General features: G+C 38.0%; 4 protein-coding genes and 1 non-coding gene across 9 annotated transcripts in view; 2 read left to right on the top strand and 3 right to left on the bottom strand.

The window, feature by feature from the left end:
* Positions 1 to 15,571: 15,571 nt before the first annotated feature.
* LOC112753171 (small nucleolar RNA R71) lies at positions 15,572 to 15,679 on the bottom strand. Its single transcript, XR_003177567.1, has one exon. It is a non-coding gene; the product is annotated as a small nucleolar RNA R71 (small nucleolar RNA).
* A 22,056-nt stretch (positions 15,680 to 37,735) lies between these two features.
* Positions 37,736 to 38,602, bottom strand: LOC140179343 (uncharacterized). The gene has a single exon (XM_072218111.1). The coding sequence runs from the start codon at positions 38,600 to 38,602 to the stop codon at positions 37,736 to 37,738; it is 867 nt and encodes a 288-aa protein (XP_072074212.1).
* A 2,305-nt stretch (positions 38,603 to 40,907) lies between these two features.
* Positions 40,908 to 41,345, bottom strand: LOC112748983 (uncharacterized). Its single transcript, XM_025797244.1, has one exon. It carries the CDS (start codon positions 41,343 to 41,345, stop codon positions 40,908 to 40,910), a length of 438 nt encoding a protein of 145 aa, XP_025653029.1.
* A 20,323-nt stretch (positions 41,346 to 61,668) lies between these two features.
* Positions 61,669 to 63,172, top strand: LOC112750816 (uncharacterized). The gene has a single exon (XM_025799677.3). It carries the CDS (start codon positions 62,050 to 62,052, stop codon positions 63,040 to 63,042), a length of 993 nt encoding a protein of 330 aa, XP_025655462.1. The 5' UTR covers positions 61,669 to 62,049; the 3' UTR covers positions 63,043 to 63,172.
* Positions 63,173 to 68,545: 5,373 nt separating this feature from the next.
* Positions 68,546 to 72,089, top strand: part of LOC112750815 (carbonic anhydrase, chloroplastic) — a 7,530-nt gene continuing 3,986 nt past the window's right edge. For 2 of the 5 annotated variants that reach the window (XM_025799674.2, XM_025799676.2), the window contains exon 1: positions 68,546 to 71,441. In XM_025799674.2, the coding sequence (XP_025655459.1) occupies positions 71,238 to 71,441 (204 nt within the window). In that variant the 5' untranslated portion in view covers positions 68,546 to 71,237. Of the gene's footprint in view, positions 71,442 to 72,016 lie in introns of those variants that run through there. The other 3 variants (XM_072217651.1, XM_072217652.1, XM_072217650.1) reach the window with 2 other exon arrangements.

Raw genomic sequence — 72,089 nt, 5'->3', positions numbered from 1 at the left:
GTTTTAACAGCCGCACGTTGTGGCGTTTGTCGCTTTTGGTTTCCCCGGGGTGATCAGCCCCGAGACTGTTTATTCGTTATGGTGCCTTACTCAATAACAAGCAGTGTGAAAAGCAAATAATAATAAAGGGGTGGCGAGTAGCAACGGTAACTGATTTGAATGTAACATGATAGCAAATATGACAAGTAAAAACTGACAAGTAATTCGTCATAAAGCATTCTTACTAAATTGGCGAGTCTATTCTATGAGTAGAATCTTCTCAAGTTACTCGCATTTCACGTTCTCGGGATTTCCATGCCGTCTAACCATTTTAACTTATAGGCGCCCTTACCAATCACCTTTTTCACCCTGTAAGGGCCTTCCCAGTTGGCCGTCAGCTTTCCTTCCCCGGGTGTCGGGACCCCAACATCATTGCGCCTTAGGACCAGGTCGTCCCGCTTGAATTCTCTTTTGAGCACCTTGGCATTGAAGCGCAGGGCCATTCTTTGCTTTAGTTCCATTTTTGATAGATGGGCCATCTCCCTTGCTTCGTCCACCAAGTCCTTTTCCATGGCCTCTTCGACTCCCCCTAAGAGTAGTCGTGGGCTCAGCTCCCCGACTTCCACTGGTATTATTGCCTTTACCCTATACGTGAACCGGAAAGGCATTTTCCCGGTGGCCAATTGTTGGGTTGTGCGGTAAGACCAGAGGAACGAGGCCAGTTCATCCGCCCACGCTCCCTTCTTCTGGTCGAGTCGCCTTTTGAGGCCCTGCAGGATGATCTTGTTTGCAGCCTCCACTTGTCCATTGGTCTGGGGGTGCTCTACTGACGAAAACTTTTGCTTTATCTCCAAACCAGCAAGGAACTCTCCAAATTTTTTATCGGCGAACTGCGTCCCGTTGTCCGAGATGACAGCTTCTGGGAAGCCGAATCTTGCTATTATCTGTCTCCATACGAACTTTCGACAATTCGCTGAGGATATGCTGGCCAATGGCTCTGCCTCTATCCACTTTGTATAGTAGTCAATCGCCACTATCAGGTACTTGACTTGTCCTGGCTCGATAGGAAGGGTCCTAATAGGTCAATTTCCCATTGTGAGAAAGGTCGGGAAGTCGTGAGAAAGCTAAGTTCAGTTGTTGGTGGTTTGTGGAAGCTGGACTTTTCCTGGCATCTCTTGCACCTTCTCACGAACTCCTTAGAGTCCGCCATCAGGGAGGTCCAGTAGTATCCGGCACTGATGAGCTTCCTAGCTAGAGCCTGATGAGCGGATAATTTATACCATTTTGGTATTATTTTTACATAGTTTTTAGTATGTTTTAATTACTTTTTATTATATTTTTATTAGTTTTTATTCAAAAATCACATTTCTGGAATTTACTATGAGTTTGTGTATTTTTCTGTAATTTCAGATATTTTCTGGCTGAAATTGAGGGACCTGAGCAAAAATCTGATTCAGAGGTTGAAAAAGGACTGCAGATGCTGTTAGATTCTGACCCTTCTGCACTCGAAGTGGATTTTCTAGATCTACAGAAGCCCAATTGGCACTCTCTCAATTGTGTTGGAAAGTAGACATGCTGGGATTTCCAGCAATATATAATAGTCCATGCTTTGCCCGAGATTTGATGGTCCAAATTGGCATCCAAAGCCAGCCTAAAACTTCCTGGCGTAAAAAACGCCCAAACTGGCACTAGAATTGGAGTTAAACGCCCAAATTGGCACCAAAGCTGGCGTTTAACTCCAGGAACAGCCTATACACGAAAAATCTTCAATGCTCAGCCCAAGCACACACCAAGTGGGCCCCGAAAGTGGATTTCTGCACTATCTGCACTTAGTTACTCATTTTCTGTAACCCTAGGTTACTAGTTTAGTGTAAAAACTACTTTTAGAGATTTATTTTATATCTTTGGAATCATATGTAACTTTTTTCATCTTTTCACATTTGGAGGCTGGCCTCACGGCCATGCCTAGACCTCTCTTCTCTTATGTATTTTCAACGGTGGAGTTTCTACACCCAATAGATTAAAGTGTGGAGCTCTGCTGTTCTTCATGAATTAATGCAATTACTACTATTTTCTATTCAATTCACGCCTACTTCTTCTCCAAGATATACTCTCGTACTTAATTCAGTTAAGTCAGAATGAAGGGGTGACCCGTGACAATCACCCAATCTTCATTACTCGCTTAGCCAATATCCGCGTGCCTGACAACCACAAAGCGGTCTACATGATGTTCAACGTAGTCATTGGACGACAGCTGGAGTATATTCTCTTGGATATCTAATACACGGACCGAGTCCGTGAGATTAGTATCTTCGTGGTATAGGCTAGGATAATTGGCAGCATTCCTGGGATCCGAAAAGTCTAAACCTTGTCTATGGTATTCCGAGTAGGATCTGGGAAGGGATGACTGTGACGAGCTTCAAACCTGAGAATGTTGGGCGTAGTGACAGTGTGCAAAAGGATCAATGGATCCTATTCTGACGCTAGCGGGAACTGACAGATGATTAGCCATGCGGTAGCTGTACCTGGTATTTTTCATTCGAGACAAAAAATTCGACAGTTGATTAGCCGTGCAGAAATCGTAGAGGACCATTTTCACTGAGAGGATCCTACAGCTTGCCATGGAAGGAAGTAACGCATGATTGGAAGAAGGCAATAGGAAAGCAGAGGTTCAGAAGCAACAAAGCATCTCCAGATGCTTATCTAAAATTCCCACCAATGAATTACATAAGTAACTTTATTTTATTTTATGTTTTATTTATCTTTTAATTATCAAAACTTCATAACCATTTGAATTCGCCTGACTGAGATTTACAAGGATGACCATAGCTTGCTTCAAGCCGACAATCTCCGTGGGATCGACCCTTACTCACGTAAGGTATTACTTGGACGACCCAGTGCACTTGCTAGTTAGTTGTGCAGAGGTGTGAAAAGTGTGAATCACGATTTCCCACTACCAAGTTTTTGGCGCCGTTGTCGGGAAATTATTCGAGTTTGGACAACTGACGGTTCATCTTGTTGCTTAGATTAGGTAATTTTATTTTATGTTTAAGCTTTTTAATTTTAGTTTTCGAAAAAAATAAAATAAAATAAAATACAAAAAAATGTGTTCTTCAGAATTTTTAAGAACGAATTCTAGAGTTTCATAAGATATGTTGAAGCCTGGCTGGCTGTTTAGCCATGTCTAATCTTTTAGACCGAGGCTTCCACTTCTCATTGACATGCTTGTATGTTTTATGCTAAAGCTTAGCTGGCTATTTGGCCATGTCTAATCTTTTGGACCGAAGCTTTCACTTAAAGCTTGGCTGGCCATCTGGCCATGTCTAATTCTTTTGGACCGAAACTTTAGACTAACATTGCATGATTCCTGAAATTCTTATTAAAAATTTTGTATCCCTTTATTTTCTTTTTCCAAAATAATTTTCGAAAAATACAAAAAAGAAAAATTTAATAAAATCATAAAATCAAAAATTTTGTGTTTCATGTTTGAGTCTTATGTCAAATATTAAGTTTGGTGTCAATTGCATGTTTTAATTATCTTAAATTTTTGAAAAATATATGCATTATGTTCTTCATGATCTTCAAGTTGTTCTTGATGATTTTCTTTGTTTGATCTTTACATTTTCTTGTTCTGTGTCTTTTCTTGTTTTTCATATGCATTTTCAAATTATTAGTGTCTAAACATTAAAAATTTCTAAGTTTGGTGTCTTGCATGTGTTTCTTTTCTTAAAAATTTTCAAAAATATTTTCTTGATGTTCATCATGATCTTCAAAGTATTCTTGGTGTTCATCTTGACATTCAAAGTGTTCTTGCATGCATTACTTGTTTTGATCTTAATTTCTTATGTTTTTTGTCTTTTTGTTATTTTTTCTTTTCTCATTAATTCAAAAAAAAACCAAAAATAATATCTTTCCCTTATTTTACTCATAAATTTCAAAATTTTGGGTTGATTTAGTCAAAAGTTTTAAATTTTAGTTATTTCTTGTTAGTCAAGTCAAAATTTCAAATTAAAAATTCTATCTTTTCAAATCTTTTTCAAAATTCAAATCTTTTTCATCTTTCTTTCATGTTTTTGAAAATCCCAAAATTAATTTTCAAAATCTTTTTCTTATTTTTATTTCATGATTTTTGAATTAATTGCTAACATTTAATGTTTTGAGTAAAAAAATTTTCAAGTTGTTACTTGCCTATTAAGAAAGGATCAATCTTCAGATTCTAGAATCATATCTTTTAATTTCTTGTTAGTCAAGTAATCAACTTTAATGTCAAAAATCAAATCTTTTTAATTTTCTTTTCTAATCTTTTTTAAAATGAATTTCAATCATCTCTTTTTCAAAACTTAATTTTAAAATCTTTTTCTAACTTCTTATCTTTTTAAAAATTGATTTTCAAATCTTTTTCAAGTAACTACTTGACTTTTTGTTTGATTTTAAAAGTTTACTATTTCTTATCTTTTTCAAAACCACCTAACTACTTTTCTCTCTCTAATTTTCAAAACGAAGTTGCTAAACAAGCAACTGAAAAAGTGTCAACAGTCAACAACATCACTTACAAAATAAAAAAGTTCTAAAAAGCCCACAAGTCGGGAAAACTACACAAACAGTTAGAAAATTCAGTTAACATCAGAAGGCTTCTCGGCAGCATCAACACGAGGTGAAGGCGGGCGAGTCTGAATGGGCACAGCATCCACGGTTCCATCATCCCGATTCAAGATTTGACAGTCAGGATCCGACACGGGGTGACCGACCTCAGCTGAAGGAACTACAGAAGTCGACACCACAGAGGCTTTGGGAGGAGGCACAGAGGGAGAGGTTCAACATCATCGTCATCAGGGTCGTCAGGGACAATCTTGCCATCCTTCACAACATTGTCCAAACTGAAGGAAGCAAGGTCAACCTTGGGTGCAAGAACTCGAACCTGCTCCTTCAAGTTCTCATAAGCAGCATTAACGCTGCCTACAAGGTGACCCTGGAGCTCGGCATAATCAGCCCGGGCCAATTCCAGTTCCTCCCTAAGATGCATTACCTCACGATAGAATGTGACATAGCTCTCCTTGTGCCTCAACGCTGTATCTTCAGCCAACCTCACTGAAGCTGCCAAGGCAATAGAACTAGCCTTTTTCGCCCTCCAGCTCCTTTTCTAGCTTGGTCACCTTCACTTGAAGCTCCTCCTTCAAACCCTTCATCCTATCAAACTCCTGCTAAGCCTCCTCCATAAAAGCTTTGGTAGCATGAAGAGGGAGGTCTTGGGCCGTGCGGTACAGGGCAGCTCCTATATGTGCCATCCTAATGCTACTCCGAGTAATAAAATCCAGATGGCGAAGGAGAGAGATGTCGTCAGTAGGGATGGTTCCATAAGGACCAATCTACTGATCTACAAACTCAATCGCGTCAAAGTTAGGGGCATCAAGGTTGAAAGGCTCAATTGTTTTTTGTTTTTTGTTTGGAGGAGCACCAGAAGTAGCAACAGAAGCTTGAGGAAAATCAACCAAACGAGCCCGGGGAGTAGGGACTACCTTCCTCGTCCCCGGTGAGCTCGGTACGGCCGGCTTCGACTGAACCTGGGACGATCCCTCCTCGGCCGCCTTGGCCGAGACGTTTTGGGCTGCAGTAGCTTTCCTCGCCCTTTTGAAAGCCTTCATAGATTCATTATTTTTAATCATCTCTGCCAAACAAAACATCACAGCAGGAAACCAAGTTACAAATAAAAAAAAGAGCTCGTAAAGACATAAACTCGACAAAAAGAGGAAAGACAAAATTGAACACTACCCAGCTCATCTTGGAGGAGTGAGGGGTCCCCTAAGAATTTATTGGTATCAAGATAGGGAGGCTTCCCCCAATTCTCCTCCAACACAGTCACAAAGGCCTGCTCGACCTCGTCCAACATCTCCCAGGAATACCTCAACATAACAACGTTTTTTTGCCACTCTAAAGGAGAAGTGGGCTCGTCATTCTCATCCAGAAAAAAGGGACGAGCTCCTTCAACAGCTCGGACCTTGAAGAAATAGTTCTTAAAATCACGAAACGACTCGTCATACATAGAAAAAACTTTCTTCCCTTGCGAAGCCCAGAAAAAAACCCAGGCAGCCTTTTTCTTCACTACCCCAGGTTTTGTCAAGACAAACAAATAAAAGAAAAGGGATTGCGAGGCAGGGACATCAAATTCACGACACAGCAATTGAAAGATCTTTATAAAATCCTAAGAGTTGGGGTGAAGTTGGGATGGAGCTACATTGCAAGACCACAACAGGTTGGTCTCAAAAGGAGTAAAAGGAATGGTGATGTTCATCTGGCCAAAAAAAAATCATATGCATAGAAAAAAGGACGGTCTCCAGTAACTCGAGTAGAGAAACAAACTCTCTCTTCAGGAGTGGGAGGTACAAGCTCATAATTCTTTTCCTCACTACCACTACTACAAACCCTATGAAATTGTCTAAGCTGCTGACAAAATTCAGAATCAACCAAAGAAACACTCAAAAGAACCATCGAATCCACCCAATCAGCCATGCCCTCAGGGACTTGGGAAGATGTCTCAACAATGTTCTTGCGAGAAGACATGAAGTCAACTAGTCCTACAGCAAGAAAAGAAGAAAATAGATTACTAACCCAAACATCTCGAATAAAGTAAAAAACAAACCATATCAGAATAGCTCGGACAAGCATGACACAGAACAATACAAGTAACAAAAGGAAACCCCGGGACCCACACTAAAGATCCAGGGGAACCTTTTGGAGGCAAGTTATGGAACAAGGACTCAGGGAAACCTACAAGTCTACGTCTCTACACGTCTTAACAGGAAGATAACACTTTGAGAAGAAAGCCACGAGCTACAAAGCCGTCAAAATAACTACCTCCTAAAATTCACAATCGCAGACGGGACTACCAAGCAACGAAAGTATCAAGAAGAAGTCATCAAAGACGCCACCTTTTTCAGAAAATAAACACCCCAAACAAACAAAGTTCACGAAGAAAATCAAAACGAGCCACTAGAAAAAATCGTCACTTTCTACAAAGGTTCATCAGTAAATTCATCAACATAGCAAAAACCATCAAAAGGAGCAACCTTTTGGGTAAAGTAAACAGGTTCATAAAAACCAGAAAAACATGCAGCACAGCGACAAGCGAGCACGACGGCGCAAAAAGATTCAAGCTTTCCAAAACATGCATTCAAGCAAAACCAAAACTTTACCAAAAACCGAAGGCAAACCAAAAGAAGTAAAAAAGCAGAAAGAAGAACCAACCTGAAAAAAGGAGAAAGCTTCGAAGGAAATCGAGGACGGAAAGATAAAATCCGGAATCGCCTTTCAGAACAAAGAAAGCATCAACAATCACCAAGCAACGTCACAAGGAGAAATGCGAAAAGGCAAATTTCAGACGAAAACAGAAAGAGAGAAAGAAAAGGGGGAAGTTACAGCAAAAAAACAGAGAAGAAAAACCATTTTTGCGAAAAAATCAAAATGAACGAAGAAACATAGCATTAAAAGAATTAATGAGGTTATTAAACCCTCGCGCATTCCCAAAGCAAGGAGACGCGCATTTTCAAAAGAATAAAATTCAAAAGAAAACGTTCTGCATTCAAAGGAGAACTCTACAGAGAAGGAGTCGACAAAATGCTCGAGTTCGGCTTCACTAGAAAAGGATCGAAGTCCTAAAACTAAGAATCGACCTCAAAAGAAAGACCGAGCTCGAGCAGGGGCACTGTTCATACCCTGGGTCAAGCTGTCCGACCCGGGATGTGTAGCGACAAGGCAACCGACCTCTTCAGGTCAGACTACCCGACCTCTCCTTAAAGAGCTCGGCCAAACTACCAGGAAAGCCCAGTAAAGGGCCCAAATAGAGGAACACGACCCAAATCCTAAGGCAGCCCAAGCCTACAGAGAGAAGGGCGGTTCCCTTGAGGATAAGCTGACCTCACCCAAAGATAAGATAAGATAAGATAACTAACTTATCTTATCTAAAAAGGTCACTCCACACTACTGTAAATATACTGGAGCACCCAAGTATAACTCATACTCTGATTCTACTAAAAACCTGTTTAATACCCATGCTAACTTAAGCATCGGAGTCTCTTGCAGGTACCCCCACCCTCCGGTGACGAAGGATCAGCAGTGCAGCCAGTCCAACAAGTCAGACACGACAGCTCCGGCCGCCATCCACCAGCCGGACACGTCATCTCCGACCAGGACAGAAGATCTCGTCCGAGATCGACCTACAGTTTCAGGTAACCCCCGGAACAGTGATCATGGAGAGGAAGTATGAAAAGCTTCTCTCAATACAGAGTCAAACAGAGCCCCCACACTCAACTTCTAAGTTTGGTGTTGGGAGGCCACCATTAAACTCTGAGTCTATGTGAAGCTCTCTAAAGAGCTCACTGTCAAGCTATTGACATTAAAGAAGTGCTTATTGGGAGGCAACCCAATGTTATTCTGCAGATGCTGTTTAACTATATTTATTTATTTTCTATTGTTATTTTATGTTTTCTTTAGGTTGATGATCATGTGAAGTCATAAAAATAGCTACAGAATTAAAGCAAAATGAAAAACAGCATCAAAAATAGCACACCCTGGAGGACAGGCTTACTGGCGTTTAAATGCCAGTAAGGATAGCAGAATGGGCGTTTAACGCCCAGCCTGGCAGCATTCTGAGTGTTAAATGCCAGAATGAGCAGCATTCTGGGCGTTTAACGCCAGAAAAGGGTGTTTGGCTGGCGTTAAACGCCAGAAAAGGGCAGCAGACTGGCGTTTAACACCAGAAAAGGTAGCAGAGCTGGCGTTTGATGCCAGAATTGGCACACAGAGGGTGTTTGAATGCCAGAATGGTGTAGGGAGCAGAATTCCTTGACACCTCAGGATCTGTAGACCCCACAGGATCCCACCTACCTTACCTCTTCTTTTCTCCTCTTCACACCTTTCCATAACACTCTTCCCCAAATACCCTTGACCAATCACATCAATACCTCTTCCCCAAACACCATTCACCTATCAAATCCTACCCTCTTCCCCATATCCTCTTCACCACTCACATCCATCCGTCATAAACCCCACCTACCTCACCATTCAAATTCAAACCATTTCCCTCCCAAACCCACCCCTTCATGACCGAATCCCCTCTCTCTCTTATCCTATAAATACCCCTCCTCACTACCTTCATTTTCACACATCATACACACCACTACCCCCTTGGCCGAAACCACTATTACACCCCATCTCCTCTATTTCTTCTTCTTCTACTCCTTTCTTTCTTCTTTTTTTCGAGGACGAGCAAACCTTTTAAGTTTGGTGTGAAAAAAGCTCTGCTTTTCTATTTTTCCATACCCATCAGTGGCACCTAAGGCCGGAGAAACCTCTAGAAAGAGAAAAGGAAAGGCAATTGCTTCCACCTCCGAGTCATGGGAGATGGAGAGATTCATCTCAAAGGTCCATCAAGACCACTTCTATGAAGTTGTGGCAAAAAAAGTGATTCCCGAAGTCCCCTTCATGCTCAAAAAGAGTGAATATCTGGAGATCCGACGTGAGATTCAAAGAAGAGGTTAGAAAGCTCTCACCAACCCAATCCCACAAGTCAGAATCTTAATGGTTCAAGAGTTCTATGCCAATGCATGGATCACTAAGAACCATGATGAAAGTATGAACCCGAACCCAAAGAATTGGCTCACAATGGTTCGAAGGAATTACTTGGATTTCAGTCTGGAAAATGTGAGGTTAGCATTTAACTTGCCAATGATGAGAGGAGATCCTCATCCATTCACTAGAAGGGTCAACTTTGATCAAAGGTTGGACCAAGTCCTTAGGGACATTTGTGTGGAAGGAGCTCAATGGAAGAGAGACTCAAGAGGCAAGCCAGTTCAACTAAGAAGGCTTGACCTAAAACCTGTGGCTAGGGGATGGTTGGAGTTCATCCAACGCTCTATCATTCCTGCTAGAAACCGGTCTGAAGTTATAATAGACCGGGCTATCATGATCCATAATATCATGATTGGAGAGGAAGTAGAAGTTCATGAGATCATACCTCTAGAACTCTACAAGGTGGCGGACAAGCCCTCTACTTTGGCAAGGTTAGCCTTCCCTCTTCTCATTTGTAACCTATGCAATTCAGCTGGAATTGTCATAGAGGAAGACATCCTCATTGAAGGAGACAAGCCCATCACTAATAAGAGGATGGAGCAAACAAGAGAGCCCACTCATGGACCTCAACAAGAGTATGAGAAAATTCCTCATCAAGAAATCCCTGAGATGCCTCAAGGGATGCACTTTCCTCCAGACAATTATTGGGAGCAAATCAACACCTCTTTAGGAGAATTAAGTTCCAACATGGGGCAACTAAGGATGGAGTACCAAGAGTACTCCATTATCCTCAATGAAATCAGAGAGGACCAAATAGCCATGAGGGAGGAGCAACAAAAGCAAGGAAGAGACATAGAGGAGCTCAAGCACTCCATAAGATCTTCAAGAGGAAGAACTAGCCGCCATCACTAAGGTGGACCCGTTCTTTAATTTCCTTGTTCTTATTTTCCTGTTTTTCGAATTATATGCTTTATGTTTTGTCTATGTTTGTGTCTTTATTACATGATCATTAGTGTCTAGTGTCTATGTCTTAAAGCTATGAATGTCCTATGAATCCTTCACCTTTCTTAAATGAAAAATGTTTTTATTTGCATAAGAACAAGAAGTACATGAATTTCGAAATCTATCTTGAAATTAGCTTAATTATTTTGATGTTGTGGCAATACTTTTTGTTTTCTGAATGAATGCTTGAACAGTGCATATTTTTTATATTGTTGTTTATGAATGTTAAAATTGTTGGCTCTTGAAAGAATAATGAAAAAGGAAAAATGTTATTGATAATATGAAAAATCATAAAATTGATTCTTAAAGCAAGAAAAAGCAGTGAAAAGCAAAAGCTTGCGAAAAAAAAAGAAAGAAAAAGAAAAAGCAAGCAGAAAAAGCCAATAGCCCTTTAAACCAAAAGGCAAGGGTAAAAAGGATCCAAGGCTTTGAGCATTAATGGATAGGAGGGCCCAAAGGAATAAAATCCTGGCCTAAGCGGCTAAATCAAGCTGTCCCTAACCATGTGCTTGTGGCGTGAAGGTGTCAAGTGAAAAGCTTGAGACTGAGCGGTTAAAGTCGTGGTCCAAAGCAAAAAAAGTGTGCTTAAGAGCTCTGGGCACCTCTAACTGGGGACTCTAGCAAAGATGAGTCACAATCTGAAAATTTTCATCCAGTTATGTGTCTGTGGCATTTATGTATCCGGTGGTAATACTGGAAAACAAAATGCTTAGGGTCACGGCCAAGACTCATAAAGTAGTTGTGTTCAAGAATCAACATACTGAACTAGGAGAATCAATAACACTATATGAATTCTGAGTTCCTATAGATGCCAATCATTCTGAACTTCAAAGGATAAAGTGAGATGCCAAAACTGTTCAGAAGCAAAAAGCTACTAGCCCCGCTCATCTAATTAAGACTAATTGATGAGCGGATAATTTATACGCTTTTTGGCATTATTTTTACATAGTTTTTAGTATGATTTAGTTATTTTTTAGTATATTTTCATTAGTTTTTGAATAAAAATTACATTTCTGGACTTTACTATGAGTTTGTGTATTTTTCTGTGATTTCAGGTAATTTCTGGCTGAAATTGAGGGACTTGAGCAAAAATCTGATTCAGAGGCTGAAGAAGGACTGCAGATGCTGTTGGATTCTGACCTCCCTACACTCGAAGTGGATTTTCTGGAGTTACAGAAACCCAATTGGCGCGCTCTCAATTGCTTTGGAAAGTAGACATCTAGGGCTTTCTAGCAATATATAATAGTCCATACTTTGCACGAGTGTTAATGATGCAAACTGGCGTTCAAACGCCAACTCCCTGCCCTATTCTGGAGTTAAACGCCAGAAATAGGCTACAACCTGGCGTTTAACTCCAAAAAAAGTCTCTACACATGAAAGCTCAATGCTCAGTCCAAGCACACACCAAGTGGGCCCGGAAGTGGATTTCTACATCATTTACTTATCTTATGTAACCCTAGCTACTAGTTTAGTATAAAAACTACTTTTAGTGATTTATTTCACATCTCTGGTTAGTCTTTGACTAATTTTATGTTCTGAGATCACGTTTAGGGGACTGGCCATTTGGCCATGCCTAAACCTTCATCACTTATGTATTTTCAACGGTAGAGTTTCTACACACCATAGATTAAGGTGTGGAGCTCTGCTGTTCCTCATGAATTAATGCAAAGTACTATTGTTTTCTTATTCAATTCAAGCTTATTCCTATTCTAAGATATTCGCTTGCACTTCAACATGATGAATGTGATGATTCATGACACTCATCACCATCCTCAACCTATGAACACGTGCCTGATACTCACTTCCGTTCTACCTTGGATTGAGCGTTTATCTCTTAGCCTCCATTCCGAAAGATCGGAGTCTTCGTGGTATAAGCTAGAATTATTGGCGGCTATTCTTGAGATCCAGAAACTCTAAACCTTGTCTGTGGTATTTCGAGTAGGATTTGGGATGGGATGACTGTCACGAGCTTCAAACTCGTGAGTGTTGGGCGTGTGACAGACGCAAAAGGATCAATGGATCCTATTCCAACATGATCGAGAACCGACAGATGATTAGCCGTGCGGTGACAGCACATTTGGACTATTTTCACTAATAGGATGGGAAGTAGCCATTGACAACGGTGATGCCCAACATACAGCTTGCCATGGAAAGGAGTATGAATGATCGGATGAAAGCAGTAGGAAAGCAGAGGTTCAGAAGGAACAAAAGCATCTCCATACGCTTATCTGAAATTCTCACCAATGAATTGCATAAGTATCTCTATCCTATTTTATATTTTATATCATAATTATCAAAATCCCATAACCATTTGAATCTGCCTGACTAAGATTTACAAGGTAACCATAGCTTGCTTCAAGCCGACAATCTCCGTGGGATCGACCCTTACTCACGTAAGATTTATTACTTGGATGACCCAGTGCACTTGCTGGTTAGTTGTATCGGAGTTGTGAAAAAGAATTTGAGATTATAAACGTGCGTACCAAGTTTTTGGCGCCGTTGCTAGAGATCACAATTTCGTGCACCAAGTTTTTAGCGCCGTTGCCGGGAATTTTTCGAGTTTGGACAACTGACGGTTCATCTTGTTGCTCAGATTAGGTAATTTTATTTTAATTTTAAGCTTTTTATTATTTTTATTTTTGAAAAAATTTCAAAATAAATAAATTAATTAATTAATTATCCTATGGCTTCAGAATTTTTAAGAATGAATTCTAGAGTTTCATGGTGATATGCTGAATCCTGGCTGGTTGTTAAGCCTTGTCTAATCCTTTGGACTGAGGTTTCAACTATCATTAGAAGAGCTTCTTTGTCTTTCTCAGCAATTTACTTTTGTATGTAATGATTTGCTAAAGCTTCACTGGCCATTGGCTATGTCTAGTGTTTTGGACCGGAGCTTTCACTGAAAGCTTGGCTGGCTAGTAAGCCATGTCTAATTCCTGGACCGGAGTTTTAGACTAACATTGCATGATTCCTGGAATTCTCATTAGAAATTTTGAAATCCTTATTTTTCTTTTTCCAATTAATTTTCTAAAAATAAAAAAAATTAATAACATTATAAAACTAAAACTAATTTTGTGTTTATTGTTTGAGTCTAGTGTCAAATTGTAAGTTTGGTGTCAATTGCATCTTTTTTTTTTATTTCCTAAAAATTTTTGAAATTCATTAATGGTGTTCTTCATGATCTTCAAGTTGTTCTTGATGATCTTCTTTGTTTGATCTTTGCATTTTCATGTTTTGTGTCTTTTCTTGTTTTTCATATGCATTTTCAATTTGTTAGTGTCTAAACATTGAAAATTCCTAAGTTTGGTGTCTTGCATGTTTTCTTTTCTTAAAAATTTTCAAAAATAAGTCTTGATGTTCATCTTGATCTCCAAAGTGTTCTTGGTGTTCATCTTGACATTCAAAGTGTTCTTGCATGCATCATATGTTTTGATCTTAAATTTTTATGTTTTGCATCATTTTTATGTTTTTCTCTCTCCTCATTAAAAATTCAAAAAAAAATATCTTTTCCTTTTTCTTCTTATAAATTTCGAATATTTGAGTTGATTTTTTTAAAATTTTTTCAAAATTTAGTTGTTTCTTATGAGTTAATTCAAATTTTCAATTTAAAAATTTCATCTTTTTCAAATCTTTTTCATTTTTTTTCATATTTTCAAAAATTCAAATTGATTTTCAAAAATCTTTTTCTTATTTTATTCCATATTTTTCAAAATCTTTACTAACAATTAATGTGATTGATTCAAAAAATTTTTGAGTTTGTTACTTGCCTATTAAGAAAGGTTCAATCTTTAAATTTTAGAATCATATCTTTTAGTTTCTTGTTAGTCAAGTAATCAATTTCAATTTTGAAAATCAATTCTTTTTAATTTCCAATTCAAATCTTTTCCAAAATGATTTTCAATCATATCTTTTTCAATTTCAATCATATCTTTTTCAAAATCAATTTCAAAATCTTTTCTAACTTCTCACCCTTTCAAATTTGATTTTCAAATCTTTTTCAATTAACTACTTGACTTTTTGGTTTATTTTTAAAAGTTTTCTATTTCAATCATATCTTTTGTTTGTTTTACTATTTCTTATCTTTTTCAAAACCACCTAACTAATTTTCTCTCTCTAATTTTCGAAAACTCCTATCCACTTTTTCAAAATTCTTTTTAATTAACTAATTGTTTCAAATTTTAATTTTAATTTTATTTTTCTTTTTAATTTTCGAATTCTAACTAAATTTTAAAATAAAAACAAAAATATTTTTCCTTTTAGTTTAAATTAAATTCGAATTTTCTCCCCCCTCTCTCATCTCCTTCTATTTATTTATTTATCTACTAACACTTCTCTTCTACTCATAATTCGAACCTCATCTTCTTCTCTGCGTTCAAGTTTTTCTCTTCTCCTTCTTCTATTCTTCTCTTCTTATACTCACATAAGGAATCTCTATACTGTGACATAGAGGATTCCATATTTTCTTTTCAGTTCTCTTCTTTTTCATATGAGCAGGAACAAGGATAAGAACATTCTTGTTGAAGCTGATCCTGAACCTGAAAGGACTCTGAAGAGGAAGCTAAGAGAACCTAAAGCACAACTCTCTGGAGAGAACCTGACAGAAATTTTCAAAAAAGAAGAAGACATGGGCGAACCTAATAACAATGGTGGAGATGCAAGGAAGATGCTTGGTGACTTTATTGCACCCTCTTCCAACTTCTATGGAAGAAGCATCTCACTCCCTGCAATTGGAGCAAACAATTTTGAGGTTAAGCCTCAATTAGTTTCTCTAATGCAGCAGAATTGCAAGTTTCATGGACTTCCAATGGAAGATCCTCATCAGTTTTTAGCTGAATTCTCGCAAATCTGTGACACTGTCAAGACCAATGGAGTTGATCCCGAGGTCTACAGGCTTATGCTTTTCCCTTTTGCTGTAAGAGACAGAGCTAGAACATGGTTGGATTCACAACCTAAGGATAGCCTGAACTCTTGGGATAAGCTGGTCAGTGCTTTTCTTGCCAAATTCTTTCCACCTCAAAAGATGAGCAAGCTTAGAGTGGAAATCCAAACCTTCAGACAGAAGGAAGGAGAATCCCTCTATGAAGCTTGGGAAAGATACAAGCAACTGATCAAAAGGTGTCCTACTGACATGCTTCCAGAATGGAGTATCGTAAGTATATTCTATGATGGTCTGTCTGAGTTGTCAAAAATGTCATTGGACCATTCTGCAGGAGGATCTCTTCACGTGAAATCCCTTGTAGAAGCTCAGGAACTCATTGAAATGGTTACAAATAACCAGTTCATATATACCTCTGAGAGGAATCCTGTGAATAATGGGACGCCTCAGAAGAAGGGAGTTCTTGAAATTAATACTCTGAATGCCATATTGGCTCAGAACAAAATATTGACTCAGCAAGTCAATATAATTTCTCAGAGTCTGAATGGATTCCAAGTTGCATCCAACAGTACTAAAGAAGCATCTTCTGAAGAAGAAGCTTATGATCCTGAGAACCCTGCAATAGCAGAGGTGAATTACATGGGAGAACCCTATGAAAACACCTATAATCCTTCATGGAGAAATCATCCAAATTTCTCATGGAAGGACCAACAGAAGCCTCAACAAGGCTTCAATAATAATGGTGGAAGAAATAGGTTTAGCAATAGCAAGCCTTTTCCATCATCTTCTCAACAACAAACAGGGAATTCTGAACAGAGCCATTCTGGCCTGGCAACCATAGTCTCTGATCTATCCAAGACCACACTAAGTTTTATGAATGAAACAAGGTCCTCCATTAGAAATTTGGAGGCACAGGTGGGTCAGCTGAGTAAGAAGATTACTAAAACTCCTCCCAGTACTCTCCCAAGCAATACAGAAGAAAATCCCAAGAGAGAGTGCAAAGCTAAGTAAATCTGATTCAGAGGCTGAAGAAGGACTGCAGATGCTGTTGGATTCTGACCTTCCTACACTCGAAGTAGATTTTCTGGAGTTACAGAAACCCAATTGGCGCGCTCTCAATTGCTTTGGAAAGTAGACATCTAGGGCTTTCCAGCAATATATAATAGTCCATACTTTGCACGAGTTTTGACGACACAAACTGGGGTTCAAACGCCAACTTCCTGCCCTATTCTGGAGTTAAACGCCATAAATAGGCTACAACCTGGCGTTTAACTCCAAAAAGATTCTCTACACATGAAAGCTCAATGCTCAGCCCAAGCACATACCAAGTGGGTCCGGAAGTGAATTTCTACATCATTTACTTATCTTATGTAACCCTAGCTACTAGTTTAGTATAAAAACTACTTTTAGTGATTTATTTCACATCTCTAGTTAGTCTTTGACTAATTTTATGTTCTGAGATCACGTTTAGGGGGCTGGCCATTCAGCCATGCCTGAACCTTCATCACTTATGTATTTTCAACGGTAGAGTTTCTACACACCATAGATTAAGGTGTGGAGCTCTGCTGTTCCTCATGAATTAATGCAAAGTACTATTGTTTTCTTATTCAATTCAAGCTTATTCCTATTCTAAGATATTCGCTTGCACTTCAACATGATAAATGTGATGATCCGTGACACTCATCACCATTCTCAACCTATGAACGCGTGCTTGACAACCACTTCCGTTTTACCTTGGATTGAGCGTTTATCTCTTAGCCTCCATTCCGAAAGATCGGAGTCTTCGTGGTATAAGCTAGAATTATTGGCGGCCACTCTTGAGATCCAGAAAGTCTAAACCTTGTCTGTGGTATTTTGAGTAGGATCTGGGATGGGATGACTGTGACGAGCTTCAAACTCGCGAGTGTTGGGTGTGTGACAGACGCAAAAGGATCAATGGATCATATTCCAACATGATCGAGAACTGACACATGATTAACCGTGCGGTGACAGCGCATTCGGACTATTTTCACTGAGAGGACGGGAAGTAGCCATTGACAACGGTGATGCCCAACATACAGCTTGCCATGGAAAGGAGTATGAATGATTGGATGAAAGCAGTAGGAAAGCAGAGGTTCAGAAAGAACAAAAGCATCTCCATACGCTTATCTGAAATTCTCACCAATGAATTGCATAAGTATCTCTATCCTATTTTATATTTTATATCATAATTATCAAAATCCCATAACCATTTGAATATGCCTGACCGAGATTTACAAGGTGACCATAACTTGCTTCAAGCCGACAATCTCTGTGGGATCGACCTTTACTCACGTAAGGTTTATTACTTGGACGACCCAGTGCACTTGCTGGTTAGTTGTATCGGAGTTGTGAAAAAGAATTTGAGATTATAAACGTGCGTACCAAGTTTTTGGCGCCGTTGCTAGAGATCACAATTTCGTGCACCACTAATCTTCATTGATAATTTTGGAATTTATTGTATTTTCTCTTCTTTTTATCCTATTTTGTTTTTAGTTGCTTGGGGACAAGCAACAATTTAAGTTTGGTGTTGTGATGAGCGGATAATTTATACCCTTTTTGGCATTGTTTTTACATAGTTTTTAGTATGTTTTAATTACTTTTTAATATATGTTTATTATTTTTTATTCAAAAATAAAATTTCTAGACTTTACTATGAGTTTGTGTGTTTTTCTGTGATTTCAGGTATTTTCTGGCTAAAATTGAGGAACCTGAGCAAAAATCTTATTCAGAGGTTGAAAAAGGACTGCAGATGCTGTTGGATTCTGACCCTCCTGCACTCGAAGTGGATTTTCTGAATCTACAGAAACCCAATTGGCGTGATCTCAATTGCGTTGAAAAGTATACATCCTGGGCTTTCCAGCAATATATAATAGTCTATACTTTGCTCGAGATTTGATGGCCCAAATTGGCGTCCAAAGATAGCCTAAAACTTCCTGGCGTAAAACGCTCAAACTGGCACCAGAATTGGAGTTAAACGCCCAAACTGGCACCAAAGCTGGCGTTTAACTCCAGGAATAGCCTATGCATGAAAAATATTCAATGCTCAGCCCAAGCACACACCAAGTGTGCCCCGGAAGTGGATTTCTGCAATATCTGTACTTAGTTACTCATTTTCTATAACCCTAGGTTACAAGTTTAGTATAAAAACTACTTTTAGAGATTTATTTTATATCTTTGGAATCATATGTAACTTTTTTCATCATTTCACATTTGGAGGCTAGCCTCACGGCCATGCCTAGACCTCTCTTCTCTTATGTATTTTCAACAGTGGAGTTTCTACACCCCATAGATTAAGGTGTGGAGCTCTGCTGTTCTTCATGAATTAATGCAATTACTACTATTTTTTATTCAATTCACGCCTACTTCTTCTCCAAGATATAGTCTCGTACTTAATTCAGTTAAGTCAGAATGAAGGTGTGACCCGTGACAATCACCCATTCTTCGTTACTCGCTTAGCCAAGATCCGCGTGCCGGACAACCACAAAGCGGTCTACATGATGTTCAACGTAGTCATTGGATGACAACTGGAGTATATTCTCTTGGATATCTAATACACGAACCGAGTCCGTGAGATTAGTATCTTCGTGGTATATGCTAGAATAATTGGCAGCATTCTTGGGATCCGGAAAGTCTAAACTTTGTCTGTGTTATTCTGAGTAGGATCTGGGAAGGGATGACTGTGATGAGCTTCAAACCTGCGAATGTTGGGTGCAGTGACAGTGTGCAAAAGGATCAATGCATCCTATTCTGACGCTAGCGAGAACCGACAGATGATTAGCCATGCGGTAGCTGTACCTGATATTTTTCATCTGAGACGAGAAATCCGACAGTTGATTAGCCGTGCAGAAACCATAGAGGACCATTTTCACTGAGAGGATCCTACAGCTTTCCATGGAAGGAAGTAACGCATGATTGGAAGAAGGCAATAGGAAAGCAGAGGTTCAGAAGCAACAAAGCATCTCCAGACGCTTATCTGAAATTCCCACCAATAAATCACATAAGTAACTTTATTTTATTTTATGTTTTATTTATCTTTTAATTATCAAAACTTCATAACCATTTGAATTTGCCTGACTGAGATTTACAAGGATGACCATAGCTTGCTTCAAGCTGACAATCTCCGTGGGATCGACCCTTACTCACGTAAGGTATTACTTGGACGACCCAGTGCACTTGCTGGTTAGTTGTGCAGAGATGTGAAAAGTCTGAATCACGATTTCCCACTACCAGGGCCTTCCCTCCAATGTGGTGACCGCAGCATCCTTCATGGACTTCCCGTAGGACGTACTACATTTGGTCGGGGTGCAGGCATTTCAGCAGTGGTTGGCTAATTCCTTTCTAAAACAACTGGCCCTGCATGATTGTATATTTGGCCGCCTTTTGTCTTATTGTTTTGGCCACCTGCTCGTCACTGAGGAGCTTGGCCTTTTCCAGGAATTCGATGATCGGGTCCATCCAACAAGGTTCTGACTGGGTTAGCTGTAGCACCACTGCTGGTTCTTTCATCAAACCTTGAATGAGGGACCGGTTGCCAGTCTCTGGCTTTGTGCTTGCTAGCTTGGACAGGAGGTCTGCCCATGTGTTCCTTTCTCTCGGAACGTGTTGGATCGTGACCTCCTCAAACTGCTTGCTCAATTCTTTGACTTTCTCCAAGTACTTCTGTAATAGTGAGTCTCTGGCTTGGTAGGTCCCATTGATCTGAGAAGTAACGACCTGCGAGTCACTACACACTTCCAGTCTTGTGGCTCTGACTTCCCTTGCTAGAGCTAGGCCGCCCAGCAGGGCCTCATATTCCGCTTGGTTGTTTGACACCAGGAAGTCGAATTTGACTGAATGCTTGTATATAACTCCAACTAGGTTCTCCAGGATAATTCATGCTCCTCCGAATGTTTGGTTAGATGCTCTGTCAACATGGAGCTTCCACCGTGTGCTCGGCGCCCCGTCTGGGTCCCCTATTACTTCTACCAGAAAATCAGCCATGGCTTGAGCCTTGATCGCGTGCCTGGGTTCATACTGTAAGTCATACTGGGAGAGTTGATAGCCCAAGTCATCATTCTACCTGCCAAGTCGGGTTTCTGGAGTACTTGTCGGATTGTCTAATCCGTCCTGACGATTACTTGGTGTTCTGAGGGTTACCTGAAACTGGAGGTCGATCTCGAACGAAATCTTCTGTACTGGTTGGTGGTGACGTGTCCGGCTGGTGAATGGCGGCCGGAGCTGTCGTGTCCGACTTGTTGATTTAGCTGCACATCTGATCCTTTGTTTGGGCCTACTTGGGCCTCTGTGGCGTTTTGTCCGAGCTCTTTGTGAAGAGGTCGGTCATTGGCCGAGCTCTTTGAAAAGAGGTCGGATAGTCTGACCTGAAGAGGTCGGTCGGCTTGTCGCTAAACATCCCGGGTCGGACAGCTTGACCCAGGGTATGAACAGTGCCCCTGCTTGAGTTCGATCTTTCTGTGAGATTGTGCTTTTCAGAGCTTCGATCTCTTTGGAAGTCATGCTCAAGCATCTGTCTAGCTTGTTTCTTCATTGCTTTGCAATCTTTTGCAGATTTTCTAGAGGTTTGGTACTTCACAGTCCGTCCTCTTTTGAGTGGTAGTGTGGGTTTTCTACCCTTGCCTTCTGGATCACGCCTTGCTTTTGTGTTGACAACCCTCTGCCTTGGCGAAGTTATCCTTGCGGCTTGATATTCGGGCTTTTAGTGACTTGTCCGATGACTTTTTAGTGTTCTTTATATAGAACCTTTTTTAGTCTCGGATGACGTTCGTAGCCCTGTTTTGAGATTGTGCCTTCTTTGAGTGGAATTGTATCCCTTTTAGCTAAGCACATTTGCACCTTAAGTTGTTTCCCAACCTTTTGGCTTGTTCATTTTTGAGATCGTTCTTGCGCCTCTTCTTAGCTGACGTCGACCTGTACGACTTTGCCCATGCTTGAGTTTGGACCTTTCTGCGAGATCGTGCTTTCGGAGCTTCGATCTCTTTGAGGAAGTCGTGCTCAAGCATCCTGACTTTGGTTGATCTTGAGTAGTTTCTCCTTTGTGCGAGTCTGGTATTGCCTTTTTTAGTTTGTTGAGAGGTCTTTTCAGCTTTCTTCTGACTTGTTTGTCTTCACCGCTCGAGCTTTTTAGTCATAATCCAACAATTTTTTAGGTAGTGTTCCGATGGGGAACCTTTTTCTAGTTTGTTTGGATGACTTTTTAGCGCCGACTTTGAGGCCGTGCTTTTTGCTTTTTAAGTAGTCTTTTTTCAAGACATTGTACTTTTCAGCGAAGCACTTCTGGCTTTGGTCTTTTGACCTTTCCTTGGCCTTTGTGAGATGTTTATAGAGTGTTGGCATTTTGTTGTCTGACCTCTTTTTGTTTTGTCCACTTTCTGCTTGGTCGAGGTGGTCCTTTGGGGCTAACTTTCTGACCTCTTTTTGTTTTGTTTTGTTTTGCGTTTCAGATTAATGCGTCTTGGTATAGCAGTGAATTTTGTTTTCACTTTGTCGATCTTTGTCGAAATCAAACGATGAATTCGGTTTTCATCATGGTCGGGCGGTGAAGTTGGTTTTCACCTTGCCGACTTGTCGCGATCGGGCGGTGAATTTGGTGTTTCACCTTGCCGACCTGTCGTAGTCGGGCGTCTTGGTAGGAAACTTTTTAGGGAATCTGCAATCTTTTAAACAATAAAATGAAGATAAAGAGTGTGTACATGTTAGTACTTACCTTTCTAGGTCGGGCAATCTTTTTGGATCTCGGCCTGGCGCCCTTTTTAGATTGCAGGCATGCCATGACCTTGGTAGCTCTTGCCCCTCGAGGTTGGACACTTTGTAGCAACCTTTCCCAATTCTTCTGAACAACTTGGTATGGTCCTTTCCAGTTGGCTGCTAGCTTCTCTTCTCCTGACCAACCTATTCTGATGTCATTTCGGATTAGAATGAGATCGTTGTTGCTAGATTACCTTCCGATTGTATCTTGAGGCCATTTGACGTTTTAACGCCTCTTCCTTGATCCGAGCTCTTTCACAGGTTTCTGGAAGTAGGTTGAGTTCTTCCTTTGGGAAGTTGGGAGTTGGCCTCTTCACTGTAGTAGATCACTCTGGGCGATCCTTCTTTGACCTCTACTGGGATCATTCCGTAAGCCAATCGGAAAAATGATTCCTTCGTGGTGAAGTGTGGAGTTGTCCGATATGCTCAGAGGACTTGTGGGAGCTCTTTAGCCCAAGCTCCCTTTGCGTCGTTTTAACCCAGCTAGTATGACTTTGTTGGCAGCTTCTGCTTGTCCACTGGCTTGTGGGTGTTCTACGGATGTGAATTGGTGCTTTATTTTTAACTCAGCCACCAACTTCTTGAAACATGTGTCCGTGAATTAAGTGCCATTGTTTGTGTTGATGGAGTAAGGAACCCCAAACCTTGTAACAGTGTTTCTGTAAGAATTTCTGACTTCTTTGAGCAGTGGTATTAGCTAGGGGCTCTGCCTCAATCCATTTTGTGAAGTAATCCAACTTGACTTGTCCCGATCCTTGGGAAAATAGTCCGAGGAGGTCGAGTTCCCACTTTGTGAACGGTCAAGGTGATGTTACACTGATGAGCTCCTCTGGTGGGGTGATGTGGAAGTTGGCATGCTTTTGATGTAAAGCTTTGACTTTGTATTTGGGTTTTTAAAAAGTTTGCATCTTTAATCGTTTGTTGTGACTTTTCTTTTGTCGTTTGCCTTTGAGAAGAATGTGTGCTTTGCTTAGGGTTTGGTTGCTGTTCCTATTTCTTTTCATTGTTGCCTGACTCCTTTTGTACAAAAGTTCTAGCTTTTGTTTTGACCTTTTGTTTGAGAGGTGTTCGGACTGTTTGGGTATAGATTTTCGACTTCTTTTCTCTGTGTTCTTTCCCTGTTGTTGCCTCCAAAGGGTGCCCCTGGACTTTCGTATGAGTCCTGGGGTTTCCCTTTTACTGCCACGTCTATCACTTGATGTTTTGCTATTATTATCCGAGTTGGTCTTTATCGTGATCGTGCAGTGAATTTGTTTTCTACTTTCTTAGCAAGCCTTAAACCAGCCAGTAGTGCCTCGTATTCAGCTTGGTTATTTAGCTTGATTTGGCTTCCTTGATCGCTTTCTATAATTATACCTGCACCACTCCTGGTTTTGTTTGAAGAGTCATCCACGTAGAGATTCCATTTTGTAGGGGTTTCCGGGGTGTCAGTGTACTCTGTAATGAAGTCGGCCAGATACTGTGATTTGATGGCTTTCCGAGCTTTCATATCGAAGATCAAATTTAGATAACTTGACTGCCCACTGTAGGATTCTTCCAGCTAGGTCAGTTTTCTGTAGGATGCCTTTTATGGGCTGGTTGGTCCGAACTCTGATAGTGTAAGCTTGAAAGTTTGGGTGGAGTTGTCGAGAGGTGAGTATGTAGGCTTAGGCGAACTTTTTCTATCTTTTGATAGTTTAGTTCGGCCCCTTGTAAAGCTCTGCTGATGAAGTAGACGGGTTGTTGCCCACTTTCGTCTTCTCTGACTAGTGCTGGGGCAATTGCTCGACTTCCCACTGCGAGGTATAATATGTGTTCTTCACTTTCCAGTGGTCTGGTAAGAATGGGTGGTTGCCCCAAGAATTTTGAAATCTCCAAAGGCTTGTTCGCACTCCGTTGTCCTTTTCAACTCGTCCGACCTCTTTAGTGTGAGGTGGACCTTCAACTTGTCCGACCTCTTTTGTTTTTGATTAGGCGAGGTGGTGGGATCTTCTCAGTGTTGCATATTTCTTGGTAAACATCCACAAGAGACACCTAAAGAGGGGGTGTAATTGTGGTATTTTCTAGGCTTCTCACCGGGTTGATCTTCTTTTTTCTTGGACACTTTATCCTTGTCCCATGGTGGGTTAGGAGAATCCCGTTTTTGAGCTGTCTCCCAATCGGGAGTTCTCCTCCATATTGATATATTTTTGTACCCGTTCATGTACCTCGTTCAGAGATGTTGGGTGCTTCTTGGATATTGAGTGGCTAAAAGGTCCTTCTTGTAGGCCATTGATGAGACCCATGATAGCTACTTCTGTTGGCAGACTTTGTATATCCAGACATGCTTTATCGAATCTTTCCATGTAGTTGCGAAGACTTTCCCGATCTCCTTGCTTAATCCCTAGTAGGCTCGAGGCATGTTTGGCTTTGTCATTCTGGATGGAGAATAACCGATTGCATCTGAGGCCTCCGTGAGATACATCCTGCTTCTGAAATTGCTAAGATGATGGCTTGGATCTGATGTGCCGTCGTACGGGATGTCGGGAGCTTTGAAGTCCTTTGGGACTTTAGCTTTCATGATCTCTTTGGTGAATGGGTCTTGATTTTTGTGGGGGGCTGTCTTCGTGACCGGATCGAGTTGTTTTGGCCTTAAGTTCTGCTTAGAGTTTTAGGAGCTTGTCCTTTAACTCACGGCGTCGCCTTATTTCCCTTTGTAGATTTTTCTCAGCATCCCGTTGATGCTCCGCCCCTTTTTCGAGTTGTTTCAAGCGATCCTGGAGTGCCTCCATGGCTTCCATAGTTGGTGAATTGCCGTTTTTATTAGGTTGAGGAGTATCTTTTGGTGTAGTACCCGCATTCTTGTGCGGCGTTCTATCTTCTAGATCTGAATCGTGGTCGTTGTCATGGTCGTCCGCCATGATGGTGGGATGACTTCCAGGTTCCCCGGCAACGACGCCAATGTTCCGAGGGTTACCTGAAACTGGAGGTCAATCTCGGACGAGATCTCCTGTACTGGTCGGTGCTGACGTGTCCGGCTGGTGAATGGCGGCCGGAGCTGTCGTGTCCGACTTGTTGATCTAGCTGCACTGCTGATCCTTTGTCACCGGAGGGTGGGGGTACCTGTAAGAGACTCCGATACTTAAGTTCGCATGGGTATTAAACAGGTTTTTAGTAGAATCAGAGTATGAGTTATACCTGGGTGCTCCAGTGTATTTCTAATGGTGTGGAGTGGCCTTTCTGGAGATAAGATAGTTATCTTATCTTATCTTATCTTTAAGTAAGGTCATCTTATCTTCTGGGAACCACCTTTATCCTTCTAGGCTTTGGCTGTTGTTCCGAGGGTTACCTGTTGCTTGATGCTTTTAGGGCTTTTGCATGTTATCACTGTTTCTGTTTGTGCTTTTGATTTTGAGGCTTTTGGAATGATGACTTTGTTTGGCACACAAAAAGGTTGTATCTTTGACGATTTCCGCTTGGCATGTTTGATGTTGGCGACGCTCTTTTGCTGATAGATTGTAAGAAGATAGTGGCTTTTGATGACTTCGTGTTTTCCTGAAATGTTTTGTTATTTGAAAGCTCCTTTTCTTGTTTTGAGAAATGTCAGACGTGAGCTGTAGATTTTTCCTGAAATCTTGCTTTGCCACTGCCTCCAAAGGATGCCCCAGGACTTTGGTTTGAGTCTTGGGGTTTTCCTTTTCTGTCTGTATCATATTAGTCGAGTTGCTTTGCCCTTCCTCCGAGATGTTTTTTAGTGATCCAATCTTCTTTTCTTTTTGTAGGATTAGTTGGCCTCATGTCTTCTCGCAATAACGTTGTAGAGATGTCTTCCAAAGTTCCCGAAGGGATGTCCGATTGGCTGGACTCCCTTGTCTTAATGTGTGTCTCTGTCGTGGACGCTGAATTTTGTGTAGAGCTGAGGAAACGTCATAGGATTTGTGGTAACAGTGCTCGGGAGAGGGATTATGAGCTTGTAGCTCCTGACTCTGATGAGAGGGCTTGTTTTCCTACTTCGGTCGAGGGGGAGCGTCCCTTCTTCTATGCCTATGAATATTTCTTTAGCCAGTTGGATGTTATTTTTCCTTTTACTGCTTTCGAGACTGACTTGTTGTGGTCATGTATCATTGCTCCATCCCAGCTTCATCCGAATTCCTGGGGTTTTATCAAGATATTTCAACTGCTTTACCAAGAGTTAGGTATAACACCTTCTCAAAATCTTTTCCTGTATCTTTTTGTCTTGGCCAAGCCCGGAGGTTCTTCCAAAAAGAAAGCTTCCTGGGTTTCTTTCAGATCGGCCCAGGGGCATAAAGTTTTTGCCATGTATGATGAGTCTTTTAAAGATTTTAAGAATTATTTCTTCCGAGTCCGTGCTGTTGAGGGGGTCCGCCCCTTTTTTCTTGATGAGAATGACGAGCCTGCTTTTCCTCTAGAGTGGCAAAAGAATGTGAGAGTGCCTCGTTATACATGGGAGATACTTAATGAGGTTGAGCGGGCTTTTGTAGTTGTTCTTGAAGATTTGTGGGGGAAACCACCCCATCTGGATACAAAAAGATTTTTGAGTGATCCATCTTTGGCTCGAACTGCTTTGGGTACCGTCTGACTTGTTTCTTATACTTGTTTCTTAGTTTTGCTTCTCCTATGTTGTAACTCATCCTTATGGTTGATTCTATATTTTCAGAGATGTCAAAGAACAATGATTCCATGAAGGCCTACAAGAAGGCGAAGAAGGCTGCTGCTGCTCAAAACATCTCGGCCAAGGCGGCTGGAGAGGGATCTTCTTAAGTTCCAATGAAGCCGCCCGTGCCGAGTTCTCCTGGGCCGAGGAAGGTGATCCCCACTCCTCGAGTTCATCTGACTGATCCTCCACAGACTTCTGCCACTACTTCCGGTGCTCCTCCCAGCAAGAAACAAAAAACGATTGAGCCTTTCAACCTTGACGCTCCTGATTTTAATGCAATCGAGTTCTTAGATCAGCAAATCGGTCCCCACGGTGCCCTCCCCATGGATGATGTATCAATCCTTCGCCATCTGGATTTTATGACCCGAAACAGTGTTAAAATGGCATATATGGGGGCTGCCCTGTACCGAACTGCTCAGAATCTTCCTCTCCATGCCACCAGAGAATTTATGGATGAGGCTAAGCAGGAGTTCGACCGGATGAAGGGCCTAAAGGAAGAGCTTGAGGTAAAGGTAGCCAAGTTGGAGAAAGATCTGGAGAACGAAAAGGCGAGTTCCCTTGCTCTGGTGGCTTCTGTGTGGTTGGCCGAGGACACGGCATTGAGGCATAAGGAAAGTTACGTTACATCTTATCGGGAGGTGGTGCGTCTGAGGGAGGAGTTGGAGAGCGCCCGAGCTGATTATTCCGAGCTCCAAGGTCACCTCGTCGGCAGTGTGAACGCTGCCTATGATAATTTAAAAGAGCAAGTTCAAGTTCTTGCTCCTGAGGTTGACCTTACTCTCTTCAGCTTGGACAATATTGTGAGGGATGGTAAGATTGTCCCCGACGACCAAGATGATGATGATGTTGATCCTCCCCCTGTGCTTTCTGCCAAGGTGCCCGCTTCTACAGTTCCTATGGTTGAGGTTGGTCATTCTGTTTCTGATTCGGACTGTCAGATCTTGAACCGGGAGGATGGTACCGTGGATGCTGTGCTTTTTGCGTAGTTGGCCTGGCTTGTGGGCTTTAAAACTCTTTATTTTGTATAGTTGAATACTTTGCTGACTGCTGGTACTCCCTTTGGTTGCTTGTTTAGCAACTTTTGTTTTTAAAAAACAAGTAGCTTTCAAGCTTTTGGGCTTGACCCTAAAGCTTTATAATATTGTATTCTATGGCATGCTTGTTTACACTTGTCTTGGCACCTTTCTGGGTTTTTAGAATACTGGAGCCTTGCTGCTCGGCCTCTTTGAACTGCTTTGTACTTTGAGGTCGTAGATGCGTGGATCCAATTCGTATTTTGGTTTGCTTACTCTTACTTGTATTTATCCATAACTGATTTCTTTACGTCGTCCTTTTCTAAGTTATTTTTGTAGTCCTCTTTCTTGGACCTTTGTTAGGTCTCTTTCAGGGACTACTTTTATAACTTGTTGGTTGTAGGAGATCGACTTCTTTGCGTCGTCTTTTTCCAAGTTATTTTTGTAGTCCTCTTTCTTGGACCTTTGTCAAGTCTCTTTCAGGGATTACTTATATAACTTGTTTGTAGGAGGTCGACTTCTTCATGTTGTCCTCTTCCAAGTTATTTTTGTAATCCTCTTTCTTGGACCTTTGTGGGGTCTCTTTCAGGGATTACTTATATAACTTGTTTGTTGTAGGAGACCGACTTCTTTATGTCGATCTCTTCTAAGTTATTTTGTAATCCTCTTTCTTGGACCTTTGTCAGGTCTCTTTCAGGGATTACTTTTATAACTTGTCCGTTGTAAGAGACCGACTTCTTTAGGTCGATCTCTTCTAAGTTATTTTGTAATCCTCTTTCTTGGACCTTTGTCAGGTCTCTTTCAGGGATTACTTTCATAACTTGTTTTTGTAGGAGACTGACTTCGTTAGGTCGATCTCTTCTAAGTTATAGCAATTCCTCTTTTACAGAGTTGGCCAAACCTCTTTCCAGGGATTTGCTGATAACTTGGTTGACTCGGTCCGACTTCTCAATGTCGGCCAGTCTTTAAGTTATTATTTAGCAATCCATAAGACCTCGTTAGGTTCTTTTTTTGGATCACTTTCGATAACTTCTTGCATTATTCTGTGTTCATCTTTGCCGATTTGTAGAAGGTGGTTTCTGTCTTTTGGTCGACCTTTAGATGAATCGCGTTTTCATCTTTATTGGTCTTTTATCGTGATCGTGCAGTGAATCTGTTTTTCACTTTCTGCCGATCTGTTGCTTTATAATCGGACGATGAATGCTTCAGATTAATGCATCTTGAGAATTCGTAGAATATCTAAAATATTTTTTATTCAAAAGAAAATGCAAATATATACATATTGGAGTTTTTCATCCTTTTAAGTCGGATAATATCTGGATCTCAACTTGGTGCCTCATTAAAAAACCTTTTCAGGAAAAAGAGTGCATCCTATGATGAGATCTTTTACCTTTTCTAGCTATAGTACCTTCTTAGGTTGCAGGCGTGCCACGATCTGGGAAGCTCTCGTCCATCGAGTTCGGACAGTCTGTAGTAGCCCGTCCCAAGTACTTCTATGACTCGGTAGGGTCCTTTCCAGTTTGCTGCCAACTTTCCTTCTCCGGGTCGAGTTGTTCCAATATCGTTTCAGATTAGGATGAGATCATTCTCCGCGAAACCTCTTGGCACTACCTTTTGATTGTATCTTGAAGCCATTCGGCGCTTTAGCGCTTCTTCCCTGATCCGAGCTCTTTCTTGGATTTCCGGAAGTAGGTCGAGTTCTTCTCTTTGAAGTTGAGAGTTGGCTTCTTCATTGTAGTGGACTACTCTAGGCGACCCTTCCTTGACCTCTACTGGGATCATTGTCTCCACTCCGTATGCTAGTCAAAATGGTGATTCGTTTGTGGTGGAATGTGGCGTTGTTCGATACGCCCATAGGACTTGTGGAAGTTCTTCGGTCCAAGCTCCCTTTGCGGCTTGCAGTCTCCGTTTCAACCCAGCCAATATGACTTTGTTGGCAGCTTCGGCCTGTCCATTGGCTTGAGGATGTTCGACAGAGGTAAACTGGTGTTTTATGTTTAGATCGGCTACTAACTTTCTGAAGCCTGCATCTGTGAATTGGGTGCCATTGTCCGTAGTGATGAAATATGGAACCCCGAACCTTGTGACAATGTTCTTATATAGGAATTTCCGGCTTCTTTGAGCAGTGGCGTTGGCTAGAGGCTCTGCCTCGATCCACTTTGAGAAATAGTCTACCCCTACTATGAGGAATTTGACTTGTCCTGATCCCTGGGGGAAAGGTCCGAGGAGATCAAATCCCCATTTTGCAAATGGCCAAGGTGAAGTTACGCTGATGAGCTCTTCTGGTGGGGCGATGTGAAAGTTTGCATGTTTCTGGCGTGGGGGACATGTCTTTACAAATTCTGTAGCTTCTTTTTGTAGAGTTGGCCAGTAAAATCCCGCCCGGAGTACTTTTTTGGTGAGAGCTTGTGCTCCGAGATGATTACCACAAATGCCACTGTGTATTTCTTCTAAAACTTCCCTTGTGTTGGAGGTCGGCACACATTTTAGTAGTGGTATTGAAATCCCTCTTTTGTATAGGGTGTTGTTTATGATGGTGTAGTACTGAGCCTCCCGTTTTAACCTCTTTGCCTCCTTCTCATTTGTGGGGAGTGTTTCTGTTTTGAGGTAATTAATTATAGGGGTCATCCATCCTTGATCCTGACTTGTTATGGCTAGGACTTTTTCCTCTTCCGAGATTGATGGATTCTGCAGCATTTCCTGGATGAGGCTTCTATTGTTGCCCCCTGGTTTGGTGCTGGCTAGTTTTGAGTGTGCATCAGCTCGGGCATTTTGTTCGCGGGGTATGTGGCAGATCTTATATTCCCCGAGTTGTCCGAGATGTTCCTAGGTTTTATCCAAATACTTTTTCATGGTGGGATTTTTGGCTTGGTAGCTCCCTGTTATTTGTGAGGTGACTACTTGTGAATCGCTAAAGATATTGAGTTTTTGAGCTCCCACCTCCTTAGCCAGCTTCAAACCAGCTAGTAACGCTTCATATTTCGCTTGGTTGTTTGAGGACGGGAACCCAAATTTGAGGAAAAACTCTAATTGGGTTCCTTGGTTGCTTTCTATTATCACACCTACGCCGCTTCCAGTCTTATTTAAAGACCCGTTCACGTAGAGATTCCATTCTGTGGGGGTTTCCAGGGTATCTGTGAATTCTGCAATAAAGTCGGCCAAGTATTGTGATTTGATGGCTGTCCGAGCTTCATATTGGAGGTCGAACTTGGATAACTCGACTGCCCATTGTAAAATTCTGCCTGCTAGATCTGTTTTCTGCAGTATCCCTTTTATGGGCTGGTCGGTCCGGACCTTAATGGTGTGAGCCTGGAAGTACGGGCGTAGTCGTCGAGATGTCAGTATGAGAGCATAGGCAAACTTTTCTATTTTTTGGTAGTTCAGCTCGGATCCCTGCAGCGCTTTACTAATGAAGTATACAGGTTATTGCCCTTTGTCGTCCTCTCGAACTAGTGCTGAGGCTACTGCCTGACTTCCTACCGCAAGGTATAATACGAGTGGTTCTTCTTCTCTTGGTCGAGTTAAGATAGGTGGTCGTCCCAGAAAATTTTTGAAATCCTGGAAGGCTTGCTTGCATTCCATTGTCCATTCGAACTTCTTTCCTTTCCTTAAAGTGGCATAGAAGGGGAGGGATCTTATTGCTGCTCCCGCTAAGAATCTGGATAAGGCCGCTAATCTCCCGTTGAGTTGTTGTACCTCTCTGATACAAGTCGGACTCTTCATGTTGAGTATGGCCTGGCATTTGTCCGGGTTTACTTCAATTCCTCTTTGTGTGAGCATGAAACCTAAGAATTTGCCCGCTTCTACTGCGAAGGTGCATTTTGCGGGATTGAGTCGTATGTCATGCTTCCTTATAGTGTCGAACACCTGAGCCAGGTCGGTCAGTAATGTCTCTTCGCTTTGTGTCTTTATTAACATGTCGTCCACGTAGACTTTCATGATTTTTCCGATATGATCTGAAAAGACTTTATTCATTAGCCTTTGATACGTAGCTCTCGCATTCTTGAGACCAAAAGGTATCACTATGTAGCAGTAATTTGCTTTTGGTGTTAAAAAAGAGGTCTTTTCTTGATCTGGTGGATACATGGAGATTTGGTTGTATCCGGAATATGCATCCATAAATGAAAGGTATCTATATCCGGATGAAGCATCTACCAGAGCGTTGATACTTGGGAGTGGATAAGGATCTTTTGGGCAGGCTTTGTTGAGATCGGTGTAGTCGGTGCACATTCGCCATTTCCCATTTGATTTTTTCACCAAGACGACGTTAGCTAGCCATAGTGGGTACTTGACTTCTCTTATGAATCCTACCTCCAGTAGTGCTTGTACCTGTTCTTCCACAGCTTGGGATTGTTCTGGCCCAAGTTTTCTTCGTCTCTGCTGTACCGACCGAGATCCTGGATAAACCACCAACTTGTGACTCATTAGCTTGGGGTCTATGCCTGGCATGTCTGCAGCTTTCCATGCGAAGAGATCGACATTATCTCGTAAGAACTGTACTAGTAATTCTTTTGCGTTTCCTTTCAGGATCGTGCCAATATTAGTTGTTTTGTCCGAGGTGTCTCCAATCTGAACTTTCTCTACCTCTCCTTCGGGCTGTGGACAGAGTTCTTCTCGTCTCTGAACTCCACCAAGCTCAATTGTATGGAACTCTTCTCCTCTGCCTCTGAGGTTTAGACTTTCGTTATAACAGCGGTGTGCCATCTTTTGATCTGCTTTTATTGTAGCTATCCCTTCTGTAGTTGGGAATTTCATGCATAGGTGTGGAGTTGAGACAATTGCGCCGAGTTGATTTAGTATTATCCGACCTATTAGGGCATTGTAGGCTGAACTCACGTCGACCACGATGTAGTCTATCTTGAGTGTTCTGGATTGGTTCCCTTTTCCGAAGGTTGTATGTAGTGACATGTATCCCAGTGATTGTACTGGGGTATCGCCCAGTCCGAATAGGCTGTTCGGGTATGCTCTAAGCTCCTTTTCTTCTAAGCCGAGCTTGTCGAAGGCAGTTTTAAATAAGATGTCGACGGAGCTCCCTTGGTCTATTAATGTGCAGTGGAGATTGGCGTTCGCCAGTCTGATGGTGATGACCATGGGATCATCGTGTCCTGAGATGACACCTGATGCGTCTTCTTTGGTGAATGTGATTGTAGGGATGTCGGGTGCTTCCTCTTTCCCTTCGACATGATATACTTCTTTGAGATATCTTTTGCGGGATGACTTGGAGATTCCTCCTCCTGCAAATCTTCCGTGTATCGTATGGATGATGAGCGGATATTTTATACGCTTTTTGGGGATAATTTCATATAGTTTAGAGTGTGTTTTAGTTAGTTTTTAGTCTATTTCTAGTAGTTTTTAGGAAAAATTCATATTTCTGGACTTTACTATGAGTTGTGTGTTTTTCTGTAATTTCAGGTATTTTTCTGGCTGAAATTGAAGGAGCTGAGCCAAAAATCTGATTCAGGCTGAAAAAGGACTGCTGATGCTGTTGGATTCTGACCTCCCTGCACTCAAAGTGGATTTTCTGGAGCTACAGAACTTGAAATTGCGTGCTTCCAATTGCGTTGGAAAGTAGACATCCAGGGATTTCCAGCAATATATAATAGTCCATACTTTGCACAAGAATTGACGACGTAAACTGGCGTTCAACGCCAGCCTTCTGCCCAATTCTGGCGTCCAGCGCCAGAAAAGGATAAAAAACTGGAGTTGAACGCCCAAACTGGCACAAAAACTGGCGTTCAACTCCACAAATGGCCTCTGCATGAAATCTCAGCCCCAGCACACACCAAGTGGGCCCCAACACACCAAGTGGGCCCCAGAAGTGGGTCTCTGCATCATCCATCATAGTCCACTCATATTTTGTAACCCTAGGCTACTAGTTTAGTATTTAAACAACTTTTAGAGACTTATTTTGTATCTCATGACATTTCAGATCTAAACTTTGTATTCTCTGACGGCATGAGTCTCTAAACCCCATTGTTGGGGGTGAGGAGCTCTGCTGTGTCTCAATGAATTAATGCAAGTATTTCTGTTTTCCATTCAAACACGCTTGTTCCTATCTAAGATGTTCATTCGCGCTTAACTGTGATGAAGGTGATGATCTGTGACATTCATCACCTTCCTCAAACCATGAACGTGTGCCTGACAACCACCTCCATTCTATATCCGATTGAATGAGTATCTCTTAGATTCTTTAATCAGAATCTCCGTGGTATAAGCTAGAACTGATGGCAGCATTCATGAGAATCCGGAAAGTCTAAACCTTGTCTGTGGTATTCCAAGTAGGATTCAAGGATTGAATGACTGTGACGAGCTTCAAACTCCTGAAGGCTGGGCGTTAGTGACAGATGCAAAAGGATAGTAAATCCTATTCCAACCGGATCGAGAACCAACCGGTGATTAGCCGTGCTGTGACAGAGCGCGTGAGCGTAGTTTTCACTGGAAGGATGGAAGGTAGCCATTGACAACGGTGATCCACCAACACACAGCTTGCCATAGGAGGACGTGCGTGCGTGAATCAGAAGACAGAGGAAAGCAGAGATTCAGAAGACAAAGCATCTCCAAAACTCCAACATATTCTCCATTACTACACAACAAGTAACTTTTAATTTATGCTCTACTGGTTATTCATAATTCAACTGATAAACATAATTGACTTCCTGACTAAGATTTACAAGATAACCATAGATTGCTTCAAACCAACAATCTCTGTGGGATTCGACCCTTACTCACGTAAGGTATTACTTGGACGACCCAGTGCACTTGCTGGTTAGTTGTGCGAAGTTGTAAGAGAGTAATGTGAACAGTAACATTACAATTTCGTGCACCAATGGACATGTCTTTCTGGCGTACGAGGTGATCACTCAGCTCGTCCGACATCTTCATCTCTTCGTCTTTTTCTCTGTTCATCATCTCGGGTGGCTAGATACCGATTTAGTTTTCCTTCCCTTACTAACTTTTCTATGATGTTTTTTAGGTCGAAGCACTCGTTGGTGGAATGTCCTCGGACCCGATGATATTCACAATATTCGTTCCGATTTCCTCCTCCTCTTTTGCCTTTGAGTGGTCGAGCTGGGGGTATCTTTTCTGTGTTACAGACTTCTTTGTAAATATCCACAAGGGACACCCGAAGAGGGGTGTAATTATGATACTTTTTGATTTTTCGCCCGTTCGGTCTTCCTTCTTCTTGGATTCTTTATCTTTATCTCGGTAGGTGAAACCGGATTTCGAGGCTTCTCTAAGTCGGGAATTTTCTTCCATGTTGATGTACTTCTTTGCCTGCTCTTGTACTTCATCTAGAGATGTGGGGTATTTCTTTGATATAGATTGGCTGAAAGGTCCCTCTCGTAAGCCGTTGATGAGGCCCATGACGGCAGCCTCTGTTGGCAAGCTTTGTATATCCAGGCATGTTTTGTTGAATCTTTCCATGTAGTTGCGAAGACTTTCTCGATCTCCTTGCCTTATTCCTAGTAGGCTGGAGGCGTGCTTGGCCTTGTCTTTTTAGATGGAGAATCTAGCCAAGAACTTTTTGGCTAGGTCGTCAAAGCTTGAGATGGACTTAGGAGGTAAGTTGTCGAACCATCTAATTGTTGTCTTTGTGAGAGTCGTTGGAAAAGCTTTGCAGCGAATGGCGTCTGAGGCGTCGGTGAGGTACATTCTGCTTCTGAAGTTGCTGAGGTGATGGTTGGGATCTGTAGTGCCATCGTACAAAGTCATATCCGGAAGTTTGAAGTCTTTAGGGATTTTAGTCTTCATGATTTCCCTAGTGAATGGGTCTTGATCCTTGCGAGAGTTGTCCTCAGGGGTGGTTCGGGTACCCTTTGCTTTGAGATCGGCTTCAAGTTGTAGGAGTTTATCTTCTAATTCTCGACGTCGCCATAACTCTCTTTGAAGATCTTTGCTGACTTCTTGCTGGTACTGGCTTTCTTTTTCGAGTTGCTTTAGGCGATCTTGAAGTGCTTCTATTACTCCCGGATGTGATGAGTTTTTGTCTCCGTTAGATTCTGGAGTATCCTTTGGTGTGGCATCCGTGTTTTTGTGCGGCGTTCTGTCCTCTGAATCTGAGTTGTGGTCGCTATCCTGTTCGTCCGCCATGGTGATGGGATGACTTCCAGGTTTCCCGGCAACGGCGCCAATGTTCCGAGGGTTACCTGAAACTGTAGGTCGATCTCGGATGAGATCTTCTGTACTGGTCGGAGATGACGTGTCTGGCTGGCTGGTGGCGGCCGGAGCTATTGTGTCCGACTTGTTGGACTGGCTGCACTTCTGATCCTTGGTCACCGGAGGGTGGGGGTACCTGCAAGAGACTCCGATGCTTAAGTTAGCACGGGTATTAAGCAGGTTTTATTGTAGAATCAGAGTATGAGTTATACCTGGGTGCTCCAGTGTATTTATAATGGTCGTGGGCTGACCTTCTTAGGTAAGATAAGTTAGTTATCTTATCTTATCTTATCTTATCTTTGGGCGAGGTCAGCTTATCTTCAAGGGAACCGCCTTTATCTCTATAGGCTTGTACTGCCTTTGGATTTGGGTCGTGTTCCTCTATTTGGGCCCTTTACTGGGCTTTCCTGTTGATTTGGCCGATCTCTTTAAGAAGAGATCGGGTAGTCGGACCTGAAGAGGTCGGTCGCCATGTCGCTAAACATCCCGGGTCAGAGAGCTCGACCCAGGGTATGAACAGCTACCTTTAGATTGGGCTGTGTTCCTTCGTTTGGGCCTACTTGGGCCTCTGTGGCATTTTGTCCGAGCTCTTTGTGAAGAGGTCGGTCATTGGCTGAGCTCTTTGAAAAGAGGTCAGATAGTCTGACCTGAAGAGGTCAGTCGGCTTGTCGCTAAACATCCCGGGTCGGACAGCTTGACCCAGGGTATGAACACTTGGTGTCCTTGAAAGTACTGCCGCAGCCTGCGCGATGATGTCAGAAGCGTATATGCCACTTTCTACAGCTTGCTATACCTTAGCTCTGCTACTTGTAGTGCTTTACTCACAAAATATATCGGTTGTTGAGTCTTCCCCTCTTCTCGCACCAAGACCGCTGCCAAGGCCTCGTCGGTTACTGCCAAGTACAAGTATAGCGTTTCTCCCTTCTTAGGTCTTGCGAGGACGGGTGGTGCCGAGACTATTTCTTTGAATTGCTTGAAAGCTTCTTCACATGCCGGGGTCCACTCAAACGTGATCCCTTTCTTCATCAGGTTAAAGAAAGGTAGAGCTTTGGCCGTTGACGCGCCGAGGAAACGGGATAGTGCTGTGAGTCTGTCCGCCAACCTTTGGACATCTTTCACGCTTCCCGGGCTCTTCATTTGAAGGATTGCGTCGTATTTTTCTGGGTTGGCCTCCACCCCTCGTTGGGTTATCATAAACCCCAAGAACTTACCGGCTTCGACGGCGAAGGCACACTTCAGCGGATTGAGCCTTATTCCGTGTTGATGAAGAGACGCGAAGACGCTTTCCAGGTCACTTAAAAGGGCCTCGGACCTGGCGGTCTTGACCAAGATATCGTCTATGTATACCTCTACCGTCTTACCGATGAGGTCCCTGAAGACCTTGTTCATCAATCTTTGGTATGTGGCCCCTGCATTTTTCAGTTCGAACGGCATGACTTTGTAGCAATATGTCCCTCCCGGCGTTATGAATGCCATTTTTTCTTCATCTGGTGGGTGCATCGGTATCTGGTTATACCCAGAATAGGCATCCATGAAGCTCAGATATCGGTAACCTGCCGCCGCGTCGACAAGAGCATCGATATTCGGTAAGGGGAAGGAATCTTTGGGACATGCTTTGTTAAGGTCGGAGTAATCCACCCACATTCTCCATTTCCCGCTAGGCTTTTTAACCAGGACCACGTTTACAAGCCAAGTCGAGTAATCGAGTTCCCAAATAAAGCCCGCTTCCAGTAGGCTGGCCGTCTATTTGGCCACCTCTTTCGCCCTTTCTTGGGACATTTTTCTCCTCCTTTGGGCCACTGGCTTTGCCTCCGGTCTCACGGCCAGATGGTGTGACATGAATTGGGGGTCTATACCCGGCATGTCAGCCGGCGTCCAGGCAAACAAGTCGCTGTTGGCTTTGATCATCTCTATGAGGGGTTCTTTCAGGTCATGGGGCAGATTCCTATTTACAAAGGTAAACTTCTCATCTGAATCGCCGACCCTGAACTTTTCGAGGTCTCCCTCTGGTTCCGACCTGGGTTTGTCATCAACCCTGGCGTCTAGGTCGGCAAGAAAGACACCAGATGCTTCTTTAGATTTCTTTCTCAAGGAGAGGCTGGCGTTGTCGCATGCGACTGCCGTCTCTAGCTCTCCCCTGATGGTCTTAACTGATCCATCATCAGCAACAAACTTCATTAGTAATAGCTTGGTGGAGATCACCGCTCCAAATTCGTTGATGGTCTTCCTCCCCAGGATGAGGTTGTAGGCCGTCGAGTCTCTTAAGACCACGAACTCCGCCATTAGCGACCTCTTTCCCCTGCCTCCGCCTATGGAAACCGGGAGGGAAATTACGCCGTCTGGCTTGATGAAGTTATCACCTAGGCCTACCATGCCGTGCTGGTGACCTCTGAGGTCGGCGTCTCGTAGGCCCAGGGCATCAAATACATTGCGAAACATGATATTGGAATCAGCTCCTGTGTCCACCAAGATCCGCTTTACTAGGCCGGTGCTCACCCTGGCCGTGATCACCATCGGTGGGCTCTCCGCAACCTCATCGAACCATTGATCCTCGGAGCTGAAAGATATCGAGGGTAACCTCCGAGAGGTCGGCGCGGGGCCAGAGGACATAGCTAGAACCTTGGCGTCCTTCTAACTAGCCGACTTCGACCTGGGAGGGACATCCCTTCCAATCACCATATTCACCACGGTGAGGGCACGCTCTGCGTCCTCCTCAGGTTCCCGTATCTGCTTTACAGCGCGGCTTTTGTCCTCGGTTGATCGGTGATGTGCGGAAAACAATCCGACACAAAACTCACCGGCAAGTGCACCGGGTCGCATCAAGTAATTATAACTCACGGGAGTGAGGTCGATCCCACAGGGATTGAAGGATTGAGCAATTTTAGTTTAGTGGTTGATTTAGTCAAGTGAATCATGATTTGGTTGAGAGATTTATGATTTGCAGAATTTAAATTGCATGGAAAATAAAGGGAATGGGTAATTTGCATGAAATTAAAGAGAACTGAAATGTTAAAGTGCTAAATCTTAAAGAGCAAGAAATTAAATGGCAGAAACTTAGAACGCAAGAAATGTAAATTGCAGAATCTTAAAGTGCAAGAAATGTAAATGCTTGAATTGTAAAGGGAATTGGGAATTGGATTTGCAGAAATTAAACAAGGAAAAGTAAAATTCAACACACAGAAGAGTAGAAGATGCCTTGGGTTGAATCGGATCTAAAACAGAAATATAAAAGAGCTTGAAGAGCAGTAAACAGAGAAATTGAAAATGGGAATCCAGATCTCAGGACTCAAGAGACTAGATAACCAAGTATAGATCTCAATGCCTTCCTAGATCCAACAAGAGCAATTGCAAAGGAAATGTAAATTGCAGAGAAAGTAGAAGAATAAGCAATTAATAGAAACTGAAATTCAATTGTGCAGTAAGTAAACAGAGAGATCTCAGGATGAGATTGAAATAGAATTCCTTCAATTCTCCAACCTAAGATCCAAGCAAATGTAATTGAAATTGAAAGCAAGAAAACTAAGAGGAAGGGAATTCAATTCTCCTTCCCCGAGACTTAGAAACTCAAAATTACTCAACACCAAAAGCTCTCCGAAAACTCCCTACGAAAACTAAAGGAAAGCTCCCCTAAAAACTTAAATCCTAAGCTATTTATACACTTTCTTCAAATGGTCTTCAAGCTTTGAATTGGGCCTTTGCTCTTGATGGAATTGGGTTGATAGAGGACTTGGTTGATTGCTCTTGGAGTTGGAGAGAGAACCGAAGTGAACCGGGTTGGAAATTATAAAAGCTTGAGTAAAAGTTTGAGTAAAAGTTTGAGGCAAACTTTTACTCAAACTTTTTACACCAGCTGCTCCATTCTTGCTGCTACCAACGTTTGAGCTAAAGTTTGGGATCAAACTTTTGCTCAAACGTTGGCCCCCTTATGCACACTCATGGCGCCAACGTTTGCCAAAAAGTTTGAGGCAAACGTTGGCGCAAAATTTTTGTCTCCAAGGTGTGTTGCTGATGGCGCCAATGTTTGCCAAAAAGTTTGAGGCAAACGTTGGCGCAAGCTTTTGTCCTCCAGGGTATTGATTTGTGATGCCAACGTTTGCCAAAAAGTTTGAGGCAAACGTTGGCGCAAGCTTTTTTTCCAAAAGTTTGAGCTAAAGTTTGAGGCAAACTTTTGCTCAAGCTTTTTGTTCCCTGGGGTGTTTTCACTTATTCCGAAAGTTTGAGGCAAACTTTTGCTCAAACTTTTTGTTCTCTCTTGCTCCTAGCCATTCCTTCTTGCTTCAACTTTTCTCCAAGCTTTCTTCACCTATCATTAATCAACCAAACACATCAAAGCTATGCTCAAAATCATGAGATTGTCATTCTTTCATAATATGTGGCAATTATAGCATAAATCCTCATAAAATTGCATTAATTTATCTATGGTTGATTAAATCAATGGAAACATGAAAATCTACCCAATTGGCTTGCTTGTGGCTCAAGAAAGTGCATAATTCAATTGAAAACAAAAGAAAAAGGCTAGTGAAACTAGGCTAAGATGACTTGTCATCAATCGGTCCCTCCTCCTAGGTTCCCTTATTAGGTTGGCAAACTCAGCCAGCTTTCCTTCTCGGATGGCCTGCTCTAGGGCGTCTTTCAGGTCAAAGCAGTCTTGGGTCTTGTGGCCATATCCCTTGTGATAATCATAATAGAGGTTTTTGTTTCCTCCCATCCTGTCCCTGAGTTGTCGGGGCTTCGACAAGATGCCCTTGTCGGCGATTTGCTGATAAACCTCGACGATTGGAGCCGCTAGGGGGGTGTAGTTTGTGAACTTCCCAACACGGGGAAAGGGTTTGAAAGTCTTGGCTGTTTCTCCGTCTCTGGAGTGTTCCTTGGACCTCTTGCCGCCACTGGATGGGCGGACACTAGGGTATGTAAGCTATCGTTTATTAGCTGCCACGACCTGACTTACCTCTTCATCATTAATGTATTCCCTGGCTACGTTTTGGATTTCCTGCATTGTCCAGATGGGCTTGGTGGTGAGGTGTTTTTGTAAATCCCCATTTAGCAAACCGTTGGTCAAGCACAAGCTGGCCACCGAATCAGTTAAGCCATCTATCTCGAGGCACTCATCGTTGAATCTGTCCAGGTATTTTCTGGTCGGCTCGCCGTTTCGCTGCGTCACCCCTAGCAGGTTAATCGGGTGTTTTGCTTTGGCGATGCGCGTGGTGAACTGTGCCAAGAAAGAACGACTGATGTCGGCAAACGTGGTTATGAAGCCTTGGGGAAGGGCATTAAACCAGCGAATCGCCGGCCTGGCTAAGGTTACCGGGAAAGCCCGGCATCTTACTTCGTCGCCTACCCCTTCCAGGTTCATCCTGCCTCGAAGGCCGTTAGATGTTCCTGGGGATCTTTAGTACCGTCGTACCTCATATCTATCGGCTTGTCAAAGTGCTTCGGTAGTCGTACTCCGAGGATCGAGTTGTGGAAAGGGGTTCCCCCATGACCACCGGTTGCCTTTCCCTGTCGTGTTCTCTGTTAGGCCAGCCTCTCCTCGTCTTTTCTTGGCGGTGCACTTGTTGTGGTCGGCTTCTTCTTCTTCGTCCTCTGTCTCTTTTCCAATCTTCTTCTTCGGTGTCTCTCGTTGGCAATCGGTTGTAGACCAGCGGGTCTCACCTTCTCCTTGGCACCCCTCTGCTCTCCTGGCTTTCTGATTCTGTCCGCGAGCTCGCGGTTTGCGTGGAGCGACTCCTCTGGAGGCTCCTATATCCCCTTTGAGTGGATCAGGAAGGCTCCTGGCTAGGAGTGGGCTGATGACTTTCACGGTTGGCTACTTCTCGCTCCAAGTTCTGCACCCTGTGGTGCAGCTCTTGTATTATCCTAGCGCTGTCGCTGCCTGTCCCTCCAAAGGGTCGTCCCTCTGTGTGTCACGGGGGAGATCTGCTGCCTTCGCGAACGGTTGCTCTAGCGGCTACTCCATTACCTCAGGGATCTATCCCCTCCTCACGGGTCCCGGCGCCGCCGTCGGCCACTCCAGAAACCAAAGCAAAATCCATGTTGGCTAGAGGTCCCCACAGACGGCGCCAATGTTCGGTAAGTCGGGTTACCGGACGGTTTAGATATGAAGATGGGTCCTGCCTTGGTCTGAGTCCTGGAAACAGTTCACGCTATCTGCTGACTTTCCGAGCTCCTGATGGGTTGAGGGGGTGCCACCTGCAAGGATACTCCGACGCCCAAGTCAGTATAGGGTGCAGGTGGAAAAAGAGGAAAGTTATGATGACGTACCTTGTAGGAGGGGTAGGACCCTCCCCTTATATACCCTGTCAGTAGGGCGGACCCCGCAAGGTGAGGCCACCTTCCAGGAAGCTTCGCTTCCCCCAGCTGTCAGTCAGGACGCGTGTTCGGGTCCTGGGTCCGGACAGATTGTAAGCACCGACCTAGCCGTGCAGGCCGGTCAGTTGCAGGTCGGACGGTAACCCTGCTCAGCTGGGCTGGGCCGCAACAAATTATTTATTAATTATATTTATCGACAAATTTTTTCACCTTTTTAATGAATTTTTAGGGTTTTAAAAGGTTGACATTTAACAAAAGTTTCTAAAACTCTTAGCTTGTGAATAATTAAATTTGTGAATTAACATCAATTATTCTTTTAAAGCATTTTTCTTTAAACTCCTGCGAATATACGCTTTAGAAAGTATTTTAGTGAAGAAAATATATAAAAGATATATATAAGATCTCAAATTCAAATAAAAATATGTTCTTATATGATCCAAAATATTAGAGGCCCAAGGTTATACTATAGAAAAGAAAGGCGAAGATTAGACTATTCTACCTTATTTGGCCTATTAATATAGTTATCAGAATCGAACCGGTAATTGAACTAGTCATATTATTGAATTATATTGGTTCAATTGATAAATTATTGATTTAACCGGTTAATCCGATCCCACATAAATATAATATATAAAATAGTCAAAAGTTTAAAAATTAAAATTTAAAAAACATATTTTCAATAACATTTTAATAAACATTAAGTCTCAAATCCTAAAAATAAGTTATACGAAAATAAATATAAAATTTATTAGTACCTTTACATTAGTATCTCAATTTAACATAATGAAAATAATAATTCATGGATTATATTCAAGGAGTAATTTCAAAGTCTGGATATCTTTCTTAGCTTCATCTGACAAATCTGGAACTATATCCTAATTAGTTTCATTTTGATTTGTATTTTTCACAAAATTATTATTAACTTCATCATCATCTCGATCATCTTTTAGATTTAATTGATCTAGCATTTCAATAATGTTTCATAAATCATAATCAATAATAAGGTAAAATATTTGGTTAAAGCATTACAAAATCATCCCTAACAAAAACATACCCAAATCATCTAAAGCTGATTGAAGAGACATATTTGCAAGATCATTCCGTAAAGCATCAACTTCTTCAGGAGTTAAAAATAGTGGTGAATCTTCCATTATCCATTTCGAATGATCCTCAAATGCATCAAGACAAATTGGATCATAACTTTGCTTTCTCATTCGATTCCTATATTATCAATTAACTTGATTATTCTTATTATGACTAAAAATTTAAAATAATGACTTCAAGAAATAATAATAATAAAAAGTACCTTTGTTGTAGCCTTAAGTTGTAATGAACATAAACAATATCATTAAGCTTTTGATACTTTAACCGATTCCTTTTCTTTGAGTGAATGTGTTAAAAAATACTCCAGTTACACTCACAACCTGAAGAACTACAAGTTTGACTCAAAACACGAATTGCTAACTTTTACAAGTTTGGTGCTCCACATCCATAAGATTTCCAACATTAATCTTAACATAAAAAAATTAATATATCACAATCATTAAAATAAAATCATAAACATATCACAATCATAGAAGAATAATTTTAATAAAAAATTTACTAGGCATCATTGTGCTTCACTCACGTATTGCAGACTGTCTTCCAAAGTCTTGTTTAGCATTCTTAAAGATTCTTATCTCACTTGTCAATTTATAATTCAAATCTGCATCACCGTAAGCATATCTCTTAATGACATTTAATAGGCCAGAAGTTGTTTGCTTGTGCTTTTCAAATTCTCCAGCATTAAATCGAAAAGCTGGATTTAACTAATAACCAGCAGCATGAAGGTTTTTTCGAAGTTGTGAATCTCAACGTGTATTTAAAATCTTCAAATAAGGATCAACAACCCTCTTTTTTTTTTTTTTTGAAACCTCTTCACCATCTCTTCCCTAACCTTATAAATAGCTTGATAAAGGAAACCCGTTGAAGCTCTATCTTCACTATCCACAATACGCAATACACGAAAAAGTGGCCCAGTAAGCTTAACAATATCAGTGCATTGATTCCAAAATTTAGAATCTAAGACTTGATCCACAAACTTTTAAGCTTTAGCTTCTTTAGAGTAAGCTGAGCTTGTCTATTCTCTAGATGTCACTATAGCTCTCAATGGATCATTTTGAGCTAAAATACTTTACAAAATAATAAAATTAGTGGCAAACCAGCAAGTTGGAGTTGGATGAAGTATTTCTCGTCCGCCTGTGAACTTTCTCATCAAGTATAAAGGATGGCAATGGTTATAGATATATTTCATAATCATTGAAAGGTTGTGACACAGTTTCACTCACTTCCTTTAACTTTCCAATATCCTGAAACATCAAATTAATACAATGTGCTGCACAAGGAGACTAATACAATCTAGAAAACTCTGATTCCAACAACCTTCCAGTAGCAACATAATTTGTAGCATCATCCGTCACTACATGTACAACATTCTCAGCACCAACAAATAATACAACATCCCCAAGTAACTTAAACAAAGCATCATCAGTTTTTGAGACATGAGAAGTATCAACTGACTTTAGAAAAATAGTTCTTTTAGGTCAATAAACCAAGAAATTAATTAAAGTACACCTACAACGATCAGTCCATCCATTGGACATGATAGTACATCCAGTTTGTTTCCAAACCTCACGATAATATTCAATTATTTTCTTTACATCTTCAACCAATTTACTCAACAAATATCCACGAACTCTTCCATAATTTGGCCCTTTATACCCTATACCCATGTTTGCAATAGTATCGATCATCGGCTGATAATAAGCTGAATTAACCACATTAAATGGTACAGAGGCATCCATCTTCCATCTCGCAATAGCAATATCACACTTCTTCACAATTTCTTTGCTTTGGAGAACACTTTTGATAGTTGGTTGAGCTCCAGGTGTTGCTGCCGGTGGAAAAAAATATTGTAATCCCTTGAGTTGTTTTTCTTTTCTTGAGCTAGGTGCTAGAAGCCTTGATTTTTGTTGTTGTCGCATCTCATTACGTTCAATCTCATCAAATTCTCTTTCAACTCCATCACAAGAATTATAAATTTCTGCATATTCTTCTTGAGTTTCCCTTTTCTTGGTTTGAAGATCATCAATATTTTGATTGAATTGGTGTCTCAGTACAGCTAGCACCTTTCAACATGCCTCAATATCTCTGCCTTTTTCAGCCAAATAATGCTTAACCCGGTTAATTCCTCCACCCCTAATAAGCTTCTCACAATAAATACATAACAGAACTATTTTTCTTTATCCACAACTTATTTACAATGGCCCCATGCAAGATTAGTTTTTTCTCTATTACTATTTTTTTGGGTTCAAATTGTTGCATCAGGAGTTGATCCTTGTTCTTAGGAAGTTGGTGTTTTTGATCGTGTATTTGATGAAGCCATCCTAAATTCCTAATCAACCAGAACTAAATGACTAATCTACAGGAATAATACACAACAATAATCTACTAAGAATGATATACAACAACCACCAACATATATAACAGATAATCAACAATCAATAATCTAACAAAAATAGATAATCAACAAACTGAACCAGTGTTATCAATTTCTGTTTGAACTGAATAGAAATCAAACATAAATCAACAATCAATAGAAATCAAAAATAAAAATACATCAACAAACTAAAACAGTGTTATCAATTTCTATTTGAACTTAACAGAAATCAAATATAAATCAACAATCAATAGAAATCAAACATAAAAATACATCAACAAACTGAACCAGTGTTATCCATTTCTGTTTGAATTGAACAGAAATCAAACATAAATCAACAATCAACAGAAATCAAACATAAATTATTGAAAATTTAAAAGATTGAATAACTTTAAAAAAATAAAAATACATACATGGTTGATGCACCGCCGGCAGAGAAGAGGGAGACCGGAGAAGAAGCACGGCGCCGACAACGAGCAGTAGCAGGAGGCGATGGACACACAGGATAGGAGGCGACGAGCAGTAGCAGTAGCAGGAGGCGACAGACACACAAGAGCCGACGATGTTCGAATGTTCGATGAAGGTGGCACTAGCTGTGGTGGGTCATGCGGTTGTGAGACTGCGAGCATGGTGAGACGGTGAGGTGGCGCTAGCTGAACGGGTCTCTCTCACTCTCTCACACTCTCAGTCTTAGACTCTCAGCTCTCAGGTGGTTTCTCTCATGGCCGAAAGGGAATGGGTTTGGGAAACAGGGAAAGGGGATGAGGAATGAGGCTTCGAGCTACTGGGGTTTCCTTCAACTCAGTTTATTTTTTTTAATCGAAAAGACGTCGTTTCATGTGATGGAAAAAAAATTAAGAGTTTGAACCGGTCCAAGTTAAATCAAACCTGCCGGTTCACCAATTTTTGTCAAATCTGAACGGTTCAAACTGATTCTTACCGGTTCTCTTCCCTGTCCGGTCAACAAGCTCACCCGGACTAGCTTGGTCACCAGTTTACCAGGTTTCCGATCCGACCGGGTGGGTCGGTCCATTTCTGATAACACTGCCTATTAAGGCAGGAAGACTTCCCTACTAAAAGAGTCGACCGGGTCAATACGTTTGAAATTAAAGGGTTTCAATTCGAGTTCCAAGACCCACGACTCAACCTCACTTGGAGACCAAATAAGTGGCTCTCCCCACTTACTACTTCGATTATTCTACTTGCAGTAGAATAATCACTGACTCTGCAATAATCATCTATACATAAAGAAAGTAACTGTCAACCATCAACAGAAAATTTCTTATCTTGTGATTGAATCAAGCTACTCCACTCTATAAATACCTTCACACTTCAAGTAATTATTATTCAGTTTTTACCTACACACTACTAAAACATGCTAACTTGGATATAGGAGTCCTTTCTAGGTACTCTCCAATTGATGTCTCAAGAGTACACAAAGGAGCGTTACCTCACCTAGACAACCTAGATTAAACCCATCTTTCTCATATAAGTTTCGGGTAGACCCGAAACATTGACGTCATTATAGGGGACTCGAAGTGCATCCAAAATACATGGCACAAAAAAAACGTTGGGTCACACAAGACTTCGGATTCGAAGTCTTGTATGAGAACTAGGAGCCATCGTAGTCCATTCCTACAACAACCACCACTGATTTCTTACCACGTGGCTCTACAAGTCCACATTTTCTCATCTCATCAAATGAGCCCAACTAACAAATTGCCACGGAACTAATGGGACTAGTACATGTCAAAATGTCGATTGGCTTTGTTGGAGGTAGAACTCGCATGTCATAGAGAAGTAAAGCAACAGTTGTAGCATGAGTTGCATCATTAGAAAGAAGTTGATGAAAATATTTGACCTCTAGAAGCTAAACTCAGAAACAACAAAGCATGAAATGACCACAAGTTGACTTACTATTACTATGATTGTGAAGACCCATTCTTCAAGGTAATAATGCGAAAACAAGTGTCTAAAAACTTAAAAATCTTAAAAATGGTATTGTATATACAACTCCACCAATCCGAGACATCATCTCACCAACTTTAGAAGTCAAATGTACTTGGTGGGAGCTTTCGATGCAACTCGATAGTGCAAGAATTTTTCGACTACACTGACCAAGACTGCTCAAAAATGGTTCGACAACTTTCTAGCCCCCATCTTAGTAACTTATTTTAATGACTTACCCAAAAATTTCGTAGCTCATATTTCCATCTAGAAAGAAAAGGTAAAATACGTGCCAAGTTTGTCAGGGATAAAATAAGAGCCCGAAAAGATATTAAGAACATATATATAGAGAAGTTCAACAAAGCTCGTGTGGAAATACAAAATCTGTCAATAGAGGCAGCCATCATGAGGCTATTGAATGGTCTAGGAGATGGGCGTTCTCTCAGTCCATCTTCAAGCGCCATCCAATTTCCATGGCTGATGTTCAGGAACAGGCAAAAAAAATATATGAATATGAAAAAAGTAGCATAAATCCAAAAATTCTAGCAAACTCGAGATAAGAAATTGGCAAAGAAAGAAGGATTTAACTCGCGCAATTTCACTAAAAGATATAATTCATTCAACCCTTTATATATCTCTTTTGGTATCCAAAACTATCTGGAGCATGATAGGTGGGAACAAGATGAAATATTGCTGCCTTGCTTCTCACCATTCCGTTGAGATGGACTCGCGTTCTTATTACCGTTATATCGCCATGCGGATTTGCTTTCTCTCTGCTATTTATCCTACTTAGATGGGTTCCTTCCTCTCTACCGTCCCACGGGCCATAGTGGATCCCTCCCGTTTTTATGGCATTAAAGTCTGCAAAAAGATCAAACTCTATCACGCTGTCTGGATCAGTTCCTTCCTCACATTTTTCAAATAGGATACTCATTCTTTTGTTCAATTGTGCCCCTGTCAAGTAGGAATTTTATGATTTATACCATTTTTAGTTCTTGATTTGAACAAATTGTGAGATTATTAGATGTTTTCTTAAGGTTAAGTGTATTTTAGATTTGAAATTTTAATTTGGGGCAAAATTTTCAAATTTTGGATGTGAGAAATAAAAGTGTACATAGAGTATCATTTACGACTGTGAGATCAAAAAATTTAGAATTTTTCTTTTAGTATAATATAATTTAATGACCAAAATATTATGATTTGTAAGGAATTATATATGCTTAATTTTAGATATGATAGTCACATGATTGTTTTGTTAGATTGTTCTTATTGAATCTATCCAAACCTTGGAGAAAAACATTTGGTTTTGTTATCAAGGACAGACTCTAAATCTACAAGAGTTTATCAAGTCACATCAATTACATCAGAATCTATATATACAATAACCTCTCTTACAAAATAAATCTAACACACATAAAATCAGCTTTTAACTCATAGAATATAGTATTATTGAATAATGACTCAATCACAACTTCATTATCCATGCATGATTTAGTTGTAGTTCCTTTGGGTCACTAACAATTTATGTCCTTCATGCAAACTTTAACGTTTTGTCAATATAGTTCATTTTCTTTGAATGCTTCCTGACACGCCACTTCTATTCCTCGTGTCCCTAAAACTTCTCATCCCTATGTCATTCCTCTATGACCCTAATGAGTCCACTTACTATTGTTGTTATCCACCATATGTAGTCATTCCTTTCTAAATTTGAACTCTTTGTCTCCTTTAAATTCCACCTCATCAACATATATTGGAACCATTGCTTCAAATTCAAAGCTCTATTCTTCAAAAATCGCATGTACCGGCATGTTTTTTTTTTCTACCCTTGACCCATTCAACAATATTTTTATTGTTCACAACCATTACTAGCTCCTAATCATATACTTCGAGTTCATCTAGTAAGAATTATAATGACAATTGCAAGCCTATCAATATTGTTTTTTCCTCTATCTTTTCAACAACCAACTCACCTATATGGCACCTCAAAATCCCATTTGGATATTTTAAATTACCATCCTTTACATATGTTTTGGATTTTGGTTTAAAAACAACGTAATTTCATTAAATCCGTTTTCTTTCTTTCATAATTTGTTCATTACTTCTATCTTCGTTTCTTTCTATTCTTTTAACCAGACATAAGTACCTTTATTTATTTCCATAATGCTGTCCAATGAACAATTTTAATTATTTTCAAAGATTCTCAAGTTTCTACAATTTCAAATAGTCCGAACAATTGATAAACCATATTTTTATGTCATTTAGTTACACGCAATTTATCCCTCCCTAACATAAGGCTAACCATCAAATCTTAGAAGAAAAATTGTATTGTACAAATAAATGATTTACCATTTCTAACTCACCACTATAGAGTATAGTATACATTGCCTCTCCTTGATTTATGATGTTCCTCCTCAATAGCTTGTCCTTCATGTTTAATCCATTCAAGATCAGGAATAATACAAGAAACTATATTCTTGGAGGCACAAAATCTTTTCACACATTGTCAAAAATATGAGTCATGGTTGGCAAATTGTATATTCTTGCTATTGTTGTGTTGGTGAAAGATTTTACGCTATATGTCATGTCCTCTCCAGGAGCCCACACCAAGCTATCCTTGTAACGCTATATATTTAAAAAAAAATTTAAATTTTATTTATTTATTTATTAGAAATGTCTGGGCTGTATTGAGATCACATTAATTTAAATGAATCTAGGTTCACACTAAATATATTGAATGTATTTATCAAACCTCAACACTAGCAAAAATACAAATGAACCTAAATTTATTGTAATAAACACTTAAACTATTTACCATAACACAATTACAGAAACTAATTTGAAAAACAAAAAAATCACTATTTAATAAAACATAACACAAATCAGAAATTAACCTTCATTTTCAATAAAGAAAAAAATATTATATAAGTAAAATATAAATGAATCAAAATTTATTTTACTAAACACCAAAACTTCTATCATAGTGCATCATATCCTCTTTAGGATCATTCATATCTTGTGCATGATAAAGGCTGGAGTGTAGCTTGACTGAATTATTGATCCACTATCTAAAAACATCAACTGCAAAAGAAGTAAATCATATATTAGCAAATGTACTAACATGCACAAACACATTTTTGCCTAATCAAAAGCAAATTAATGTTACCTCATTTAGAGTTGTCTTTTTTTTTATGCATTTGTGAACTTTTTTTTTTCATATTTGATCCCAATCTATTCTTGGGACATTCTCTTGTTCTAACACATGGGAACTTTGAAGGTCGTTGACATCATTCAACGTAGCATTTTCATGAGATAATGAACATTTACCTTTACTTTTGCTTGATATTCTTACATCTCAGCCGTGACATATTATTATAACACCACTATTATGTAATAACACACTTGGACTGCAAATGAATCGAAAAATATTATTATAACAACATCATTGTGTAATAATAAATGAACCGAAAATTGTGTATTCTATAAATCCAGAAACTTTTGCATTCTATCCAAATTCATAAACAACATTGATTTAGCAAAGAAGAATGAAATTATATATTATCACTTTATTCAATTATATTAGATTCCATTCCATTCCATTCAATTTGCCTTGAAAGTCATCTCATTATTTGGGACAAATTGTTTATCGACGATAACACACCTAGACTGCAAATGAACAAAAATATTATTATAACAACACCATTGTGTAATAACAAATGAATCGAAAACGGTGCATTCTATAAATTCAAAAACTCCTGCATTCTATTCAAATTCAAATTCATAAACAACACTGATTTTAGCAAAGAAGAATGAAATTATTCATTATTACTTTATTCAATTGCATTAGATTCCATTCTATTCCATTCAATTTTTCTTGAAGGTCATCCCAACTTTTGGGACAAATTGTTTATCGACAACACACCTGGACTGCAAATAAATCAAATATTATTATAACAACGCCATTGTGTAATAACAAATAAACCAAAAATTGTGCATTTTATAGATTCAGAAACTCCTGCATTCTATCTAAATTCAAATTCATAAACAACACTAATTTTAGCAAAGAAGAATGAAATTATTCATTATCACTTTATTCAATTGCATTTGATTCCATTCCATTCAATTCAAAATTCTTGAAGAATGAAACTAGATAAAATTAAGAACGATTCAAATCTCGTCCACTTGATTCGATTTAGAAGAATAATCCAAATTACTCTCATTCAACTGATTTGAACTTGAAATATTCATTGTTTTGGAACACGCAAAACCTAAACGATTTTAATTACACTATTCGATTAAAAAAAACAAATGCAGATAGAAAATTTGAAAAGAATGAGAATAAAATTCGAGGAGAACATAAGGAAATCAAAGAAGAAAACAAAAATCCAAAGAGAAAGAAATAATAATCAGACAAAAACATAGAGGAAAAAAAAAGGTTCACATTGAAGAGAAATGAACAAAAAGAGATTTACATTAAAGTCTGTTATAAATATAGCATGATTCTAAATCACTTGATTAGACTTAATTGATAAAATCACTTAGATACAAAGCATTTCTATTTAAACTTTTAATCCTTAATGTTTAAACAAATTAATAAATTAAGCATTAAACCAACACAACTTAATACAAAATGCAATAATTCTTTTAAATTATTAGGACAATTTACTCATTTAAATTGTTTAGAGAAATACGTTACCAGATTACAACTTTTTAAATATCTAAACGCAAATGCAATTTTTGCAATTATATATAAACCGCACCACCCTCCCACGAATTAGGTTGTACGTAAACCGCTACACCCTTCGCAGTTTACGTTGAATGGTGTGTATACAAAAACCGCTACACCCTGTAGCGGTTCATAAAAAAATCGGTGCATGAAAAAACTGCGGCACCCTCTAGCGGTTTCTTCAAAAATGACATGAGTATAAAATTCGCTCGAGGCAATAGCGAATTATTTATTTGGAGAATTTTTAAAGTTTGGTAAAAAAAGAAAGCAATGAAAAGATAAAAAAAAAGAAGTTAGAGAGAGTTTGAGTTTCTTAGAGCAAAAAGACAAATCAAGATGTTTAATATTTCAATTCAATTAGGATTTTCGAAACTCTAAGATTAATTTTATGAAATTTGTTTCAACTCCAAATTTTAAATCATCAAAAAAGAAGAACTAATTTATTGTTTTTTTAGATATTTATTTCATTTTGTACGGGACTTTTATTTACATATGTATAAGGCTTTTTAAATTTTACATAGAATATTTAGTTTCTTGTGTTTAATTTTATATTGCAACTTGTGTAGTCCCTTTCTTACAGCCAAAACTCTTCAGGTTGAATATATAGCCTTTTATCTATGAAATGTTGAATTTAGTTATATAAATTGTTGCTTATTTATAGTTTATGAGCTCTATTTAAGAAAGGATAAAAAGACTATTTTAATTAATTTAAAAAACTAGGGAAATCATTTTGTGTTAACGTATTAATTTGGTGATCGAAGAAAAGACTATATATTTGATTTATACCAATTTTTTTATAAATCGCTACATGGTGCACAGTTTCTACATGTACACCATTTAACGTAAATCACGACAAGGTGGAGTGATTTGCGTGTAATATAATTCTTGGGAGGGTGTCCCGGTTTATATATAATTGTGAAAGTTATATTTTTTTTTTAACTAAAGATAAAGAGATTCGAACTCGTGACCTCTTATATGAGTATGAGAATATTATGCTATTTGAGTTATAACTGATTATGTGAGTATTGCGAAAGTTGTATTTACGTGTGAATATTTAAAAGAATTTTGTTAGGTAGATAATGATTTTTGTAAACAATATGAACAATGGATTCTAGAATTGACCTAATAAAATAAAAAAATATACTCCATCTCTAAGTTATCTCCTAAACCTTAACATTAGAATAACCATCTGCACACCTAGTGAATTGAACATCCAGTCATTATTAACTGTATATGAGTAAATCAAATAAAAAAATAATCATCCAATTAAAATAATTAACATAATTATCTGTATACCTATTAAATTGAACATTCAATATATTTATTATTTACATTGTTTAGAATTTTTATTATCTATCTATATTTTTTCTATTTAAAAAATTATAATCTGATAACATATTTTTTCAAATAATTTAAATGAGTAAATTTGCCCAAATTATTACTCTATCCTTTAAGTATCCCGGTTCTAGAGGGCTAGAAAATGGGCAGCGGTTGGTGTGCATATATTAATATTTAATAGTAATAAAATAACAACGAACCCCGTCTCCCTGAAAATATCATTTTGTCCCTTATCTAATGACCATCACTATCAGGAAAATTCCAAATAGTCTTTTACTTTTTGTTACATAATTGACTTATTAACATGCGGTAAAAGTCCATCGTACTACCTCATCAGTCATCACAGAAAATTGAAAATTGAAAATTGTAGTATTAATTAATGTAGTATCCATTATAGTACATAATATAATTTAATTGGTTTAATTTGACACGTGCAACCTCAACTTTGGACGCATTCATCAATTATTTGGTTTCTTCACAAGCAAGGTTTTGATTTCTTTTTTTTTTTTACTTGCAGTACCCACTACTGTTTATCATATTCGTCTATAACATGCATGATTTCCTTCTAGAAAATGTCTACGTACATTACATATGATCGCAGTGTAAAGTATTATGTTATAGTATCTAATTACTATTTTATTCGATATTCATTCTAGAATGAATCAAAGAGGACTTGAACTACATTCATATACGAATCTGTTTGGGAAATTAATGGTGGCTGCTGCCTGCTTGTGGAAAACTTTATTCTTCATCATTGCATATTTGCTTTACCCAAGGTCAACGTTGAATGTGAAAGATTAAAGAGAATCTTTACATACACAATAACAATATAATAATTAATAATCTAATTGTTAAATGCAAATTACATTAAATAAATGAAGAGTTTTTTAGTAACCAAAATAATAATAAAAAATTGATTCACAAATTGAAGGTTGGCATGTAAAATAATTAAATATAATAAAAATTATTTTAAGAATATATTTTTGTGAATTATATTAAAAATGAAAAAAGTTAAGTTATAAAAAAAATATAAATATATGAAAGAAAAATAAATAAATAAAAAAAGTTGTGAAGTTAATAAAAATAAATTTTTTTATTTAAATAAATTAAATAAATGTTTTATTTATTGAAATAAATAATTATAAAAATTATTACAAAAATATGTCTCTTAATTTTATCTCGTTTACAGTGTAAATAAGATACATTTATAATGATTTCGTTTATCGTATAAATGAGTATTTGTAAATATAAAAATATAATTTTTAAAAATAATAAAAAAATTAATAATTTAAATTAGACCAAACTCTTAAAATGGACGATTTCAAATAATAAGAAAAATAAACAATTTCAAATAATAGAAAAGATGGACAGTTTTAAAATAACAAAAAATATAAACGGTTTTAACTAACTAATTAATGGGCGACTGGATGCATGTAATTTGAAATTGCCTATTTAAAATCAACACATTATTTTCTTAAAAACCAACCCGCGTATGTTATTTGTTATTTTGAAACTGTCCCTATTATTTGAAACCACCTATTTTTTTCTATTATTTGAAAGGTTTCATTTTTAAGAGTTTGGTCTAATTTAAATTAGGGGTAAGTATGGTTTTGGTCCCTAACGTTTTGGTCCAAAATCGAAATCGTCCCTCTTGTAATTTTCGAATTAAAATCGTCATTAACGTTTTTTTTGTATTAAAATCGTCATTTTTAATAAAATTTTTAATTTAATTCCTAAACTATCCCTATTTTAATAAAAAAATAAAATTTAAAAAAAATTAAAAAAAAAAACGTTTTGGGGGAGGGGGGCAAAGAAAACGCGTTGGGGGTGGGGGGAGAAAAGAAACGCGTTGGGGGTGGAGGGAAGAAAGGAAACGCCGCCGCCACCATCGCCGGTCCGCCCACGAACCGCCGCCGAAACCACGACCAGAGGAAGACGTCGCCGTTCATGCATACTCTTGCCACCGCGTTGGGGTGGGGGAAAGGAACCACCCAGCCGCCGCCACCATTCACCCTCTACATCTGCTTCTTTGTGCTTGAATTTGTTGATTTGGCTTTGTGTTGGATTTGTTGATTTGTTGGCTTTGTTGATTTGTTGCTTCTTTGTGCTTTCTGTTTCTGCTTCTTTCTGTTTCTATTTGTGGGGGTGCTGGGAAGGGAAGACAGGGAAGGGGGGGTGACGCGGGGGTGGGGGTGCTGGGAAGGGAAGACGGGGAGGGGGGCGGGGTGGGGGTGGGGGTGCGGGAAAGGGAAGACGGGGAGGGGGAGGGGGAGGGGGACAGCGGCGGCATTGGTGCTGGTGGTGCTGTTTATGGAGGTTGTGGCAGTGGTGTTGGTGTTGGTGTTGGTAGTGGTGGTGGTGGAGGAAGTAATTATGTTGGTAGTGGTGAGAGTATTTTTGTCAAAAAAAAATAAAAAGGACGATTTTAATACGAAAAAAACCGTTAAGGACGATTTTAAATCCAAAATTATAAGAGAGACGATTTTGAGCACAAACTTTAGGGACCAAAATCGTATTTACCCCTTTAAATTATTAATATTTTTTATTATCTTTAAAAATTATAATTTTATTTTACAAATACACATATTTCGTTTACATTGTAAATGAAATAATTATGAATATATCTTGTTTACACTGTAAACGAGATAAATGTATTTTTTAAAATTTTATATATCTCATTTATATTGTAAACAGAATATATTCATAATTATCTGATTTACAATGTAAACAAGATAAGATTGAGAGACATATTTTTATAATAATTTTTATAATTATTTATTTCAATAAATAAAATATTTATTTAATTTATTTAAATAAAAAATCTCATTTTTATTAACTTCACAGTTTTTTAACTCCTTTTTTTTCCTTCGGTATATTTTTTTTTATCCTTTATAACTTAGCTTTTTCTATTTTTAATGTAATTCACAACCACGTACTCCTAAAATGATTTTTATTATAATCAATTATTTTACATGTCAATTTTCAATTTTGTAAATTAATTTTTAGTCACCTTTAAATACTATTGTCTTAGTTAGCAGAGAACTCACCTAAATAAATATGCTAGGATTCAATTTAAATTTTTGATATGATATTATTATATCAAAAGTTCAAAACAGTTATTATTTTCTTTCTTTACAAGGATTATTGAAGCAAATTTTCTAGAAGTCACGTGGCTGCTAACTTTCAAATTAGTCTTCAAGTTGGTATTCACAATATAATGTTAACTATACTTATATATTATATCTAATTACGTATGTTTATATATTACGCAATTGAGATAAAAATACCTTATAAACTCTAGAAATTAAATCAATTATTACGTATGTTTATACATTTATATATGTTTTACATGTTTTTTAAATAGAGAAATGAACTATTAAAATTAAAAAACGATAATAATATGATGCACCTAATATAGTACATAGATGTGACGCCAGTATTGGCAGAAAAAGAAGTTGCCGCCACTTGAGAACAAGAATGGGGAATTAACATTAATGTGGCATGAAAGGGTGGAAATTATTAGCGGGATGTGGAGAATCATAACAACCATCTTCCAGAAGAGTTAGGGCTGGAAATGGTGTGGGGTGTATTGTGTTTGGCAACATTTAACTATTGGGTTTGTTTAATGGGTTTGGGGTTTAGATATTTTTAGTGGACTACTTAATTAAACAGAGCAAACCCGGCACAATATAAAGAAAAAAAGAGCTTATCAATCCCGCAACATTACCAACAACATTTCTACTAATTTCTGCCAACTCTTATTTATAATTGTATTCAATGAAAGTGTCTTTTTTAAATGTGTCTAATAAAAATATTTTTTTTATGATTGTGTTTAATAAAAGTATTTTTATAGATATATTTTTTTGAATGTGTCTCTTTATATATGTGTTTAAAATATAATAATTAATTATTATTAGTAATAAGTTGGCAGATAATATGTTAATACCCTATACTTTTCCATTTAATATATATGCAGTATTTTTAGAACAATATACTGTTATAATTATGTCTTATTTTATGGTAACCTATAAAACTATGAATTTGGAATTAGTTTTATATTTTTTTTAAAACTTATGAATTCTATTTGTGTATAAGTGTTATGCTAAATTTTTTTTAAAATGAGAAAGTATGATTGTGACTTGTGAGGGAATAGACCATGTTAGAATCGGACAAGAAGAAGCTTGAGCTCAAATTTTAAAATGTATAGAGTCAATAAACAATATAATGCAGCATATCTGGTTTGAGCTTTAATATTGTTGCACAACATGGCTATAAATGAACAAAATTTGATGCAGCTTATTGATAATCAAAAATAATAAAAATTCCGGAAATCCCTCAACTCCAGAGAATGGAAGAGGACAAAATATATATATTTTTTTATTTAAGAAGGTTAAGCGTAATGTAATACAATGAAGCATTATTGCGTGATAATCTAGTATATGTAATTATGTATATGCCAGGAAATGGGCTATTATTAATTATTAAAATATAACAGACAGAAAATTATTAATAAATTATTTGAAGGCATGCACAATATATTTATTCTAATATTTTCTTAATTAATCCACGTAAACATTCAAGAACGGACAATAAATTAATAACGATATCATACAGGAGGAGAAGTAAGGATTTAGTAAAAGATGTTGTTTGCAATTTTAATACACATAAAACTTTAATAAATTACATTAAACTTACATTTTATATTCAGACAGTTTACCTTCAATATTTTTTAAAAATACTTGTTAACAACATAAAAAAAAATAAAATAAAAATTTAGTGCAGTATATTTAAAGGTGCCCCATGGATCGAACAACCTCTAATGTCTTGTAGTGGCCAAATAATAATAATAATAATAACCTAGAAACGGCATAACCATCTATGATCCATATGGTATGCAATTTGCTACTGCTAGTAGTTTTGCATTTGTGTGTGACACACGTATGTAATGTAAGAGGACACCTATAATTTAATATCCCACCGCTATTGATTGGGACCTCCATTTGGCCCCCAAAATAGTGGTGTCATTTTTTTTTTTTTTTTTTTTTTTTTTTTTTTGGTTTCCCACGGTATCCCCCAACCCGGCAGGTCAAGGACTAATCCGTCGCGGTACTGAGCTCCATTTAAGGGTTTGCCGCTGGCCAATGGGTTGCTGCATGCACAAGGCGGGATTCGAACCCCCGACACTTGCTTAAGCGGACTAGTGAGCTAACCACTAGACCAACCCAACTTGGTTAGTGGTGTCATTTATTTCACACACCTTACCTGTCCCTAAATCACCACACGCGCACGCAAACACATATTGTAAAACGTAATTTTCGTAATCATGCACTTTAAGTGGAATCAATACTAACAAAGTTGGAAAATTCCAGATGATTGCAATTAGCTCCCTCTCTGGTACGGTTTGGAATTATGTTCACATCAGAAAATGTTAAAACAAAGTGCCATTTATTATTCTAACCCGTACATACATTATTTATACGGTTTTGCTAACAATGGTTGATGGTTTATTGGTTGTTAGTTAAACCCAATTTATGTTTATAATATAGCTATATTTTCTTTGAAGTCTTAATCACATAGGGTGTGTTTGGCAAACACGTTAGAGAGGAGAGAAGTCCGTTTGAACTTCTTGAAAGTTTCACTTTGATGTTTAGTAATTTTTATGTTTCTGAACGCAGAATTGATTCTGCCTCTGAACCCACGTTTAGAAAAAGCTAAAATTTGTAATTTCTGCGTTTCACATTTCACGTTTCACTTTTAGAAGAAGCTAAAATATTTCTTTTTTACTAACCCTACACTTCATTTTCTTCTATAAGAATGATACCAATAACTATTATTTTCACAGTCATTTTTTGTAGTTCTTCCTACTTCTTTATAGTTTTTTAGTTTCATTTTTTTCATCAAAATGGTTCAGATTTATTTCAGTTACTAACAAATTGAATATTTTAATTTTTTATTATTTTTAGTACTCATTTTCATATTTTAATTTTTATGATTTTTATTGTATTTTTTATTTATATTTTTTAATTATATTTTTATTTATATGATAAATATTTTTATATTATTTGTGTAAGTCTTCTGAATTCTCATGTTATGTTTTTATATGGATTTTTTATCATTTACTATATTATTTTTTTTATATGTATATTTTTTATGAAATCTTTTTTTTTGACTTTGTTTGTATGATTTTTTATTTATTTTATTGTATTTCTTTTATTCATATAACAAATATTGTTGACTTTTTTTTATTTTTTATAGTGTTCTAATTTTTCAGGTATTTTATTAATTTTTATTATTTTTTTCATATGAATTCTTTTTTTTCTATCCTTTACCGCATTATATTTATGTTGTGTATGAATTTTTTTTTATTTTTATTTGATTTTATTCGTATGAATTTTATTTACGTTTTATGGTATTTTTTTGTTCATATGATATATGTTGTTGGTTTTATAGAATTTTTATTATTTCTTATCTGTATGATTTTTTTCTATTCTTTGATGTACTCTATTTTTGTTTTGTATTAATTTTTTTATTTTTTATTCTGACTTTATAAAATTTGTAATTGTAATTATTATATACTACGTTTATTATCAAAATTTTGACTAATATAAATTATGATCCTATAAAAAAAGGACAAAAAAATAAAAATTAATTATAAATAACAATACAGTCATAAATAATAAAAATTTATAGTCTAAAATAATACTAAATTAAAGAACACTGACGATACTAAAAAAAATTATAGAATATTTTCTTTTTGTGTGACATTATAAAATTTATAGTACTCTCTCTTATATTTTTATTTTTTATTGTATTTATTTTATTTATATGATAAATATTTTTATATTATTTTTTATAGTATTCTGATTTTGCAGGTATATAAAATTGATGTCTCTTTTAGTAATTTTTCATCTAAAAGTGATTTTGAGTAGTATAATCCAAACAACATTTATTTTACTATAATCAATTTTGATATAAAGATTACCAAATATAAATCACGTTAACCCAAACTAACTTATCATCAAAATCAATTTTACAAAATCAATTTTATGCAAACTCCAATTTGCAAACTGTAATCCAAACACACACATAACAAAGTAGCAAACTGACTTATATAGAAGTTACGTTCAAATTAGTTGTCTTGTTGAAACCATATGTAAAGCTAAAGTTTCAAACTTTAATTTTTTTACATCACGATTATTATAAATAATTTTTTTTTATAAAAGTTGTTTTTCTTTTCTCTCATATTAAATATGAATGTTTTTTTAAAAACTCAAATCACTTGGCATCAAAATGCATCAATTTATTAGTGTATCTAATGTAATTAATGTACATAGAGATTGCCTGTAACATAATGTGTAATTATTATCAGAATACATTTTATGCTAAAAATCAATAACACTTATATAAAATATATAGTAAAAATAAAAAGTTAATTATTTTTTATATATAGCATTTTTTATAAATTAAAATATTTTTTGTGAGAATAATAAAAAGAATAATAAAATTTGATATTTATGACATATCAATATATTAGAATAAATATTAAAAAAAAGTATTATTTACACACCAAAAATTAATACTAAATCAATCATTATATAATTATGTATAAATATATGTAATTTAATTTATTTTTAATATATATATATTTTATATTAATAATTAATTTTAGTATATATTTAATATAATTGTAAAAAATATATTCTAAATTATAAATTTTTTTTTTAATAATTATGAGATGAGATATTTAAAAAAATAATGATTTCTTAAACAGGAGCGTATTTATTGTGGAATGGATTTTTTCAATTGTTAAAAAAATTAAAAGTGTAAAGCGTAGTCTCTAGTCTTTTACTACTTTCTCTCATATTTGTTGTTGATCCTATTTATAAAATTAATGATGAAAAATTACACTTTACCTCCTCAATTATTAAAAAAAATTAAGAGGATTCTTTTAAAAAATTTTTGTTTTAATAATTATGAGATGAGATATTTAAAAAAAATAATGATTTCTTAAAAAGAGAGCGCATCCATTTCCCATCCATTGTTGTAGCTACAAACTACAATATTTTAGTGCTGTGTCTTTAGTCTTTAGTCTTTACCTTCTATCTGAAGTTCTTGATCTTCCTCTTCCTCCAATATAAATATGCACCAACTGATTCCTCATTCCTTAGGAAACCCCACAGCGAAAAGGAACACAATTAATTCTCTTTTATCTTGTATTAAAATTTAAGAGAAAAACCGAGAGAAACTGAGGAATTTATAGAAATGCGGAAACAAGAAGAAGAAATCGAGGAGTACTCTCTTGTGTGCCCAAGCTTCAGCACTTACTCTTCTCACAAACTCGCACACATAGCTGATCAAGTTACACGAGAGCACTACTCTCCTCCTCAAAACGACACCGATCTTTTCCCAAACGACAACCACCAAGACCATCTCCAAAACGACGACACCAATTTCGAGTTCATAGCGTTTCGAAAGGCCGCTGACGGCGTTTTCTTTGATCGCTTCAACGGTCCTGTTTTCCCGGTCTTCAACCAAGATCTCGCTGGAACTCCGCCGGAATGCGGCGGAGGAGCTAACGGCGACGAAGACGGCGAAGGTGATAGGAATTCTGGCGCGGAAGATATTCGATTTTCGATGGAGGAGTTGTTGATAGGCGAAGAGGCGGAGAATCGCCGGAGCAACCGCGATCCTCCGTCGTCGTTGTCTTCGTCGGAGGTGGACGACGATCTGGACGGAATTCCACCGGGAACGTACTGCGTGTGGACTCCGAATCCGGTACAGGCATCGCCGAGCAGATGCAAGAAGAGCAATTCGACAGGATCTTCGTCGTCGTCGTCGTCGCCGGCTAAGAGGTGGAAGATTCTAGATTTTCTCCGGCGGAGCAAAAGCGACGGAAAGAACACATTGGTTTTCTTGACGCCGTCGGCATCGCCGTCATTCTCTTCGTCAGGGTTTGGTTCGTCCAAGAAGGAGCAAAAGGAGAAGAAAGAAAAGAAGAAGAAAGTAGAGAAGAAAGAAGCCAATGTGAAACCGAAAGAGGAGTGCAGCGGTGGAAGTCGCAACAATGAGAGCGGCGGCGGCGGAGTCGCCGGGAAAAGGTCGCCGGCGGCAGTGTCGGCACATGAGGCGTTGTATGTGAGGAACAGAGAGATGAGGAGAGTGGATAAGAGGAGGTCATATTTGCCGTACAGGCAAGACTTGGTTGGGTTCTGTGCTACTCTCAACGGCATGGGAAGGACCTTCCCTTCATTTTGAGTGTTGTTCCATTTTTTTTCCTTTTTTTATAATGGGATTAATATTATTAAACATTATAATCCCAATTATTTGAAAAAGTTTGGACAAGACCTGATTTATCAGTAAATTTAAAGAAATTAAGTGTACAAAATTTTATCTCTCTCTCTTGTATATTTTGATGGTCGTTAACGAGGAATTTAAAAAATTTAAATAATGAGGACAAAAATAGTTTAAAAAGTGTTCTGTCTATTGGCTATAATTCCATTTAGGTAAAATTATAAATTGAAATTTAATTAAAACTAAATATACACGTGCTATACCAGGACGAGTACGTAGAGAGTACGTGTTTTACTCTCCTAACGGACTTATCCCATAAAATCAAGTAACTACGTGCCAACTCAAATGTAGTCATAATTTAGGGTTTTATTATGGTTTAGGTGATTCTAGAATTTTAGATTTTTTAAGGTTTCTTAGTTTAATTTTTCTCTAGTTTTATGTTTTAATATTATTCTAGTGTAGTTTTCTTTAAATTTTCTTATTCTACTATTTTAATTTGCCTAGTTTCTCTTGTTAATTTCTCTATTTTGTTACTTTTTAGTTTATAAATAATTGTTGAATTCTAATTTTTCTTTAATGCAATTTGATGTTTTCATATTTATTGATGCTTAAGTGAGTTGATACTATTACTTTCTTGTTTTGATTAGTTGTAGATTTTATTAATTCATGCAATTTATGATACTTTGTTTATATGCCTTCCAAGTGTTTGATGAAATGTCGTCTTTAATTATAGAGTAGATTTTTCTTTTTGACTTGGGATTGAGAACTTAGGTGACCTCGAGTCATTGATTGGTGATTTATGATGTTAGTTGATTTTGTTTCCACTAACGTTATCCTTTCACTAAGTCTAATTAGTGAGTTGGTTAGAATTTGTTGATTAAGATCAATTATGCCTATTTGACTTTTTCCTGATGTTTAGGGGTTGACTAAGTGAGATTAACTCTTCATAATCACCATGTTTGTGGTCAATGACAAGGATAGTGATCTTTGACTCTCAACCCTTGTCAAGATCCTTTTAGCATTTGAATTTCCGTTCTTTTACTAGTTAATTGATTTATTACTTTTAGTTTAATTTCTTTTGTCGTTTAAATATTGCTTTGCTTCTTTTAATTTCGTGTAATTTAAATTTCCGTTTATTGCTACCAAACCCCATTTTCCATAAAACAATAAATTAACATCTGCCAACAATAAATGAACAACAGACACTTTTAGCAATTCACTAATAAGGAAACATGAAACACTTTCAGCCATTCAAACCTACATCCCTAAATTCACTCAACTAGAGTCAATAATCAGACACATTCAGCAATTCAATAATCAGAAAACATGAAACACTTTCAACCATTCAAACCTACAACCCTAAATTCATTAAACTAGAATCAATAATCATATACTTTTTGCAATTCAATAATCAGGAAACATGAAACACTTTCAGCCATTCAAACTTACAGCCATAAATCCACTAAATTAGAATCAATAATTTGACACTTTCAGTAATTCAATAATAAGAAAATATAGAAGACTTAAAATGATACTTACCTCGTGTCACCGTCAGGTCAAATCGTTAACCGTATGATGGGAGGTGGTAGAAAGGCATAAGCTGCCTTATTTCCATGAGAGGACTCCAGGGCCGCGGCTTCCATCACTGTAGGCAGCATCGCTGTGGCAGCGGGCTGCTGAGTGGTTAGAGGCGGCATCGTCGCCGTAGACTGAGAGACGTAGTTGGGGTTAGGGGCCATGATGAACGGCTGGTTTGCTGAACCCGCAACATGTGACGTCACGGGAGTAGTCAGAGTAGAGAGAGAGGATCCAGAATTTCCAGGGGTATCGAAAGAAACCCTCCTTCTACCACGACCACGACTACGACCACGACCAACAACCTGATCTGCAACACCTCTACCATCGTCATGTCTGCAAAGAGCAAAACCAGTCAGAACACAGTGAATCAACAAAATTCAGACAATTTCAAACAACTCCAACAATAATATTTAGCAATTCAGTTCAATAATTGAAACACTTTTCAAAGTTTAAATTCCACTCAATTGGTGTGCCTAAGATGATTTCAAAATATTTGCGAGTTAAAAATAAGAAAATAATAAACAAGAAGCTCAATAATGTACATAACACATATACTCAAAATAATATTTCTTCCTAAAATGTTACATTTTCAAAATAAGAAAAATTTCATTGGATAATTGGAATAATGTCAATTTTTTCTTTACATTATGAATTCATATAAAACCAGTTCAACAATCAACAAAACCTCAGCATATTCATAATCATCAAAACCAATGCATATTCGTATTTATAAACAAATTCATAAACCAATTCAATATTTCAACCACTGCCGTCTGCCATATTCTAATCAGCATCATAAACCAATCAACAATAAAATTAACAGCAATAACATCAATGAATCAACTACTTAAAATTAATATAGCATATAAAATATTAGAATAACTTAAAAAAAAATTAAAATGGTTACCTGTTATTGCAAGGCAGAGGAGAGGCAGAGGCAGGTTCAGCGACATGCGAGCAAGAAGCAAAGTCGAGTGGAGACGTAAGGAGAGAGAGAGAGGCGAAGCTCGGCAGTGGCAGTCGTAGGTTTGTAGTGCGGCACGAAGATTTCGAGAAGAGAGAAGGTGAACGATGAAGTGGCAAGGAGGGAAGAGGGAGAAGAAGAAGAAGAGAGGGGTGTCGGCAGTGGGTGGGTTGACGACGACGGAAAGGGGGCTGTGATGGTGGTGGCGTCGGCGATGGCAGATGGTGGTGTTAGGGAGAGGGGAGGAAATAGTGGTTGAGTGAGAGAGAGAGTGAATCTCGAATGAGGGGAAAGAGGGTTCGCGATTTGAATTTACGCCTTGTTACCATCGGATTTCTCTTACAGTAAACTATTGCGGGTCACCAAAACGTAGCGTTTCATTAATTAGGTCTACCGTCAAATTTTTTCGACGGTAAAGGATGCGCCAATTTAATTTTTTTCCCTCCAAATATTATTGGCGGATTTGCCGTCGGAACAAAATCTACTGGTAATTACTTAACCTTCCAAATTCAACGCCGTTACCGCTGGTAAATCTGCCGCTACTCTACAATGCTAAATCGGACGGTAAATCCAACGGTACTCAACGTTTTTCTTGTAGTGATTCCATATGGTTGCACTAGTTTGTGTGGATTCTACAGCCACAAAAATACAAAAATAATCCACCCAACCATCCCTAGTAGGGATGTCAACAGGGCAGGGCGGGGGCGGAGAATGCCTCCTTGCTCCCATCCTCGCCCTTAAATTTGTTCGCCGTCCCTGTCACCGTTCCTGCTGTAGGGGAGTATTGCTTCCCATTTCCATTTTTCACAGGGTCCCATTCCCTATGGGAACCCTATTCCCCATCTCTTTGTCTGACTAATTATTAATTTCCATAGGAATAGAGCTGAAAGTATCCATCCTATACAAAGACAGTGACTTCTTTCAAAATGATGCAGTGGGAGATACTACGGCAAGTCAGAGCACAGAGTAGTGGACGAGGTGCAGAATGTGGCAGCAGAGAGGAGAATGGACTCGACGATAGAGTTGTGTAAAGGAACGCCACGATTATAGAGAACGACGCGTTGATGGTCTCTCTCTCTCTCTCTCTCTCTCTCTCTCTCTCTCTCTCTCTCTCTCTCTCTCTCTCTCTCTCTCTCTCTCTCTCTCTCTCTCTCTCTCTCTCTCTCTCTCTCTCTCTCTCTCTCTCTCTCTCTCTCTCTCTCTCTCTCTCTCTCTCTCTCTCTCTCTCTCTCTCTCTCTCTCTCTCTCTCTATATATATATATATATATATATATATATATATATATATATATATATATATATATATATATATATATATATATATATATATCGCATGTGAAATGACTACAAACATATATAAGAAATAAACTATTAAGGACAATTAAGTAAATTTATGAATTTCGGGGATTAGCGAGGACAGGGCGGGGATCCCCGCGCTTGCTTCGGGAGAATTTTGCTCCCCGTCCCATCCCCGCAGGGAAACCTCCCCACAGTCGATCTCCATTTGAGACAGTCCTCGCAAGAATTCCCGCATCTTGGGGAGTTTTGCCACCCCTAATCCCTAGAGCAGCAACAACCTTAAGTTTTCATTCAATATCCCTCAATCTTGCTTTCAAACTTGTAATTTTTCTCCTAATCCTTGTAATTTTAGTATCTTGCTGTGATCCTGCAGACTTCGGGTCTGCCCAAGAAAAAAAAATCACATCCATTCTAAACCGTCGATAACCCAATACCATAACAAGAAAACTCATATCCCCAAACTCTAATTCACAAGAGAAAACACGAACATATCTCATAATAGACGCAACCCCAAAATCATCGACTTGAGTTCTCTTTTGTTGAGGAAGCTTGCAAAACGGGCCTCTCTCCATGTTCACATAAGAACTTGAACGAAATCGAGAAGATCTTGAACTTTGAGACACCATGAGAGCAGCGTTGTTAAATCCTACCTCTTCTTCTCTCATTTTAGTATTCGAAAATGATGTTATTATCTTCTTTCCACAAGCCTTCTTTACTTATTATTATTATTATTATTATTATTATTATTATTATTATTATTATTATTATTATTTGCTAAAAAATCAATAAGTTACATTAACAACCACAAGGATATAATTGTTAGAATGATAATTTTAAAATCATATTGGACCTTGAGAACGAATTCGAATGAAAAAAAAAAAGTTGGAGATGAATTCGATTTTCAAGTTAAACCTTAGAAACTAAAATTATATTTAACCTTTAAAATAATAAATTATACCTTCTAATATTTTTCTTTTTTAATATGGTTTTATACCAAGTAAACAAAATCTAACGAAAACTTTAAGAGTATGAAGTGCCAATAATTTAAGGTGCCAACTTCTATACATAGTAAAACTATACAGAAAATACAGCAAAATTAATAATAAGTAATGTTATGTGAGTCTCATTATTTTTTTAAATAAAATATTATTTTATCATCAAATATACCATCATGCTATATATTTCCTTTTCTTTTTTTTACAAAAGAATTCAACATAACAAGGTGAAACAACTAAAAATATATAAAGAACCAAACAAACAAAGAAACAAATGAATGCTCAATCTGCGTAGTATGCTATGTATATATTTTCTAAGTATGTATGTGAGTATTGTCCATATATAGAATACTTTAGATTAAAACTCCAAACATGTGAAAATATTAAAATAATACACTTCATATTTAAATTAAATTAAATTGTTAATATAAACATGTGCTATGCATGCATTATGGATCTGTTAACCGCAAACAATTCATTAATTCAAGTAGTGACATAGACATGCCGAGAAAACAATGTCGACATAATTTCTTCATTGTGTACACTGAATGTTGACATCAAAATCAAATAGCCCTATCATAGTCGTAATTTGTATGTAATATATATAGCATCATATTGGTCATTATTATTGCTCATGAGAAAACCAACCCTAAATTTTATTCTCTCTTCTTTGGATTTTGCTTCCAAGTTCCTAGCAGCTACTGCATTACTATTACTGCCGTTTCCCTTAGTTTCTCACAAAGGAATTTGTTGAAAAATTTGGAGGAGAATCAATAATGTTATTTCTACATTTCATTTTCTATACTCATTCTCTGCACCTTCCTTTTATGTATGATAAAGGAAAAAATATAAATTTTTCTATTATTTTGTCATAAAAGTGAGGTGTAGAGTAAAAATGTAGAAAATGAACGGTATAAATAACATTGATGTTGAGAATGTATATTTGGTCTTTTTATCACAAATATCATAAGTTATGATTACCACAAATTAAAGCCAACTATTGGGTTTGAAAAATTATATATAGGCTTCTCTCCAAGAATTTGGGGTAAGTATGTATATGTTCTTCTTTAGTTCTTTCAATCTCTCTAGAATTTTTTTCTTTATGAACTTTCTCATGGTTATTTATAGGCAAATTCACAGGCATCACTATATAACCCCGTTTTGAGCACCTGTTTTTCTTTAGGTAATGAGTCTGTTATTGGGAACTGTATGCTCACATCTTGATTATAAAGAAAATTTCTCCATTACAACTATATTTTATTTCTTTATTTATTTGATAAGATAAATTGGACAACTCCCAATTATACACATCACAAATTTACACACACTGATTAAAGATTCTTTCCACTGTTTGTAACTTGGAAAAATGGGCCGTGAGCTGCGGATATGGGTCTTGTTTGTGTGGAGGTATTTGATATGTAAGCCCACTAGAATGGTAAAGTTTCATCAGACCTAAAAAAATAAAAGGATGTCATTGTTGACCCAAAAAGTTCAGAAGAGTTAACTGTTTTTAGTTTTTCTTTGTGTTTTAGGCCTCTAACCCTTTTGTTAACAAAAAAAAAAAAGGCTAACTTAACTTAATTGAATGATTAATTTACAAATTGGCTTAAATAAGTGTTTAATATTCGAATTTTATTTTATACATGTAAAATAATTTATTGGTCAATGACAAATTTTTAAATAAAATTTTGATTCACGAAAAATTAACTCTTAGTTTATTGAGTCAGAAGATACCGTTTGAAACCCAAAAAAAATTGTCACAAAAAAGAACATGTGAACCACTGGCTCAACCATTGTAGGTGAACTAATTAAAGAACTCTACTATGATGTTGAGAACCACAAATTGAAAGATTGAAGGATAGGGTTTTATCCTTGTAGTCCATCGCTTATGAGGTCCGTCACATGTGAACCACTGGTTCAATCTATGGATATAGAAAGGGTTATAAAAATACATGAATAATTATTTTTCAATTTGTTTTCTTTTATTGAATGTTAAAACTGCATGTGACCATACACATAACTTTCCTTTTTCAATCTTGGCACTCGATGTTGAAGGTTATTACTTTTTTTTTTTGGGAGGTTTTTCTACCAAGCCACAAAGTTTAAGTGATATGAGAGTGTGTGGATCTTATCAACTAACTTAAAGAAAAATGGAAAAATTAAACCTCCAATAATGTTCCTAGCAGCTGCATGGTCTCACCAATCATATTGAAGTTCACATATGGCACAGAAGAGGAAAATGTAGACTGTAGAGTGATCTAATCTTTGGCTAGAATATATGTCACTATTTCACACTATTATATATTGTAGATAGGCTTAATATCATTTTCAGATAAATATACTCTTGTGTGAGTACCTTTTGTTTATTCTATCTAGCTTCCAAAGCATATGTGGAAGATAGTGTATTAAAATATGTACTTCCATTTTTTTTATAATTAATTTCAACATACTATATGGATTTATGTGCAAATGAATGTAACGAATCCTCCTAAGTTGTGGCAAAAATAGCGAATAGAGATGCATCTAAATGTAGAGCAATAATATTATTGCAATAAAATGTTTTGTCCCTTAGCTTTTCAGATGGGGTATAAGTGGTTATAGTTTTCACCTACGTGGCAAACCGGCATTGCTTGCATGTCATGACACGCACAAATTTTATTTTAAGAAAAAAAAAAAAAGAAAATGGGACAAAACGTACCCTACACCTATTAATGATTACTTAATTTCTAAATCCATTGGAATACTCGTTGCCACAATTTCTATTCTTATAATAATTAACGTACGAAAAATCTCATAGATAATATCTATATACACAATGCAATGTCCATTCATAACACCCTCTTAGGCACTCAAAAAAGGTGAATTATTCTAATGCCACTCATAATACAATATGTAGAAATTAACTTTTAAAAAGAATTCCTAATTATATGTGTGTGTGAGTAGTAGACAAGAGAATAGATATATGTACGTTCATTAATTAATATGAATATGGTGGTGGTGGTGGTGGAAAATGAAAAAAAAAAAAATAGAAGGGTTATGTATGTATATATGTGACAAGAAAAAGGTGATCCAAAGTGACATAGGGTTATGGTCATTCTTTGGTAGTTAATCTCCAACATTCAAACCTCATCTACAAGGATAGGATTGAAGCTCTCATTTGTTTGGCTTTCACTTTCATTATCTACCTCTTATTTCACCAATATAAGGGAGGGTGCATGGAATCACGTATAGGCCACGTTCATGACCATATAGTATAATAGTACTAGTCAATAATCAATAATACTATATAGCTACAAAATTTGAGTAATAACATTGCAAACCAATGTCGACCTCCTCCGTTAACGGTTGGTGTCTCTCTTCCATCTCTCCAGCTGCCAACACCTCCGTAAGGAGAGCCGCATTGCGCCCTTCCGTTTGCGCCGCCCTTAGCACCCCTTCGTCGTCCTCCTCCTCCTCCTCTTTTCCTCCTCTCATCCAAGACAGGCCTGTTATTGCTCAACCCATCATCACCCCGACTTTGCCCTTGGTATATATGTGCAACAAATGATGCACCTTTATTTTTTCTATCTTATCAATGAAAATTGTGTTTTTGTTGTTTAGTTTCTTACTTTCTCTCTCTTAATTGGTTTATAAAAAAATAATTACATTTTCGGATTATCAAATTTTTAAAAAATAGTCATTATTTTACAATGAAAGAAATTATTTCTTCTTTTAAATTTCAGTAAAAACCTACAATTCTATTTGTAATTTTGGCTTATAATGTTAGTGTGTCATGGGCTATTTCGACAACGTTCATTCAACGTTGATGCACTAAAAGTGTATTATTTATTCAAAAATATTATTTATATACTAAAATTAGTCACTAAAAACCTAAAATCAATCATCAATGTATTTATGTATAAATACATGTGTAGTTTAATTTATTTTCAATGTATTTTATATTAGTGGCTAACTTTGATGACTGATTTTAATGTATACGTAACATAACTCTTATTATTATTATTATTATTATTATTATTATTATTATTATTATTATTATTATTATTATTATTATTATTATTATTATTGTTATAGAGATCTAGACTCTAGTCATATGTTGACATACATACGTTACAAAATACAATTTATAATGACATATATAGTGAAAACTACGTATTCTCTTACTTATATATAA

This window comes from Arachis hypogaea, chromosome 15 (assembly GCF_003086295.3).
Source record: "Arachis hypogaea cultivar Tifrunner chromosome 15, arahy.Tifrunner.gnm2.J5K5, whole genome shotgun sequence".
NCBI lineage: Eukaryota > Viridiplantae > Streptophyta > Magnoliopsida > Fabales > Fabaceae > Arachis > Arachis hypogaea.
The sequence above is the reverse complement of the archived record's forward strand: the minus strand, read 5'-3'. Positions and strand labels throughout refer to the sequence as shown.

Coding starts and splice junctions, on each gene's coding strand:
- LOC140179343 (XM_072218111.1), bottom strand. CDS start 38,602: ATGTCCTCTGGCCCCGCGCCGACCTCTCGGAGGTTACCCTCGATATCT.
- LOC112748983 (XM_025797244.1), bottom strand. CDS start 41,345: ATGAACCTGGAAGGGGTAGGCGACGAAGTAAGATGCCGGGCTTTCCCG.
- LOC112750816 (XM_025799677.3), top strand. CDS start 62,050: ATGCGGAAACAAGAAGAAGAAATCGAGGAGTACTCTCTTGTGTGCCCA.